Source organism: Podarcis raffonei, chromosome 1 (genome assembly GCF_027172205.1).
Source record: "Podarcis raffonei isolate rPodRaf1 chromosome 1, rPodRaf1.pri, whole genome shotgun sequence".
NCBI classification, from domain to species: Eukaryota; Metazoa; Chordata; class Lepidosauria; order Squamata; family Lacertidae; genus Podarcis; species Podarcis raffonei.
Window position 1 is genome coordinate 23,597,371 of NC_070602.1, and position 60,948 is coordinate 23,658,318.

Below are 60,948 nucleotides of genomic sequence, written 5' to 3' on the forward strand. Positions count from 1 at the left end.
GCAAATTCATTGAAAATGGACAGCGTTTTCTCATTTTCTGTAACTGTGCAGTTAATGCCATCCACATCCCTGACAACCCCAAGAGTACTCTTAGGACTTGCATCCTACAAATTGCTCCCTAATGCAAGTCCCTCTGCTTACTTTTCCCATTTTCTCCACCTCGCCTTGGTCTTTGAAAAACTCTTTCAAGCCAGGTGCTAGAATTGCTCAGGAGACAAACAAAATCATCACAGGGGTCTCAAAAGGATGCAAGACGAGTCGGACCAAAGGGCCCATCTTAGTATAGCATCCTTTTGGACTAATGCAACAACTTCCACATTTGTTTCTGGATTGTGAGCCTAGCAAAAAAACAAGGGCCGAAGTATATGTTACATAAACACGTCACTGAAACAGACATGTAGGGTTTTAGGAGCCCGGGAAGCTGCCTTACACCAAGTTAGACCATTGATTGGTCCATCTGATTCAGTATTGTATGCACTGGCAGGCAGTGGCTCCCCAACATTTCAGAAGAAAGACTCTTCCAGTCCCACCTGAAGACGCTGCGGACTGAATTTTGGACTTCTTGCACACAAGACACATACTGAGTATCACTGAAAGTGGCCCTTCCTCTGAACTTTCAACTGAGGGTAGGATAGGGGTGATAATTAAGGAGATCAGAGCAGGTATGAAGTGAACATTGAAACCTTTCCTCCCTTTTGGAGGCAAATCCACCTTCTGAAAGGGATACTCTCTATTGGCACCAAATTCCCTGCAAAGATGTTTGTAGGTTTTAAAAAGTTTTTATTGTGTTCATTCAGCTACAACATACAATGCTGCCAGGTTCTGCATAGCAGCGTTCAAAATTCGTCGGTTGATGACGTGTGCCGCAAACTAGATTTAATGAACACCCATAGCAGAGTGCTTTGTAAATCGATAGTCATAGCCTTTTATATACTAACCTTTTATGCTCTTCCACATCCATTTAATGCTCCTAACCCTTCATTTAGCTTCTTTTAGCTTCTTTTAGTCTTTTATATATACCTTCTGTTTTAATAATTTTAGCTTTCCAAAACCTTTTTACAGATTCTAAATGACTGTACCCCACTCTACTTATGCTGGTCTATGACTGTAATAAGGATTTGATTGATTATTGTGTTCACTGTACTATGTTTTAGTACGGTGGTACCTCGGGTTACAAACACCTTGGGTTACAAACACTTTGGGTTACAGATTCCGCTAACCCGGAAGTAGTACCTCGGGTTAAGAACTTTACCTCAGGATGAGAACATAAATCACACGGCGGCGGCAGCGGGAGGCCTCATTAGCTAAAGTGGTACCTCAGGTTAAGAACGGTTTCAGGTTAAGAATGGACCTACGGAACGAATTAACCAGACTACAGTGGTACCTTGGGTTAAGAACTTAATTCGTTCCGGAGGTCCGTACTTAACCTGAAACTGTTCTTAACCTGAAGCACCACTTTAGCTAATGGGGCCTCCTGCTGCTGCCGCACCGCCGGAGCACGATTTCTGTTCTTATCCTGAAGCAAAGTTCTTAACCTGAAGCACTATTTCTGGGTTAGCGGAGTCTGTAACCTGAAGCGTATGTAACCTGAAGCGTATGTAACCCGAGGTACCACTGTATTGTGTTTGTAAGTCACTTTGAATAATTTCAACAACTAAACAGACACCATCATGATCTAATGAGGTCCCTGCACATGTGAAGCATCCCTGTATTAAATAAACAGTTCAAAAACAGTTGTAAGGACTAAAGGGATGCAGCTCTCAGTAGCTATAATTCTGCCATCAAGAAATGCAAACTTGGTAAGGACAGTTGGCAGGCTAAATGTGTCTTCACTGAGCAATGAAGGTGAACAAGCTCAAGGTGCCTCAGCTTCTTTCTCCTTGAAGTGAACTTTCAAATGGATGGAGTATAATTTGATTGCCTCAAAGTTTTTTCCATTCAGAGTAATTTGCATTGTACACTTCACCTGTGTGACAAGATCACAAAGTGCTGCTTGTCGTGGCCTGTTGAAGCTTCTGTCTGCACACCAATTTCTGCAAGTTATCCAACAGAGTTAAAATATTGAAGGAAGGCAACTGTAAACATTGCTTGCACTATTTAGAGCCACATGACAGTAAAGACTCTTAATGGAATTAGGTGGAGTGTGAAGCTCTGATCAGAATGTTAATGTTTCCACAATATACATTAAGGACTTTTTTCACAAAAAACTTCAATCCACGGAAGGCTGCATCTTTTCAGTGCAGGTGTACCAGGTGCAGATGGCATCCTTGCCCAGCATTGCTAATTGCTTTTTAAAAATGCCCTCACATCACATAAAATACTAAGGCTACAATGCTAACTGGGAGAGGGCACTGTGGATACAAAGCCGGTTTTCCTGACTTGTCCTTTGCCCTCCTGGGCTGTGTGTGTGTTTGCATTAAAAATGTTTCCTCTCCCGTTGGTAATAACAGAAGGGAAAGATTTAGACACATTCAGAAATGTGTTAAAAATTCATTCAAAGGTTTGTTCAGTGGTGGCATGATGAGTCTCTAGTATCCTTCAGCTTGCTCCCAGCTGCTTCGTAGAAACCTGAAAAGTTCAAGGTTGGAAATCTAGCTATTGGCTGCTTTTAAATTTTTTAATGTTATATTTTAATCTTGTTTTTAAGTTGTATTTCAATCAATTTGTTTTTATATTGGTTGTTAGCCACCCTGAGCCCGGTCTTGGCTGGGGAGGGCGGGGTATAATTATTATTATTATTATTATTATTATTATTATTATTATTATTATTTATTATTATTATTTATTACCACCAATGGCTAAAGGGGTCAGAACCAAAGAAGCTCATTCATTGTTCAGGGTTGATCTCATTTTCATGTCATCTTCTGGAGTTTGTCCAAATATATTTTTGGGGGGGAATATATAATTTTTATTAAAGGTTTTCCTGGTTTACAAAAGTACATGTATTGTCTCTTTTTCAGGTTGTAAAGTCTTTTCTACAGATCAGTTACATTTGGTATGAGACATTAGTGTTGTGGACAGTATAAGGTCGGGGAAGAAAAAAGAGGGGAGAGGAGGGGTGGTGAAACTTCTCTTCTTTTACATAGTGTATGTGTGGGGTTTTGTGTCAGCATCAACTGGATAGGTTCTCTTTCTCTTTGTTTATTACATAAAACGTTTGGCTTTTATGTTGCAGCAGGAAGAATAGTGGTGCTTGTGTCTTCCTTCTTAGAGGCACTGAGTCAAACCCTCCCTCTTGCTTCATTCAATGACTCTTTCTTACAAAACCTCTGGCTCATCCTAAACAGAATTTGCTTGCCTTTGTGAATTCACAAACCAATGTCCAAAGCACATAACTGAAAAGCCTTCCATTCCCATACTGCATTTTGGATTTAATTTCAATCCATTTTTTTGTTCAATTACTGCCATGCAAACATTATCAGTTTTAATAGCTTTGCACAAGAGTAAATGAACGTGGCTCTGATTTCCCCCGCAACCACTTCTTTTCTATTTAATATCTCTGTTCTACTGTTCTCTAATGTCCTCCAGCCATTATTGATCCACCCAATTTCCTGTTCCTGCCTTTCTCTCACCATTAAAGCCATTCTCATTTAGGTCCCCACCTGTTCATAATGAGCGCTTGGGTAGTTTCATTTAGCAGAATTAGGCGTTTCCATCTTTCCTAATCAAAACCCTGTCATTATCATCATCACCAAGATATGTGAACCAAGTTGGGGATGAAGTTACATGAATGCTAAAAAGGAACTTGCCAAAGCATTTCATGTCCAAGGACACTTGTGATAAACCCTTGAGAAGTTGTCACTGGAATCCGTGCCAAATCAAATTCATTTGTTGTTAACCATTTACTGTATGGCACAACCCAAAGGCCTCAAAGAGCTCGCATTACAGTGGTACCTCGGGTTACATACACTTCAGGTTACATACGCTTCAGGTTACAGACTCTGCTAACCCAGAAATAGTGCTTCAGGTTAAGAACTTTGCTTCTGGATGAGAACAGAAATCATGCTCCGGCGGTGCAGCGGCAGCAGGAGGCCCCATTAGCTAAAGTGGTGCTTCAGGTTAAGAACAGTTTCAGGTTAAGTACGGACCTCCGGAACGAATTAAGTACTTAACCTGAGGTACCACTGTACAGTGTATGCACACAGCTTGGTTTACCTGTTGCAGTTTCCCAGATGCTTGATCCAACCCATTTTTGTGAGCAGAGGGTATTTCGATGTTACTTCTGATTGCTGTAATAACTGTATACCTGAAGGAGCGTCTCCACCTCCATTGTTCAGCCTGGACACTGAGGTCCTCCTTTGAGGGCCTTCTGGTGGTTCCCTCCCTGTGAGAAGTGAGGTTACAGGGAACCAGGCAGAGGGCCTTCTCGGTGGTGGCGCCTGCTCTGTGGAACACCCTCCCATCAGATGCCAAGGAGATAAGTAACTAGAAGACACCTGAAGGCAGCCCTGTATAGGGAAGTTTTTAATGTTCAATGCTTTATTATGTTTTTGTATATGCTGGAAGCCACGCAGAGTGGATGGCAACCCAGTCAGATGGGTGGGGTATGAAGAAGAAGAAGAAAGTTTTAACTGTTTTAATGGATAGGTTGTATTCCTCACAGAGGAAAACAAAATCAAGGCTTTATACTAAAAGTGCTCTATACTACTATTTTTTTTTTCACCTAATACTTCTAAGCATTATACTTGCCATTCTTGCAGCTGTGTCATGTTGGTGGCTGGTTGCCATTTTGTGATCAACCAATATCCTGAAATCATTTTCTCTGCGGGTTGTTTTCAACTACCAGTTCGGCAGGTAACAAACATCTTTTATTGTTTGCTTCCAAATACATGTCCTTACATTTTGCAATGCCCATTTTCATTCCATTTATATCATTTCAGTTCATGAGGCCATCCAATTAGTCCCACGTAATTTCTCAGTCCTTTGGAGAATTACAGTACCTCCTAAGTTAGGGTCATGTTCAGGTTGCAACAGCACACTCCCACATTCTTCCTGTGGTTATTAATAAAAATGTTTTCATAAAGCAGGCCTTAATATGGTTCCCAAATGACCTCTGCTAGCATCTCCTCTCCAAACTGAAACTTTTCTGTTTCCCAAACTCATGGTCTTATAAAGTTATAAAGCTACAGCCTAGATAATAAAATCTCAGTGTTAGGTTTCTCCTGTTCCTTCCTAGCCGCACATTATATTTTGGCTTGACGGTAAACAGCAAGTCTATGAAATTATTTTGACATGTGTTTGTGCTTGATCATTTCCATGCTTTTCCATTTTACCACCCCTGTTGTAGATTTTGGGAAAGTCACCTTTTTGCAGAGATCTATTGATGGTAGTGATAGCAGCTATGGATCAAGTTTCATAACAGGAGCACTTGCATTTTGAAACCTGGGTGCCTGGTGACTCTATGGGATTTAACTTAAATTTAATCTAGTGTGTCTTATGGCAGAACACTGCCTCACAATGAAAGACACATAGGCACATATTTTTCCTTGTGAGGCAAAGTTTTGCTATCAGATACATGTGATCCTAAACAGGGCTTTTTTCCGCAGCCAGAACTCAGTTCCGGCACCTCTCAGGTGGGCACCATTGCCATTCTAAGAGAACAAGGGAGGTGATAATGATGAGTTCTGGCACTTCTTTTTCTAGAAAAATAGCACTGATCCTAAAATGTGCAATAAAACTTCTTTTTTTGCACACAAACCCACACATGATACCACTGCATGCAGATCTCCTGATTATGTCTTCTGCACATGCCACACAGTGTAGGATTCCAATGCATGAAGAAAGATAAATGGTCTGGGCAGCTGAGGAAGAAGAGATCCACTTTCCATCTCCAAATGGAGCACACTACTCAGGTGGGCTAGTCACTCTTGGACCCAGTAGCGAATGACTGTTCACTAGTGAAATCAAAGGCAAGTGGCTATTTCAGGAGAGGGGCCCTAACCTGGTGTTCTCCAGATGTTGATGGACTACAACTCCCAACATCCCTGACCACGGGGATCAGCTGGGGCTGATGGGAATTGGAGTCCAACAGCATCTGAAAACCACAGATGAGTCACTGCTGGGCTATTCAGCTATCCACCTAAGCGGTTGCTTCCTGCACCTTCCGACACAAACAGTTGTTCTTGTACCGCACTTTCTGGTGCACAACATCTCTGGATTGTGACTACTACTGCAACTTTAACTGCTTGCTCTTCTGAGCATTTACAGGACTGAGGTGCCAGCCAAAACAAAGGGAGCAACGCATCTGCATGGTTTCTCTCCATTTCTCCTTGCTCCTAACTCAGACCTAAACTTAAATACATGCTGAAGAAGCTTGTTAATTGCAGCCATACTACATGACACCACTGGGATGTTTTTTGGCAGGGTCAGCAGGGCAAGGGTGGATCGGCGGCGCAGTGCAAAATGCAAGAGGTCTGAACTGCCAGCAGCAACACTAAAGACACCTCTTCTCAAAAGGTGGCCTGCTCAGTTAGTTCTGTCTCTGTGACGACTTTTGACCCTTCATTATCTGTTACCCAGTGATCCCCTCCCAGCGTGGATGTCTCTATCCGTACTGGTCTCTGCCAGCCTGTTGTTCATAATGCCCAAAGCGCCTACACCACCAGCAAAACCGTTTTGTCTAGAAGCGATGCTTGCTCTGGGGCAGCCATTGGCACTGTCGGACAACTGTTTTTGCATGATGGCCAGTGACACTTTGTTAGACGCTAAGAGGTCTTTCATCGAGATCATCTCGCCGGACAGCCTGCGCCCATCTGCCTCACTCTCAAGGACACCATCTGACTCGATGGATATGTTGCGTTGGTTCCGGGCAACTCCCGGCACCACAACATTCCTTCGCGACCGGAAGAGTTTTCTTTGGCACCTATGGCACGTGTTGTCCAGTTTCCTTAATATCCAATTCACAGACTGCTTGATGACGATGGAGATCACGTTAAAGAGGGAGTAGATGCAACAAACCCCCATGAGTACAAACAGGAAATTGCCAAATTGGTAAAGGCCTCGGTTCTCATAGTGGGTGTTCTGGCCACTCACCAGGTCGCCAAAGCCAATGGTGCTGAAGGCCACAAAGCAAAAATAAAGCGAGTCCAAATACGTCCACCCTTCCATGGGAGAATACAGAGCAGAGGCACAACAGGAAACAATGACGGACGCAATGCACAAGATAAGCATGACGTAATATACGGACGGCTTCCATCCTGCCAAGCTGTCCACTTCGGCGGTCCCAGGAGTGTGATGGCTGTCTTGGGCAAGGCCCCCCCTCCGCCTCAGTTGCCTCTCGCGGCAGGACTTCATGACATAGGCTATGATGGTGATCAAGCGCTCCAGGAACAAGTTGAAGAACAAAATGGTCCCTGCACAGCCTATAAGGCCATAGAATATCAGGAAAAGCTTGCCTGTGACAGTGGCCGGTGTGGTCATGCCAAAACCTGGAAGACAAAACAACAGGGAAAAGTCACATGGGCAAGACTTCTCAGCGGCACAGAGGAACAGGCAAAAGGGACAGGGAACCCATTTTAACATAAGAATCTTTATTTATGTATTTTGTGATTTTATGTTGTGAACCACCCTGAAACCTGTGGGAACAGGGCAGTATACACATTTAATAAATCATCATCGTCATCTTTAGATGTGATCTCAGTAACAGATAGGAATCATCATAATCATCCATGTAATGTTCTTGAGTGCTTCATAAACTTGATCTAGTATTTGTTACAACAGCCCTGCAAAGGGTATTATCTCCGTTTTGCAGATCGGCGACTGGGTCTGAAAAAGTGTGGTTGTAAATTGGAGTTGGGTAGCACCAACAAGATCTGAGTGGTTGGTTGACTTACTGGGATCCATCTCCTCCTATTCTTAGAGATTTAGAGATTAACTTTAAATAACTTTAAATGACACATTTATCTAAATTGCTCGTACTGTTTCTTCACATTTTATTACTGTATTTTTCTGTGCATTGGACAACCCCAGTTTTTTGACACAAAAATCATGTCAAAAAACGGGGGTTGTCCAATACACTGATAGTGGCATGGAGGGAGGGAGATGTCGCTGCATGCGACGAGCAGTCTGGGGGCACTGGGGGCTGGCTGGCTGGAGTGCAACTTCCCTTGATGCTGTTGAGCACAGGAAACGATCTAGGGAGTGTTTCCTGCCCACAGCTACATGGGGGGAGAGGCTCAACAACTTTGGGCCAGCTCCCCGCATTTTCTTAAAATTGAGTCCCCCAAAATAGGGGGGAGTCTTCTATATGGGGGGTGTCTAATAGCCGAAAAAGTATGGAAAGTTATCTGCTGGTCTTTTCCATCCTTCTAGGAAGGATGGGCTGGAGGTCACATACACTATTTGGAAGGTGGGTGGAACGGCATTACCCCTGCACTCTTCCATTCTACTATAATTTAAAGCAAAACAAAAACTGACCCCATAGTTCCCCCAAGAGGGTTTCTAAAAGCCCTAATGGTGTGTTCTCCCTCACACAGTTAGCAGTTATGCAAAAGGCCCGCCTGGTTGATCCCTGGTTTTTCCAGGTAGGGATGGGACTCATCTGAAATCCTGGAGAACCTCTGTTGGTCCGATTAGACCAGGAGAGAACATCTGGTTCTCTCCAGATGTTTTGTGACTATAACCGCCATCACCCCTGAATGCTGGCTGGTGTTGATGCGAGTTGTAGTCCAACAACATCTGGAAGGCACTGTGTTGGTTACCCCTAAATTAGACAACAGTCAGCTAGCTGAACCAATGCTTTGGCACAGTACAGGGTAACTTCCTGTGTTCTATGCATCTGAATGTGGTGGCATACCTGTGGTACCTAAAGTAAAGTGGATGGCTGTAAGCGGCAGTATCTTTTCTACTGTGAATTGTCTCTTGAGGCAGACTTGCTGGGCTTGTGCCCTTTAAGGAGAAGAAAACACCCCCCCCCCCATTTCTTTGGATATCTGGCAACAGTTATGTATTTACCCATATTTATTGTTGAAGCTGCTTGCTGTGCTTGTTTTGTGAGGATTGACTGAAGCTACTAAGTTTGATGAATCAGGCTTTGGGATATTTATTGTTGATTTAAATATCTGGCAGGGCCAAAATAACAGCATATAAATGTGAAAATCAAGCAATCAGTCAGAGGCAACCGGACTCTTTCAGATCAATCAAAACTATGTGTAGACATTTGTTTCAGTTCACGCCTAGTAACTTTAGATTTGCAGCCTTTGTCTTCAATTCAATCAGAGCATTTGGATTTAGGTCGAGTTTGTGCTATAAATCTGCTTCAATCTAGTACAGTTGCTTAGTAGGCTGTCATTTATATCAAGGGACATAGTTGCTCCTCATGGGATAGCTGCTTCTTTTTACCTCGGCTGCTTCCAAATGCTTGCTGGCCATTTTTTGTTTCCTCCCCAACATAAGGAGAACTTGGGATCCTCAAAGAAAATAAGATTTTTCTTTCTCCCCCTTTTCCTAGAAATGGAACACAGTGTCCCAAGCCCTCAACTTTGAGATTAGAAACTGACATGGAACTTTACAAAACTGAGGCCCTCGTTGGTAGAGAAGAGAGCATAATGATACTAAGAGACAGTTACAGTTTATCTTACATTTTGTCACCCTGAAAGTCTGTAATTTGGGGAGGACAGAGTGCTAGGCTCCCTTTACTTTCCCAGAGTTTGATCTAAGTCATTGCCTCCTACACTTTTGCTAAACTAACAAGGCAGTAGATAATATTCACTGAAAAGCACATCCCTTATTGCAACATGATGTCTTTGTCCTGTACATTGAAGAGTGTTAAGAGTTTCCTTTGAGCTCCTGTCTGTGGTCTCTCTTGGCAAGGTTCCTGTGCTCCATTAATTACAGCAATGTTCATGTGGGTGTGTAATATGCTAAGCAAAGTGTATTTGAGTTCTGTGTTGTTAGCCAAAAATAAACAAATCCCTAGATAGGAATTAGATACTCACGACAGTACCACAACTTGTATTATTACACTCAGATTTATTCTGGTAATTTGTATCTTCATTATTTTTGGTGGGCAATGAAGCATAGAGCCACTGTGGTGTTGTGGTTAGGGTGTTGGACTAGGAGCTGGGAGACCAGGGTTCAAATCCCCAATGGACCACAAAGCTCACTGAGTGAGCTTGGACCAGTCATTGTCTCTCAGCCTAAACTACCTCATAGAATTGTTGTGAGGATGAGAAAAGAAAAGAAAAGAAAAGAAAAGAAAAGGGAGAACCACGAACCACATTGAGCTTCTTGGAGGAAAGACAGGATGTAAATATAATTAAGTAAATAATTTTTATGCCGGTGCAAGGCAGGGGTTGTGTTTTGTTGCAGCACCTTGATTGCCCTCTATCTTCTTAGAAGCATTCCATTTAATTGGGAGAACTAACTTGATAGTAGCTGGAAAGCCCCTTCAAAAATTTCAAAATTACCCACCTTCCCAATTCCGCTTTCCTATGAAGAATGAAGAGGTCAAATGTGCAGACAGCACAGGCACTAAATGTTATGATTTTTGACTACCATGAGTATTGTGAATGGGTCTATCACCAGGCAGCTGACTGGTGATCATGGACTTAATGTAGAAAAGCTGCAATTTTCCTTAAAGGCTGTTATTATCCTCAGCCTTCAAATCTGAATTAGGCCAGAATCAGAAGTTTTAGCTGGATTTGGCTGAAACTGGGACAAAAGTGCTAAATTTCCAGAACCTTAAGCATCATCAGCAAGTCCATTGCCTGCTTTAGGAGTAAAATTGCTTCTAAAAACCCTGGGTTGGTTAAAAAAGCTGAGTGTTATGTTGGTTAAAGGAGCATAGGGACTTTCCCTTCCTCACATAGGGCTACAATTCCCAAAGTGGTTTAACAGTCAATCTCTCTTCCCAGGGATGTCTGATACCATAGTATTTTTGTGGCTTTACTACAGGCTTCCTCAAACTCGGCCCTCCAGATGTTTTGAGACTACAGTTCCCATCTTCCCTGACCACCGGTCCTGCTAGCTATGGCTCATGGGAGTTGTAGGCCAAAAACATCTGGAGGGCTGAGTTTGAGGAAGCCTGTTTTACTGCATATGGGGAAAATGAACAACTTACATTCTCTGGAAACAATCAATTTTTAACAATGTACAAATGCATTGCAGGGGGTTGAACTAGATCAGGGGTCAGCAAACTTACTGCTCCTCAGGCTGGTGTCTCCAGCGCTGATTGCGCGGTGGGCCAGAGGGCAGGGGAGCGTGTGCCCATACGTATTCGCACATGCTATTTCCTGCGCACTTCTGGGTCAGAGGAGCACCGGAAATAGCTTGTGCGCATGTGCACAGGCCTCCTCCGAGCCGGATGTGCACTGGAAATAACACATGTGCATGTGCAAATAACACTTGCGCATGCGCAAATAATACTTGTGCATGCGCACAGGCTGTTTCCGATTCTCCTCCGACCTGGAGGTGGGCAGCCACGCAACGCAGTGCCGGTAAGAGCGGGCGTAGGGGTCGCCGCGGGCTGGATAAACGAATCCCTTGGGCCTTATCTGGCCTGCAGGCCTTAGTTGGGGGACCCCTGAACTAGATGATCCTTGTGGTCCCTTCCAACTCTATGATTTTATGATTCTGTGCTCTGCTTGGAAACCTGCACAGCAACAGATATGGCAAGACAATGTGACTCTCTAGTGCTCTCCCATTACAAGGAAACTGACCCTGTGAACACCCTGGAATGTTCTCCTGCATGCCAAAAAGAGGAGCAGGTCTGTTTCATAAGAACATTCACCCAGCATCAAGCTTTCCCACACCGAACTCTTTTGTGTCTCAGTGGATTTCCTGCATCAGCCAGGGAGGTTGGACTTGATAGCCTTTGGGACACACCAGAATCACAGGGTTGGAACAGTATTATTTCACTTCATTTCCATTTCTCCTCGTGGTGGACCTGATGATATCTGCACGACTGTGTGGCGCAGTTGTTTCTTTGTCTTTGTTCTTACACAAAGGAACACTGCACTCACTTTTTAATAACTGGGCTATTTTAAAAAGACTCCAATTTAAATGATGCATGCACACAAATATGAAAACAACTGGATACCCTTTCGCTTGATTATTAAGCAAAATATGCCTGCTAGAAGTAACATATGAAGCACCCCCCACACTGAATTAAACACCTCCGCTTCTTTATCAGAATATTCTGTCAGCACAGATAAATGGAAATACAGGATGCTAAAAAGTATCAGGTGTTTGACGATGGGCTCAAGTATGATGAAGTGAAGATAGCCTTCCTTTTCTCATTTACAGAACCATTACTGCTAATCTGTGCTCATTTTCAGAGAAAAATGAGCACATTTGCACTAGTTCACATCCACATGGGCGAAACTCTCCTTCCTTCCTTGCTTTGTTATTTGCCAGATAAGGCCACAGTCACACACCACATATTTAAAGCACCATGATGCTACTTTTAGGCAGTCATGGCTTCGTCCAAAGAAGCTGTAGTTTGTTTACCTAGCTGACTGGTGGAGAGCAAAGCCGTATTTAATCAAACATTAGAAAGACAAAATATTTTGCTCATGTTTGGCTTTATAAATTAGTTATTAAAATACTGCATTAATTATGTGGCACGTAGCAAGCCAGGAAAATACTCCAACAACTGAAAATGCAACACACCCACAATTTATCCAAACACTTCCTTTCCAAAATTAATTGTGCAGCTTCATGCCATTTCCCCAAGCACTTTGATTAAAAACATATTACATGTTCAAAAGGAGTGTTATGAATGCCTCTAATGTATGCTTCAGAACACGCACGGAACACATTACAAGTTTAAAGCACCATATAACTTTCCAGCAAGAGCCCAAAGGGGTGTTGTGGGCAGGTGTAGGAAGTATATATTAGGCAACCAAGAATCAGGACCATGGAGAGCTCAGCCTTTGATTTAAGACTGGATTACATATATGACTTGCAGGCATACAGTTGCTCCTGCCTTGTTCTGATGGATTGTTTGCTTATAGACTGTCCCAGAACAAAATCTCTCCAAAAAAAACACAGCAGAAATTAAATACAACACTAAAATGTCAAGATAAAAATGTGAGCATAAAATGCAATATTATTATTATCCACCTCGGTAGCTCAGTTGGTAAAGCATGAGGTCAGGGGAAATTTCCCATCTGTTCTTGTCCAGGAGCGGCTATTTTCTATGGTTTTATGGTTTTAAATATATCGGTTAACTGTTGTTGTTTTTGCTGTTTTCATCGCCTTGAGACAGTTGCATAGAAGGCTATTCCCATATGGATTAACAGAGATCATATGTAGAGTCATCTTTCAGAATAGGTATTTTTTCTCTAATACGTATGCATGTATGCTCTGTAACAATATGCAAATACTACTTGATTGTAAATAGAACCTCAGGGTGGTTTTCAAAAAAACCTTCAAACATTCAAATTAACAACTAAAGAAATTACAAAATTACAAAATAATTAAAATCTACAATAAACTAAAAACAGATGAAAACTTCAAACATAGCGTATTAAGATATGTTTGTTATTATCAAGAGAATAACAATCTCATTTATAAACAATGCATGATGCTGCTCTTATGATACCGATGATTTATAAAATGCCTTAAACGACTAGGCTGTAAAAAATGAAAAGATTTTACATCACTGTAAAAAAATGAAACTCTGAACTCACTTTAACTGAAATGAGGCTGCATTTTAATGTTGTATTTTAATCTTGTTTTTAAGTTGTATTTTAATCAATTGTTTTTATACCTGGTGTTAGCCGCCCTGGAGGCTGGGGAGGGTGGGGTATAAATAAAAATTTATTATTATTATTTATTATAACCCCTCTTAGTTCTGGCCAAATGATCACGTATAAACCAGAAAGGAAAGTTCACATTTGTACAGCAACATAGAAAGCTGTGAATAACCAAGAAGAGTTGACAAAGACTTGTGAAGTTTCAGGGCTTGTTCCTACAGGGTAACAGCCAGTGGCGTAACATGGGGGGTGCAGGGGGGGTCGGCCGCACCAGGCGCAACATCTGGGGGGGCGCAGAAGAGACTCGAGTGCTAAAATCCACGGGTTAGGGGGCGCAAATTACTTGCCTTGCCCCGGGTGCTGACAACCCACGCTATGCCACTGGTAACAGCTGTTAGATAATAACCTCTAAAACCTGACTGAGTCAACAATTCCCAGGCCATGGCTTCTCAGATACTGAAATTATGTCTGGATGCAGCCAGTAGGGACTTTTGGTGTGGCCATCAAAGCATCTATTCACTTTGACTGGCATGGAATATGACTGTGCTGTGATCATACCATAGCCATCACATTGCTCTGTGGCCTCATAACATAGCAACAACCCTGCTGGATAAGGCCAATGGCCATCTAGTCAGTATCCTGGTCGCACAGTGACCAACCAGATGCCCATGGGAAGCCATCAAGCAACAGCTTTTCCCTCACTTGTGATTCCCAGTAACTGACATTCAGAGGCACGATACCGCCAATAGTTGAGGCAGAACATAGCCATTACTACTACTAGCTGTTTATTAAATTTGTAGACCACCCTGTACCCGTAGATCTCAGGGCATTTGTGTCTCTTATACTACCTAAGTAGTACGTTTCCAAGCACAATTCAACACGTTGGTGTTGACCTTTAAAGCCCTAAACGGCCTCAGTCCAGTATACCTGAAGGAGCGTCTCCACCCCATTGTTCTGCCTGGACACTGAGGTCCAGCACCGAGGGCCTTCTGGCAGTTCCCTCACTGCGAGAAGCCAAGTTACAGGGAACCAGGCAGAGGGCCTTTTCGATAGTGGCGCCCACCCTGTGGAATGCCCTCCCACCAGATGTCAATGAGATGTTTAGAAAACATCTGAAGGCAGCCCTGTTTAGGGAAGCTTTTAATGTTTAATAAGTTATTGTATTTTAATATTCTGTTGGAAGTTGCCCAGAGTGGCTGGAGAAACCCTGCCAGATGGGAGAGGTATAAATAATAAATTATTATTATTATTACTAAAAAAAATTCCTTGGCTAAACCGACAGCCCCCCCACCCAAGGCCCAGACATTCTAATATGATCCAAAGCAATAGTCATCCCCAAACTTTGTTCTCCATGGATCTCTTAAAATTTGCTGAGGATCTTGGTGGAAGACTTAAGGATTTTTCTGCCCGTTACAGCTGTGCTAGGTGCTGCATGATTTTTAACTGTATTTTTACAGACGTGCCATGGACCACTTGAATGAAGCTCATGGAACATTGGTGAGCCACAATCAGTTTGGGAACACCTGATCTAAAGAAAATATAACTGGGTTGTTTGAACAAATAGTTTCCCCAGGAGGAAAAATCACCACCTCTTAGAACAGGGGTTGCCAACATTTTGGGACCGGCGGCCACATATCAAATTTTGGGAGAGCTCTGGGGTTGCCAGCCACAAAATAGCTACAATGGAGAACGTGGAATCACACCAAATGAGTGAGACAACCACCTCTGACAAATTTATGCTTACTATAGGAAGTCAGCTATGTTTCGGTTGAGGAGATCACAGAATACTGATCACACACACAGTGTTGCTATCTAACTGGGAGCATTCTTCAGATATGTGTGTGTGTGTGTGTGTGTGTGTGTGTGTGTGTACATCACACTCATTCCTCATTTCACATAAATTGCTTAGAAGTTACCCACACATTTTGTCCCATAACTTTCTTTCTAGGAGGGTCAGAGACTTGCTTCTTTTTTTAAATGAAAACTGAGTTTAGGAAACCTGCCCAGTGGCACCAGTGAAAACCTTTGTGGGTACCAGGACACTTGTGGGTGCCAGGTTTGAAATTGTGACCCTTGCCTTATGGCTTAGAGCAGATATAAAACCAACTGAGACATTATTGGAAACCTACGCAGCAGCATCCCCCCTTATCTTAATCACAATTTATTTGACGTTTGTTGAACACTAGCTCTAATTGGATGCAACAAAATTCAAACACCCAGTCGGAGTAATTGGAAGGCAATTATATTTGCATTACGGTATTTGTGTCAGACAGCAACATCATATGAATATAGAGATATTTAGTTTTGATTTCGACTTTGAGGAATAAATTAGTTCTAGGTTTTCCTGCAGATTCAAGCAGAAAATTTCATCAGTGGAACAGCTACATATTAACTCTGTATTTGGATGTTAACAAACCACTACATTATCTTCCTAATACGACACCCAGCGGCCTAGGTTTGAACCCAAGGCACTGAAATCCAGTTTGGTTCAAATGTTGGCTCTAAACTTTGAAGATAAAGGTTCAATCCTCACTTTCTTATAAAGCTCACTATATGGGTTTTGTGAGAAGAAGCTGCCCAGAAGGAGAGATAAAAATCTAATAAACAAAAATAAGTGATAAATAATAATAATGTGTGCATACTGCCTTATTTATTTATTTCATATAATTTATACACCACTTGATAAAAAACAACAACCCTGGATAATAAATAAATAAATAAAACTATATCTGTAAACCATGTTTTCATTTCATGAAAAAAACTTGACAAATGTTCCTCCTTTTTCTATCACGTCCAAGTCTAAAAATCAAATAGTCTTCCATTAGTGGTGACTTGGATCTCTAAATTGTATGGGTTAACTTTCCCTCTTTCTGGCATCTGCAACAAACCCAGAGCCAGCCAGCTTACTGTTATTGTCCTTGCATTAAATAAGAGCAAAGAAAGATGTGTGCTTGGGGACGCGGGTGGCGCTGTGGTCTAAGCCACTGAGCCTCTTGGTCTTGCCAATCACAAGGTTGGAGGTTTGAATCCCCATGATGGGGTGAGCTCCCGTTGCTCTGTCCCAGCTTCTGCCAACCTAGCAGTTGGAAAGCACACCAGTGCAAGTAGATAAATAGGTACCGCTGCGGTGTGAGGGTAAATGGCGTTTCTGTGTGCTCTGGTTTCCTTCACAGTGTTCTGTTGCACAAGAAGCAGTTTAGTCATGTTGGACACATGACCCAGAAAGCTGTCTGTGAACAAACATCAGTTCTCTCAGCCTGAAAGCGAGATGAGCGCTGCAACCCCATAGTCGCCTTTGACTGGACTTAAGCGTCCAGGAGTCCTTTACCTTTAACCTTTGCACAGAAACCTCTGGCTGAATGTGGCCTACTCTACATTAGTTGCTCCGCCCCCTTTTGCCTCTGGTCCTGCCCACCACCAATACGAAGCTCCTGGAAGGTTGCCCATGAGAGACTGTAGCTCTTGGGCTGAAGAAGTTTCCCCTGCCCTGGACAATTTGAAGCCAGTTGCTCCAAAGTCATTAATGCTTATCTTTTCAGTATCGGCTTCTGTACGGTAAAGCACAGTATTTTTTTTCTGCTTGCCTTCACACCCCGGTTTGTTCATGTTCTGCATGACCTATGATAGCTGAAACAGAACACAATACTCCAGCACAATATTCTTTTGAGCCTGCTACTTCCCTCCCCACCTTTTGTGCTGGACATTACTTACAAATTTATGTGATAAGAAAGGGAAATATTACGGAATGGGCATCTAGCTTTTAGATGCTTTCGAATTTTTGTAGTTTAACCAAAATGCTCTGGTTAATACTCTACGGAGTTTGCAGGATTTTCAAATACAGACCAAAAACAAACTGATTGAAAAGGTCCTAAAATAAAATAGAAAAACATCACCCTGGATTTAATTTGTGATGTGAATTATGACCATCTCCTGCAATTGTTTGAAGTGGTACTTGTCAAGTGATACATTTAATTTATTCCAGCTTCAGCTGGTTCACGCATTAAACACAGGGAACATACACCTATGCATATTTAACAGGATTTAATCTTGGGAAGAGTGCTAGCCTTAGTGATGTTCCGCATTTATAGAAGCCTCCATGCACCTGTAGCAGTTTCCAGTTCCAAAAACTAGAGCAGGTGCTCAGACTCCCCCTTTAATCTATAAAATGCTGTGCTCCTAGGAAGTGGAGATCTGCCATTGTTAACAGGTGGGACCAAAGCTAAAGGTGCAAATACCGTGAAATTCAGGTGATGCAGCTGGAACATGATTTGGGCATACTCCTCCCCTCCTATTGTGTGGCCTGAATATACTTCTCTAATGTTTAGAACAGGACAAAATGCAATTATTCTAAGTCTGGTTGGATGAAAATGGTTGCCAGTTGTCTTCCTGACACCCTCCCTTTCCCGTACGTGTTTGTCTTCACTGGATTACATGTTACTGGTACAACTGCGGAGCATTTCCCTGAGATGCTTCAGAGTATTTTCAGCATATTTTCTAAATCGTTTGCAGTCCCCACCAACTTTATGTAACCCACTAATATGCTGTGCCCACAGCGCCATTCAGGTGATTAAGAAGGAGCTGGGGCCCCTGAGAATAAACTATAATGCTTGGGAGCTAATTTGTCACATCAAATACAATATACCGAAGATGCTTTAAAACAGAAGAACTTGGTGCTAAAATTGCACGCCATGCTGCTAGGAAGCCGGTGTTTTTTAAAGAGGCAGGCATCAGACGCCCCTTTTCCTCTTCCTTGGCTGTTTTGTATGGTTCTCTATGCTTGAGCAGGCTGCTCAGCTTATTCCCGGGAGCTGCAGGAATCCCTGCTGAGTCCCAAAACTTGATCCACAAATGCTGGTAATTCCTCCAGTGCTTCAACTATGAACACACCACTCTGACAAGTGACCTGGCTCCCTGAAGAGATCTGTCCCCTCACTTTGACGGATGCTTGAGCTGTTAAAAATTCTACTGCTGTCATAATTTCTCACCTGTACTCTAGAGAAATTTAGAGGGTGTTCCCCCCCCTTAAGGCTTCTTAAAACTACATGGAATGAAATATCAAAACTGAAAATACTGCTTCTGTGTTATATACATAGAAATCCACCGTGCTTTTTAATAAGTAGCGATTTCTTTCTCCTCCTCTCTTTTTCTGTCTGATCTCAGATGCATTTTACACTGAGAGCCATACAGTGCTGGCTCCCCAAAAAGCATGCCTCTGTGAAACAGAGGTGACAATACATAACCTTCTTGGTTGTTTTGTTGTTTTGCTACTGAATTACTTTCAGTGCAACCTTTAAGCCAGTGATGGATGATGGGGATGCTGTGGACTACCAGATATGCTTTATTTGAACTTCCATCAGTATCCAGCCAGCATGGCCAATGGCTAGGAGTGATGGGAGGGACAATTTTTCCCATCTCTGCTTTAAGCACTGTGTGAATTCCAACATCTAAAAGCATCCTAGATTATTCATGCAGGTTGTTTTTTTTTAACAAGTTGGAGCTGGAGGTGGGCAGGATGGAACTACATTAACTTGAGTTCTCTTATTGCCCCTCACACCAATATTCAAAATGATCACTCAACAGCACTACAACTCATACAGTATACCATATTTTTCACTCTATAAGACACACCAGACCACAAGACGCACCTAGTTTTTGGAGGAGGAAAACAAGAAAAACAATATTCTGAATCTCAGAAGCCAGAACAGCAAGAGGGATCTCTGCGCAGTGAAAGCAGCAATCCCTCTTGCTGTTCTGGCTTCTGGGATAGCTGCGCAGCCTGCATTCACTCCATAAGATGCACACACATTTCCCCTTACTTTTTAGGAGGGAAAGAGTGAGTCTTATAGAGCAAAAAATAAGGTATGTGTCCAGATACCCTTTCCGTTGTCTCTCCTTAGCTTTCTAAGATTTGACGTAAATAATAAGAGCCTTCATAAAAGAACTACATGGCCCAACAGAAAGGTTGAAAGGAAATACTCTAATTGTACGGACACTTTTCAGGCAGCTGCTTTGTTTATAATTCCCCCACACCAATCTCTCTCATCAAACTTCCAAACTGGTTTTTTCCTGTCTAACTATCCAGTCTAACTATCCAACGAAGTCTCTTGTCTACACAGTGAGACAATCCCACTTAGAACAAAAGCTACTAATCATATGTAAGTGCTGCAATTTCCTCAGCCAATATCTTTATCCTTCCCTTCTTCCGGTCTTCACCTTGTCCAACACTGTTCCTTTCTTCAAAATAAGAATTATTTTTATGCCAATAATGAACATTAAGAGCGTTATCCAGTGGCATCAGGGCACTCACACAACTGCCGTTTGTTCTTAGGATAGCAGGAGAACTGAATCCAATGATTGTTTTGTGTTTACAAAAGAAGTTGTGCAACCCCTAGCACTACTTACACACCACTGCCTGTGCTGTCACCTGCCAACTGCCTCCTTTTGCTAATGTTATAACCTCAGTCCTTACCTCCAAAAATTCTAACACACCCCCTATTTTTGGGGACTCCAATTTCAGAAAATGGGGGGAGATGGCCAAAGTTTTTGAGCTTTTTGGGGGGAGGGACTAACAAAAATCACTCACACGACTGACAAGCGCAGCCAATCGCACGCAACACTAAAACCGCCAAGCGTCTGCCCACTCACAACTAGTCACAGAAATATAGACACAACATGTAGGCTAATAACTGTTAAATCATATGTAATAGAATAATGATATCATTCAAAAGGTAGAAATAAATCTATTGGAGTTCATCTATACAGTGTAACAAGCTAGTGGCGCAGAACGTCAAGCCATGCTTTCAAGATAGGCGTCAAAGGTCATTTGAGAAAACCTTACTTCTTAGACTTTTGAGACATCTTTTGTTGAAACCTTTGAATAACCATTGTGAGACTGACCTTTTGAATGATATCATTATTCTACTATATATGATTTAACAGTCATTAGCCTATGTGTTGTGTCCATATTTCTGTGATTGGTTCTCATTGCAACACAGGGGTTTGTTTTTCGATCGCAACTAGCAGCAGGAAATCGCACGCCCAATTGTCGCAATGGCAGCCAATCCACAACAGCCCTTGCCGCAGCCACCAATCACCAACCCAATTGCCGCAGGAACAGCCAATTGCAAGCAGCCCTTGCTGCAGCCACCAATCACCCACCCCATCACTGCTCAAAAGTTCCTGCTCACGGCTGCAACCAATCGCCCGCCCCCCGCTCTGCACTACCTGTGTATAAGATGACCCCTGATTTCGAATATTATTTTGGAGTAAAAAAACAAAACTCGTCTAATACACGGAAAAGTATGGTACTTTTCTCTAAACACCGTTCTTAAATATTGATACTGAACTCATCTACAAACTAGCAACCTTTTCAAAACCAGAATAAAGCCAGGGATGGGACAAATCATGTGTGCTCTTAATTTGAGCACCTTGGAGAAAAATAGACTAGAACCCGTGGACCTATAGATGTTGCTGGGTCACAACTCTTTGCGGTTGATAGGAGACAATGATCCCATTTACCCAAGACTTGAACAGATATGAACTGAACAAGCAGCATAAAGACATGAAGAGCTGCCTTAAAAACGCTAAGACAGGTGCTTTTCCACTGGGGTTTAGAGCTATGAAAAAGGCAGGAGAGGCAGAGCTTCACATGGGTGCAGTATGCAAACTTGGTCTGACTTGCAGCTGGACACCCATACAATTTATATTTTCAGTGTTTGCATTGTAAAGCCTATTGGTATGCAGTTGAGAAAAAGAAAACATATGCAATAGTAGTTTTATACTGCATGTACAGTATGTACTACATAATTTTGCATGACAAAATTCTATAGATATCTCTCTCTCTATCTCTCTATCTATCTATCATCTATCTATCTATATATCTCCATTGTTGATTTCAACGTATAATCCAGTCTGATTCTGGTGGCAAGTTCTGACTGCAGAAAGTTCACTGCATCCAATAGATCAAAGGCAGCTTCTTGCCAGAATGATCTCATAGTAAGATTCTTTGTCTCTCAGTTTTCTCACACGACAGACATTTATGTAAGACAGTCCACCCACTTTCCTCCCTGGATACCTTTCCCATGCTTAATGTTTACTTATGCATGCGGCATCTCACTTATGCTGCCTCGATACGGCTAGAAATATGGTTCTTGCTTGCGCTGCTTCTTCTCCCAGTGAGACTCTCTACTCCTGGTGCTTTTTCACCCAGAAAAAAAATGAAGCTGCCACACAAACATTATGAAGCTGAGGGATAGTTTATTCCAGCAGTTTAGTCCCTGAGGGGAAAGCACTCATATTTCATATTCTTGACAATTTCGCTGTCTTGTTCCCTGCTTCCAGTAATCTGAATCCAGAGCAGGAGGGGGAAAGAGAAGTCATATGATGAACAAATCCATCATCTAAGCTAGAAAGAAATGTATTGTGAACGGCAAAAGTTATATTGGTCTGAATGCATCCCACCCCCATTGGCATTAATGTATACACTCTATGCATACTTTCCCCTAATACATGCATTTTACACAGTTTTTTGGCTGGAGATCTGCGCTGCGAAATTTGGAGAAGTTAATTTCATAGGATGCAGTATTAGAGTTTGGGGTTGCATATTGTTTTGGGAAATGCAAATTAGGTAGGTCCACATTGAAATGGGAACCTAACTAGACCTATCTCCCAACCTTAATTAATCTGAGAATAATGGAGCCACCAAACAGTTGCAAATCAGTAGCAGAGGCAGGTGCGCCGAGTTGGGCCCCACATCGGGGGGGGGGCTGTCACGTGTGCATGACATCACACACACAACACACACACCCATCGGGCCCCGCCTTCTGGGATGTGCAGGCACCTGCCAGGACACTCTGGCAATCACAGTGGGCAAAAATTGCCCTCCAAATTTCCTGTTTGGTGTACCAGCACCCGCTGAGGGGCAGCGATGGATTGCAGTCTCCTCAATATTGGGGGGGGGGCTGTGCCCCCTGCCTCAAAATATTGAGGAGGCTGAATCCCCATGTGCCCCATATATCTGGCACCACTGAATGGGAGCCTGAGATGCAGGGGAGAAGAAGATGATGAAGAAGAGTTTGGATTTGATATCCCGCTTTATCACTACCCGAAGGAGTCTCAAAGGGGCTAACAATCTCCTTTCCCCTCCTCTCCCCACAACAAACACTCTGTGAGGTGAGTGGGGCTGAGAGACTTCAAAGAAGCGTAACTAGCCCAAGGTCAGCCAGCAGCTGCATGTGGAGGAGCGGGGAATCAAACCCGGTTCACCAGATTACAAGTCCACCGCTCTTAACCACTACACCACACTGGCTCTCACAAGCAACAGGAGAAGCAACAGGTGGCAGAATGGTCAGTGCTTAACTCTCTCCTCGCCTTTCACTTTCCCCAACATTCTTGGCATCACAGGGAAAAGCAGCCGAGTGTTGCAGGAAAGGGTTAGCCCCCCGGTTGTTGTCATTTTATTTCCTGCAAACTGCATGCCCCACCCCAGCACTCTGTATATTCAGATTTTGTATATGGGGTTTTCTGATCTATGTCTGTTGCCAAACACCTGCTTTCAGCATGTGCCTAAGTGCGCACCGAGCATACAGGAAACACAGCTTCTCTTCTGCTGGCAAGAAAATGCTGCTGTATTCATGTGGGTGGTGCAGAGGGGGCTATTTAAAACCCTGCACCTTGGATGCGGCTGTAGAGAACACTATGTTCTGAGCACACGAAGGTTGAATCTGCCACTTCGACTGCAGCACACGGTCAAAAGGACTCCATCCTGACTAATAGCAACCCACGACCAGAAAAGTTGTGCCAGGAGCAGGAACAAGACAACCACTTAATGAGCAGGTTATCTAGAACTCTGCTTTCCTGTCAAGGCCACAGAAAAAAACAGTTTTCAGCATGATTTATTACATTTATGAATCACTTCCCAAATTCCCATAAGACACCCCAGAGTGATTTGGCAATAAAAACATTAACATTCAAAACTTATATAAAAGCAATTCTTATGTTCTGTTCAGATGGACCGGGATGCAAATCTCTACTTAAAAGGCTTGCTGGAAAAGGAAGATCTTTAATAGGTGCTGAAAAGATAAACAGCGCAGGAGAGGGAGTTCAGAAGAGGAGATGCCACCATATCTAAAGGCCTGATTCTGACATCATGCAGAATGAACCTCCTGATGAGATAATAATCTGCATCCTGCCAAAGGCAGGGACTGGCTGGTTAGATATCTTTTAGGTATCCTGGTCTCAAGCTGCATAGGGTTTTGTACACATGTACCAACACCTGGTAGCTAATTGGCAGCCAGTGTAGTTCTTTCAGCAGCAGTGTAACATTGAATCATAGAATTGCCGAGTTGGAAGGAACCACGAGGGTCATCTAGTCCACCCCTCTGCAATGCAGGGATATTTCGCCCAACATGGGACTCAAACCCACAACCTTGAGATTAAGAGTCTCGTGCCCTACCGACTGAGCTATCCCTCATTTCATGATGTGACGTGTCTGCACTATGCCATGAACAACTTGTTTTGCAATCAAGCTTTTGCCAATACAGTGGTACCTCGGGTTATAGACACTTCAGGTTACAGACACTTCAGGTTACAGACTCCGTTAAACCAGAAATAGTACCTCAGGTTAAGAACTTTACCTCAGGATGATAACAGAAATCGTGCAGTGGCAGCGGGAGGTCCCATTAGCTAAAGTGGTACCTCAGGTTAAGAACAGTTTCAGGCTGAGAACAGACCTCCAGAACGAATTAAGTTCTTAATCTAAGGTACCACTGTATAAATTACAGACAAATGAGCCACACAAACACACTACTGTTTTACTGGTCTTACGTTGTATTTCTGTTTTAGACTGCACATCATTTAGAGATATTTACAAGCAATACTAAGTGTTGCTGATTGCTTTAAATAAAGTAAATAAAATACTGCTATATGAATGAGCCTAGCGACGTAAGAAGAAGAAGACTGGAAACTTTTGCTTCCATCTTTAGCTAACCGCAGTTTGCAGTTACAAGGTCAGACAAACTGTGGACAGTTTTAATTATCTATTTTATTTGTTAAATGTATATTCTGCCTTTCATCCAAAGATGAAGAAGCCAACTTCAGCCTGAGGTTTATGAGGCCTGCTTGCTTCAATAAACAACAATTAAGAGCAATCACAGGTTAGGTCTAGTTGTAACTGTAGCTAACTGAAAATGTGCTCAAGGATGGGGTGAAATATCTTCCTCCATCCCAAGAGGATTTGGAAGCCATCAAAGGCTGGGAACACATTATACCCTTAAAGCACATGCAAAACACATTTTTCTCTCCCAGGCCCCCAGCCACTATAATTGTGGGCATTGTAGTTTGTTAAAGGTTTGTTAAAGGTTGCTGGGAACTGTAACTCTGTGAGGGATATATTATGTACACATAATATACTCCTCACATCATTCTGTACTCATGCTGTGTTCAGTGTGACCTGCACATTTATTTTTATTTTTTACAGTATGGAGTGCTCCCTCTCCACAAACTAAAGCCTTTACTGGCACCTGAGCACCTTAACCCTCACTGGGCTTTTTATAAAGGACTTTCCCCCTGCCCCCACTCCCCTTCTGTTTTCTTTCTGGCAATTTTTTGTATGCTTGTGGGCTGTACAGTGATACCTCGGGTTACATACGGTTGAGGTTACAGACGCTTCAGGTTACAGACTCCGCTAACCCAGAAATAGTACCTCGGGTTAAGAACTTTGCTTTAGGATGAGAACAGAAATCGTGCTCTGACGGCGCGGTGGCAGCGGAAGGCCCCATTAGCTAAAGTGGTGCTTCAGGTTAAGAACAGTTTCAGGTTAAGAACGGACCTCAAAATTGACATATAAGCTACAGGACAAGGATAACTGTGACTTTAAGGATGAATGGGAACCTTTCACAAAGTATCTGAAGATGCAACAAAGCGAACTGGACTCCTTGGCAGGTTTTGAATAAACATTCACGATTTTTTTACTGATAATAATCAGCTAAACAGTCTGAGGATCTATACAACTTTGTAAAATGCAGAAAACAGCATTATTGGAGAAACCAAAAACTGGAACTGAGGGAAGTCGGGGGGTGGGGTGGGGGTTGGGTTCTGTGGGGGGGGAGGGAGGAAAAATGGGGGGGAAACAAGGATATGGTTTTGGATAATATGTCTTGTTATAACTTTGAATAAAAAATAAAAAAAAGAACGGACCTCCAGAATGAATAAAGTTCTTAACCCGAGGTACCACTGTATGTTCCTCAAGCTGATACCTGCTGATACCTCCTGACTGTGTGTGGCTAGTATGCCATTCCTGACTACCTCAGTAGCGACACACAGAGAAGGGAGTTCGCTATGAGTAGATAGCATTGGTTCACAACAGAACATTTTGACTATGGAAAAATGACAGTGTGTGTTAATGAGGCAATTGCAGTCGAGCAGATTACACAAAACCAGCAAAAAAAATGAACTGAATGGGGTAACCTGACACCACTGAAAATATTATTTTGTTCAGAAAGGTACATGCTGCCTTTCTTGGGGGGGGAGGGGGAATCAAGGCAAAGCATGGGTCACATTAATGGATGTGCTGTTTTCCTTACCCTTTCCCCCTCAGCAGATGAATCCACTGCTTAATCTATCCTGTGTCACCATCAGTTGGAAGTGTCTTTGAAAAATAAAATAAAAATTACCCCAAACCAAATGTCCCCTGTGAGACAAAACAAAATAAATTTAATTGTCTCCAGACAGACTTGCAGGAGGCAATATGCAATTTGTCACTATGAGCAGCTTTCCTTGAGCAAACATCTGTTCATTTGTTTTCAGGTGATGGGAAGGGGGGGGAATGCTGTTCAGGCAACTTGCTCCCCCTTTTGTGCATTTTTACAAGAACCAATGAAAGAAGAAGTGCAAGAGTCACACTTTCTGTTTTCACACTTCCACAGGGCCAAGAGGATCGTATCTCTTCCCACCGTGAAGCTGCATGTGCTTCAGATGTGGGGAGGACTCGTGCATATTCACAAAGCCCCCCTCATGCCACCACGGACATACTTCAGAAACAGGCAATGTATCTTTCGATTTGCTACTTCCTGTAATCCCCAAAGAGGTGCTACAGAACTATGGCTTCACATTTGCCAAAGCTGTGGCACTGTGAGATGAACACAGGAACAGAGGAAGCTGCCTGATACTGAATTAGACTTGTAGTCCACTTAGCTCAGTATTGTCCACTACACACTTGATTGGCAGCAGTTCTCAACAGTTCAGGCAGGAGTCTCTCCCAGCCCTACCCAGAGAAGCTGGGAATTGAACATGGGATCTTCTGAATGCAAAGGAAATGCTAACAACAACAACAACAATTTATTATTTATACGTCGCCCATCTGACTGTGTTGCCTCAGCCGCTCTGGGTGTCTCCCGACAAAAAATACTAAAACCATAATTCAGCATCACACACTAAAAACTTCCCTGAACGGGGCTGCTGTCAAGGCTCTGTCAAGGCTTCTGGGAATGACGATCCCTCCCCTGTGGCAGTCAAAGGCAGATAACCGAAAAGAGTTCTTATTTATTCAGTCTTCACAGAGAGAGACAAAGGAACACTGTCTCTATAATAATGGTGTTGCTCCAAGTAAAGTCCCATACCTTCAGTCCTTCCTAATCTATGTCACCCCTGCACTGGTTGGTCAGTGATTTCTGCCTCTGAGATTTCTGTTCTGCTACTCACACATCCCGTCCAGTTTTGGGAGAGGGGGGAATCAGGAATGCTTTCAAGAGACACTGAGTCTGTTAACTGTCTCTCTCTCTCTCTCTTCCCGCCCCCCATGCTTCTCCTTCCTGCTGCTCCCCCAATATATGCCAGCTTTTTACTTCATCAGCCTCTGAACTATGCCCTTCAGAAAACCGCTGTTCTAAATCTATACAGTGGTACCTCGGGTTACATACGCTTCAGGTTACATACACTTCAGGTTACAGACTCCGCTAACCCAGAAATAGTACCTCGGGTTAAGAACTGTGCAGGAGGCCCCATTAGCTAAAGTGGTGCTTCAGGTTAAGAACAGTTTCAGGTTAAGAACGGACCTCCAGAACAAATTAAGTACTTAACCCGAGATACTAAAGGGTTAAGAGGTAACAAGTCGCTCTAATCACTGAGCAGCTGGAAGTCATTAAGCATCCAGGAATGTGAGTTAGTTTGTATAAATAGTCAGTTCACCCGTGTGTTTTCCCCCCCTTGACCTGACTCGCAGACTCAGTTTGTGGCCATGGGCGTGTTTGCTGATATGAGTTAAGTTAAGAGTAAAGTTTTCTTTATGCCGGAGATAAAAGCATGTGTGCTTTATCGCCAGGGTTTTTCTTTTGTAAATAAAGTTTTTTCCTGAGTTCCAAAGTGCTTGCTCCAGGATTCTTCATTGAAAGGTACTGACTCTCCTGCCTTCTTCAACCGCTGCACGAAATTCTCTGCTGAGATAAGATTTATGGCGTTGGAAGCACACTGGACGTTTACTTAACATTAAACTAATTAAAGTTTAATGGGCACTGTCTGCCTCCCCGGGAGGGTGCAGAGGGGGGAGTGGCTCCCACCTTTCCTCCTCAGTCCAGCCCCTGACAACTGCCTTTAGATGTCTTGTAAAAATCACATAACTGTTTATGTGTTTGACATTTGCTGGGAGGACGTTCCACAGGGTGGGCACCACTACTGAGAAGGCCTGGTTCCCTGTAACCTCACCTCTCGCAAGGAGGGAACTGCCAGACGGTCCTCGGAGCAGGACCTCAGTGTTCAGGCTGAACAATGGGGGTGGACATGTTCCAGGTATAAGATGCTCCTTCTACCATTGAACTTATGGCCCTTTCCCATAATGGCCCTGTGCTTATTAGCTTCTACTGCACTGTGATGCTCTAGAGAAGAAAGCAAACTTTCAAGAGACTTCTGGTAGAAAGTTATTCATCTCTTTTAGCATACTATTTACCTGCACTCCATGAAAGCCAGGAAGGGAACACCCACCTGAGGGGCAGGAGGAGCTATATACCGATAGATGCATGACAATGTAAAGACTCAAACTCATGCTAACCATTCTGTATATCCAAAATCCAGTTTATTGCCCAAGGACAGCAATAAAAAGGAGGCACATGGAATTGTAATACAACAGCATACATTCACTGTCCTTTGAAGTTTATTCACTTATTTTTTATTTTTAAAAGATTGATATTTATAAACAGTGGTTTACAAAAATAAAATAAAATAGTAAAACCAATTCAATAAAATTGGAACCTGGACAAAGCCAGCCACCCCCCCCAAACAAGAACTCTACAACAAAGCAACAGATAAAGTAGTCCCATTTGCAATGGCTAACTGAAAAACATCCACAGTTATACTTGCCTTCAAAAGGCTGTCTAGAAGAAGGTGGTGGTGTGAACTTTTTACTCAGATGATTGTTCCACAGCAATGGGGCTACAGCAGAAAAGACCCTGCCAGGATGGAATAAAATCCACCCTCCCCATATGATGGGGTCCAGAGGTGCCCAGTGTGTTACATGATAGGGAAAAGGGAACTGTTCTGATGTGCGAGCAGAAATCTGCTGTGCATTGGTGTGGACGTCACTGGATGTCACCCATAGCCTTTTGTTTTCAACTTCTCTTTCCGCTTTCAATTGATGAACACCCTTGGGGGGGGGGATGCGCATCAGGAAATATCAAAAAGACCACTGCATAATGTTTGTAATGCAAGCCAGGATCTGTTAGCCAGAATGAAATGTGATAGGAGGTGCTGATTTTTTCACTAACTGTTAAGAGACCGGGTCCTGCTGAGCTGCTGTTTCTGTTTTCATCCCTGTGGTTCTCTCAGCTTCGAGTGCCAGCATTCTGTTGCCTGTTGCCTGTGGCAACGCCTACTTGAGTATGCCTGCAGTGATGGCAGCAGTGATGTTCTGCCCGTGTAGGAAGCACAGTAAGACCACCAAAAGAGCTCCACTTTCTAAGCCTTCTCTGCCATCAAGAGATGAAATCCATTCCAAGCAAAGACGTTCAGAGGAGTATGCAAACATCTAATTATCTCCGGAACATTGTTCATTATGCGTACCAGTGACGCACTGAAAAGGCGTCAGGGACTTTTAATTCAGCAAGTGGATTTTGCTGATCCCTTTTGTAGTGTGTGGTGTTTTACTATGGGAGGGAGTTGGCGGAAGGAAGGAAGGAAGGACCTACTTGTAGAGATCTCTGGCTGAATTGCAGTAGATCTGAAAGTTACAACAACAACAAAGGCTCTCTGCCCCATGTCCAAGTTAGGTTGTTAAATCAAATAAACATTGGAGGAGCACCAGGTATGGGCTTTCGTGTGGAGAGGCCTGTTTTAAACGGGTGCTGGAAAGTACAGTGAAGGTGCCTGCCTGATATCAATAGGTAAGGAATTCCAAAGTGTAGGTTATGCTACATATCTATTAGACTAATAGATATGTCACAAAAGGATAAGAATACATGTAGATGAAGACCAGAACTTTAAGCATCAGCAATGCTAAAGCAGAAGAAAAAATATACCTCCTGCAAAAAGGGAGGTAATCTTGAAAGGTGGGATATAAGTAACTGTAATAAATAAATTAGATTACCTCTCTTTTTCCAGGAGGTAAGCTACAGTTAGAACTGGATATGGAACAACTGATTGGTTCAAAATTTGGAAAGGAGTACAACAAGGCTGCATATTGTCTCCCTGCTTATTTAACTCATGCAGAATTCATCATGCGAAAGGCTGGACTGGATGAATCCCAAGCCAGAATTAAGATTGCCGGAAGAAATATCAACAACCTCAGATGACACAACCTTGATGGCAGAAAGTGAGGAGGAATTAAAGAACCTTTTAATGAGCGTGGAAGAGGAGAGCGCAAAATATGATCTGAACCTCAACATCAAAAAACTAAGATCATGGCCACTGGTCCCATCACCTCCTGGCAAATAGAAGGGGAAGAAATAGAGGCAGTGAGAAATTTTACTTTCTTAGGTTCCATGATCACTGCAGATGGTGACAGCAGTCATGAAATTAAAAGACGCCTGCTTCTTGGGAGAAAAGCAATGACAAACCTAGACAGCATCTTAAAAAGCAGAGTCATCACCTTGCTGACAAAGGTCCGTATAGCTAAAGCTATGGTTTTCCCAGTAGTGATGTATGGAAGTGAGAGCTCGACCATAAAGAAGGCTGATCGCCAAAGAATTGATGCTTTTGAATTATGGTGGTGGAGGAGACTCTTGAGAGTCCCATGGACTGCAAGAAGATCAAACCTATCCATTCTTAAGGAAATCAACCCTGAGTGCTCACGGAAGGACAGATCCTGAAGCTGAGGCTCCAATACTTTGGCCACCTCATGAGAAGAGAAGACTCCCTGGAAAAGACCCTGATGTTGGGAAAGATTGAGGGCACAAGGAGAAGGGGACGACAGAGGACGAGATGGTTGGACGGTGTTCTCGAAGTTACTAACATGAGTCTGACCAAACTGTGGGAGGCAGTGAAAGACAGGAGTGCCTGGCGTGCTCTGGTCCATGGGGTCATGAAGAGTCGGACACCACTAAACGACTAAAAAACAAAAATAAATAAATAAATTTGCTCTGCAAATAGAACTTTGCCTTGTATTTCTGGAACTGAAGCTCTTGTCTAGAGACCGTCCCTCCCACTTGTTCTGTACCCCATCTGACTGAGGGCACTATCTGGGACACTGCATATTTACTCACCATGTTAACATTTAAAAATCTGCGGTCAAATGCTCTCCTGCATGTGCTGCCTTTCTGCCGGTGCACAACAGAAATTGTGGTGGAATCAGCTGAATTCTCATTCCATTTCATGCACAGGCAGAACGCGCCAATAGCACGGTTGCAAAATGCTGCAAAGAAAAGTTAATTTGCTTTAAAAACCTACATCATTACAACAACTCTCAGAGGAATCATCTTAATTTATTTGGCAGCATATGGAATCTTAATTAAAAGAAACCCGAAGAAGAATTATACAGACTCCATAAGTACAATTTATTCTATGAGAAAAGCATAATAGTTCTGTAAATCCTATAACTAGAAATGGGACATGTGGCTGTTATCGCACTTTATCCATATGGCACCAAATTACCTTTGTGAAAAACTTCAAAAATATAGCAAGCAAACCGTTTCAAGAAAAGCTGAGAATGTACATGCCTTGTTTAGCTATCACTGTTGCATTTCTATTGAGCCTCTTATGACCAGAAATAAGCTTCATAAGACATAGAAATATTCTGAATTGTGTATTGTGTGCATCAAGATTGTGGCCCTCTCACCAGCCCTGACCATTGGCCATAGTGGATGGGCTGAAAGGAGTTGGGAGTACAACATCTGGAAGGCAAAAAGTTCGCTATCCCCGATATAAACCAGTCTCCAGACTAGCAGCAAATGTCTATATTGTCTATTCAAATATTATTAAATCAAAACTTTCCAACACTCCTTGACAGAGCCACTCTAGATTTCTATTCAAACTTCTTAACACCCAGTGTATTTTCTCTCTCTTTGATTCAGTCATTCCACCAACTTAGCCTATTGCCAGTTAAATGAAAGATGCTCCTAATTTTGTTATGCATAGAAAAACTCTCTCCCTTCCTGCTGACCACACCACTGTATCTGCATATGAGCACCTTGACCTATCTAAATCAATCCTTGGACCCGCAACACACTTGGATCAGTGGCAACTGCCCAGGGCTACCTCCAGAGGGTAGCATTTGCCAGGATCCTAAAACTGCCCTAACATTTCCACTTTCCACAGGGAGTCCAAAATCAGATGCAGCCCATGAGAATTCTCAGTTTGCATTTCCCACACCTTGCTAGATTAGGGGGGCACACTGAGGGTGCTGTGTCTGAGGGTCACCAACATCCTGCGGCCAATAGTGCAACCCCTCCCCTTAATGATTTTTGGTGGTAAAATTGCTGGTGTTTCCTGAGTAGCTCTATTTTCAATAAATCTGTGCTGATGCTGGAAAAGCTTCTGGAGCCTTTTCTTATAAGGTCATTCCAGGAAGCATTTATTCACCCATTTCTGGTTCATATTCAGGCAGAAGGTGCAATCTAGTGTGCCTCAGGTGAGCTCTGGGGATTAGGTAAAGGTAAAGGACCCCTGGATGGTTAAGTCCAGGCAAAGGCGACTATGGGGTTGTGACGCTCATCTTGCTTTCAGGCTGAGGGAGCCAGCTTTGGTCCAGAGGCAGCTTTCCGGGTCATGTGGCCAGCACGACTAAACAGCTTCTGGCGCAATGGAACACCGTGACGTAAGCCGGAGCATACAGAAATGCTGTTTACCTTCCTGCCACAGTGGTATCTATTTATCTACTTGAATTGGTATGCTTTCGAACCGCTAGGCTGGCAGAAGCTGGGACAGAGCAACGGGAGCTCACTCCATCGTACGGATTTGAATCATTGACCTTCTGATCAGCAAGCCCAAGAGGCTGGTGGTTCAGACCACAGCACTACCTGCGTCCCTTACCTTACCTTTTTACTTCACCATTTTTTTATCTGGGGACTACAACTTCCCTGAGACTTCTGGGAACTGCCCTGAGACCTCCAGGTATAGGGCGGCATATAAATTCAATTAATAATAAAATAAAATAATAATAATACAGTGGATCCAGCAGCCAGATCCTCAACACTTGTGTACTTCAAACACATTTCATTGAACAAATCAGAAGGAAGGATGGTATAAAAGGATTCCACCCACTCGCTCCACCAAAAAAACAAAAAAACAACTCCCTAGTTGTTGCAACCAAAAGAATAATTAGACAAACAAACTGAAATTTTACAGCAAAGGAAGAATTGAGGAAACACTATCAAACAGGCCAATGTTTAAATCTGTGCATATTCAGAGGAACAAGGGGAGAGAAGCAAAACTGTATTTTCCTGCAAGCTAAATATGGTAAAAGGGAATGGAGGTTAGTGGGAAATGGCTGACAGATGAGAAGTGCCAAGCTGTCCCTAGGCACCCGCCTGCCTTCAGCCGAGTGCTGTAATATAAACCTAGATGACAGACCTCAGGGCCCAAGTGGTGTGGCCTGTCTAGCAGTTCCTGGTTACAAATGACAGACTTGGTGACTGACGCTCAAAGGGTTGAGAAATCTTCATGTTATCTTATCACTGTCAATTTAACAGCACCAGAACAACTTTGTTCATGATGGATTGATTGATTTAAATTTCTACACCGCTTTAAATTGAAATGAATCCCAAAGCGGCTTACAAACAATAAATGTCAATATAGCATGATATAACATACTAGAACATCACAAACACAGCATAAATCATATAGAATAATCAATGAATCATCAATGAAACAATTGCAATCTATAAAACAATGTTAACAAAGCAACAAATAAATAAAATTTTAAAAAAAGCTGGTACAGCAAAAGTCGCATTATGGGATTAATAAATCAATAGAGCACTTGTACTCTATAAAACAATATTATCAACATTAACAAAATAGCAACTTCCTTGGGCTGGAGGTGGGGCAGCACAGGTAAAACCAATTGTCCTCTGATGTCAACAAACAGAGTCTCTCCCCCCTCACACTTCTTCCTCTGGAAACAGCTCCCTTCTGAAGGCTTCTAGGCTGGAGGGTGGGGCGAGGCAGGTGGAAAAACCCAGTACCTGCTGGCCAACAACAGGGTCTTCTACCCCACCTAACCCCAGTTCTTCCTCTGGAAACAGCTCCCTTATGATGCATTAAAGGTAAAGGTAAAGGGACCCCTGACCATTAGGTCCAGTTGCGGACGACTCTGGGGTTGCAGCACTCATCTCACTTTATTGGCCGGGGGAGCCGGCATACAGCTGGTCATGTGGCCAGCATGACTAAGCCGCTTCTGGCGAACCAGAGTAGTGCACGGAAATGCCGTTTACCTTCCTGCCGGAGCGGTACCTATTTATCTACTTGAACTCTGATGTGCTTTCGAACTGCTAGGTGGGGAGGAGCTGGGACCGAACAATGGGAGCTCACCTCGTCGCGGGGATTTGAACCGCCCACCTTCTGATTGGCAAGCCGTAGGCTCTGTGGTTTAACCCACAGCGCCACCCGCATGCACCCAAAGAAAACAGGGCTGTACGATAATTGCTCTGTCTCCAAATGCTGATCTAGAGCAGTGGTGGAGAGTGTGGCCTCCAGATGCTGTTGGACTCCAACTCCCATCAGCCCCAGCCAGCATGGCCAGTGGGCAAGGATGATGGGAGCTGTAGTGCAGGTTTCCCACCGCTGATCTAGAGTGGCATTATGCCGTTGGCTGGCTTTCTATAAGAATATATGGATAATACGTCCTCCCCTTTTTTGTACATGTTCTCTCAAAGTACTAGGAGAGGTTTACAAGTGTGGTGTAGTCATTCAGAGAGGTGGACTCGTAATCTGGTGAACCGGGTTCGATTCCCTGCTCCTCCACATGCAGCTGCTGGGTGACCTTGGGCTAGTCATACTTCTCTGAAGTCTCTCAGCCTCACTCACCTCACAGAGTGTTTGTTGTGGGGGAGGAAGGGAAAGGAGATTGTTAGCCTCTTTGAGACTCCCTAGGGTAGTGATAAAGCGGGATATCAAATCCAAACTACTACTACTACTACTACTACTACTACTACTACTGCCCTTCTTCTTCTTCTTCTTCTTCTTCTTCTTCTTCTTCTTCTTCTTCTTCTTCTTCTTCCAATACAACTGTATCACTGTCACTCAGGGTGCCAAGGAGGTGAAAAGTGTAAGAAACATACACTGTTTCAATTAATGTCTGGCTTTTGAAACTACCTCAAATTTTCCCTGTGTGCTTCCTGCAATTGGCTTGGGGGAGCTCCCTGCAATTGCCCCCCCAACACACAGGAGGAGAAGAGGTGAAATTGTTTGGTCTGGCAAGCTGAAATTCTAGCTGTGATGGAGCAATCCCCCTATGCAGTGTTGAATTCCTCCCTGGATTTCATTTCCACTTTGTCTCCAATGGGAACCTCAAATTGGTTTTCCTTCTCTTTGCCCAACAGCATTGCAAATGCACTTACTTCAAGTCCCCCGGTGCAGGAATAAATAAGCCAAATAGTTCTAATGAAATGCTGAATGCGACATTTCTCTTTTAGAAATTCCGTTCTATCAAAATGAAGAGAGAAATCAAGGGTGTATCGAACCAAGAGGGGCAGAAATTTAGAGCCGTAAGCAAAATTCTGTCCCAAAAGAAAACACAGGCATATCTCTAGACCTGCCTTGTTAATTGGTTTATAAAACCAATTAAGCAGGGCTATAACCAACAGGCATCAATGTAGTGCAAGAAATATGCTCTACACCAAGAAACTTTCAAGTCATATCACACGTAGCGTCACACTGTTGGATGGGAACTGAAACGTCATCCAGACCACACCCTGCCAATGAATATTGCCACTACATAAGAATATAAGAGCTCTGCTGGATCAGGCCAATGGCCCATCTAGTCCAGTACCCTATTCTCACAGAGGCTGATCAGATACCCATGGGAATACCACAAGCAGGATCCGAGTGCAACAGCACACACCCCTCCTGCAACAGCTATTCAGAAGTTTACTACTTCCACCAGTGGAAATAGAACATAGCCAGCATGGTTAGTAGTCACTGAAATCCTTAAAGGTAAAGGGTAAAAGGACTCCTGACCATTAGGGGTTAAACCACAGAGCCTAGGACTTGCCGATCAGAAGGTCGGCGGTTCGAATCCCCGCGACGGGGTGAGCTCCCATTGCTTGGTCCCAGCTCCTGCCAACCTAGCAGTTCGAAAGCACGTCAAAGTGCAAGTAGATAAATAAGTACCACTCTGGCGGGAAGGTAAAAGGCGTTTCCGTGCGCTGCTCTGGTTCGCCAGAAGCGGCTTAGTCATGCTGGCCACATGACCCGGAAGCTGTACACCGGCTCCCTTGGCCAATAAAGCGAGATGAGCACCGTAACCCCAGAGTCAGCCATGACTGGACCTAATGGTCAGGGGTCCCTTTACCTTTACTTTTATCACAGTAGTAAGCTGGAGGGAGGAGAGGGAGAGAAGGTCAGGGTGGCTGAATCTGCTTCTATTATTATTAGAAGCATTATTATTATTATTATTATTATTATTATTATTATTATTATTATTATAGATCTCTGTTTTATTCCCAGTACATTTCATTCCCTTTTAGTAGCTGGGTCCTCTCTTTGCTTTCCAGGGTTTTTCTCTTCAGTGAAGGCTGTCTTTGATGTTGAACAAGTCATCATCACTATTATGTCTGCATTTTTTATTTATTTTTACCCCAAAAAGCATCCATGGCATCCAAAAGGATTCAACTCTCCCTGATCTTCTATCTCTTCTCTCACTTCCTTTGAATTTCATCCCTTCCTTCCCTTGCCACCTGCTGCTGCCTGTCTTTCCCCCTAACCTTCTTTTGTAAACAGCAGCAGCAGCAAATTTTTATTATTTTTTTTCTAACATTCTTGCACTTTTTGTCCTCTGTCGCCTGTCTTGCCTTTGTTGTTCTCCCTTCTCACTAGGGCTGCGTGCAGACCCCTAGGTCTTCTCTGTGGCTCCCACACCAGGCCAATTCAGCCTGTTCTGCCCCGGAAGCTACCACCCAAACCTAGATCTGTCCCCAAAATAATTCGGAGGTAGGACTAAGGATTTTTAATGGGTTTTAAAACCCCATTTTAAAATAAGGTTGAGGATTGGCAGTACGCTAATCTTCCTACTGAACTTCTAAGTAGGAGGAACCAATCCTGCGCAGCGCCAGTCACTGCTCCCAAGTAAGTGGCTTTTCTAAATGCAAGGGAAGCAAATCATTTGTTAAAGAGCAGCAACTGGCACTGTGCAGAATCATATCCAACCCTGTGTGGTGCTGCTTTTCAAGGAAAGCTGATTGCAAAGCAGCTGCACCCAACAGAATTGATGTATTTGCTCGGTGGATGCACGGATCCTGCAGGGTGTGAATGTTTGAATGAATGAATGTTTATTATTACAGCTAAACAGCCAGCATAGTAAAACCAGACTTTCAGCATACTTTTTACATAAACATTAAAACGGTCAAAGTGGAATTTAAAAATCAACAAGGCCTTTTTCAGGGAGAACTCACAGAAGCTCAGTTCTGGCACCTCTCCAGTGGGCACCATTCAAAGCAAATGAGGGAGGTGTTCATAGTGAGTTCCGGCACCTCTTTTTTTTATAAAAATAGCACCGACAATCAATATACTAATTACATAAATTTAAAATACGTGTTCAAGGAAATATAAACTACATTAGAGGTTATTTTTTAAAAATAGAAGAATTTGACTGTGATCTGTGTCAATTTATGACTGTTTGTGGAGCTGTATAATCTTTTGCTTCCTTTGACTTACGGCTATTGCACAAAATCCAGCTACATGTCTGGTGACATAGGGATCCTGCAGGGCAGGCTGCCAGGCAGGAAGGACAGCCATGGCGTTGTGCTTATCTTCTCCTGGGAAAATGCAGCAGCCAGACAAGTATGTCTTGGCCTTATTTTGCTATGTCCAGAGGTCTCATACACTGCCCTGTTTCCCCATGAAAACACCTACTCAGAGCTAATCAAACACCAGTTGGAAGTGGCTGGCTGACTAAGGACTGGCATGGTCCTGGAACCACCTCAGGGCTGATTTTTCAGCACTAATTTGCACATAGTATGACAGTTATCACCCAGCTCTTTGAAGCTCCTGGTGATTTCTGTGGAGCTTTTGTGAGGAGTATGGCAGCATTACCAGCCCAGCCTTGGGCTCATGTGAAATGCTGCAGAGATTAAAAACACAGCAGTTCCATCGACCAAGGAGAACTTCATAACAGCAGTATCTTTCAAACAGTTTTAAAGTAAAATTAGAAGTGTGAAATCTCATCAATGGAGGGGTGGATGGAGTGAGTAGGTTCTCGTCTCTTACAATTCTTTTGCCTTTGCAATAACAATTATCCCATTTTATGGGGGCCAGGGGAGCCCCCTCTCCTGTGCACCAAAGATGAGGCATTCTCCTCCTCCTCTGTGTCTTCAGCACTACTAATAATTAGCTGTTAATTTTGAGCTAGAAATAGAAGAAGTCTCTGGGTGCAGAAATAAAGCGCTGGTTGACCTTTTCAGAGCAGCAATTTCTAACCAGAAAGTTGCAAGGATTCATTCATGGAAAATAACAAGATGATGTTAGCCTGTTCCTGAGAGGAGGCATCCGAGAAAATGTAGTACAAGTGAAACACAATTATTATTCTTTGTTATTTATTAAATTTATATCCTGCCTCTCCTCTCAAAGTGTGGAATGAGCAAACAACTAGCAGGAAGATGGACAAATACCATAAAAACGAATCAGGCCAAATGCAGGATGAACCCTGACGGTTGTAAAATTGCCCCATAAACAAACTGGAACAAATGGAAGATAGGACATGGTGATTCTAAACTATGTACAGTGGTAAAAGGTAAAGGCACCCCTGCCCGTACGGGCCAGTCGTGTCCTACTCTAGGGTTGTGCACCCATCTCACTTAAGAGGCCGGGGCCAGCGCCGTCCGAAGACACTTCCGGGTCACGTGGCCAGCGTGACGAAGCTGCTCTGGCGAGCCAGCATCAGCGCAGCACACGGAAACGCCGTTTACCTTCCCGCTATAAAGCGGTACCTATTTATCTACTTGCACTTAGGGGTGCTTTCGAACTGCTAGGTGGGCAGGAGCTGGGACCAAAAGACGGGAGCTCACCCCGCCGCGGGGATTCGAACTGCCGATCATGCGATCGGCAAGTCCTAGGCACTGAGGTTTTACCCACAGCGCCACCCGCGTCCCTATGTACAGTGGTACTGCGGGTTATAAACTTAATTCGTTCTGGAGGTCCGTTCTTAACCCGAAATAATTCTTAACCTGAGGTATCACTTCAACTAATGGGGCCTCCCGCTGCCGCCGGTGTGTGATTTCTGTTCTCATCCTGGGGCAAAGTTTTCAACCTGAGGTACTACTTCCAGGTTATCAGTTTGTAACCCGAAGTGTTTGTAACCCGAGGTACCACTGTATGCTTTTTGCAAGCGAATCAGGATGAATGCGGAGTAAACAAGTAATCTGGAATAGCATTAATCAGGGCAACCATTTAGTCTTTCAAAGATTTGGGCTGTCATTCTTCACCATTTTTTCGTTATTAATTGGCTAGAGATAGACACTTCTAACCTGAATTGCCATTTTTCAAAGAAAACCTGTCACTAAGGAGAACTCTTTGAAATAAGAGAGGCATCTCACGGCAATCCTAGTATTCAGATAGGCAAGTAAGGTAAGGTAAAGGTAAAGGGACCCCTGACCATTAGGTCCAGTCATGACCGACTCTGAGGTAGCGGCGCTCATCTCGCTTTATTGGCCGAGGGAGCTGGCGTACAGCTTCCGGGTCAGGTGGCCAGCATGACTAAGCCGCTTCTGGTGAAATCAGAGCAGCACACGGAAACACCGTTTACCTTCCCGCCGGAGCGGTACCTATTTATCTACTTGCACTTTGACGTACTTTCGAATTGCTAGGTTGGCAGGAGCAGGGATCGAGCAACAGGAGCTCACCCCGTCGCGGGGATTCGAACCGCCAACCTTCTGATCAGCAAGTCCTAGGCTCTGTGGTTTAACCCACAGCGCCACCCGCGTCCCAGGCAAGTAAGGTATGTATGTCTATATGCCAAGGATACAGTACCTGTGGCCCTCCAGATGTTGTTGTACTACAACTCCCATCATCCTTGAACATTGGCCATGGTAGCTTGGGCCCATGGGAGTTGGAATCCAACTTCCTCTGGAGGGTCACTCATTCCCCATCCTTGATATGCACTCTTAAAGCCATCAGGTCAAGTAGGTCAAGTTAATTTAGCGCTACTGCAAGCACTCTACTATTAATAATAATAATAATAATAAATTTTATTTATATCCCGCCCTCCCCAGCCGAAGCCGGGCTCAGGGAGGCTAACAACAATCAAATAATCAAACAATCAAATAAACCAACATTCTAAAAATATTTCATTATAAAAATTAATTAAAATCAAGTTAATGGCAACCATTAAGCAAAACTCTGTGCAGGTTGCCAGAGGAGGGAGTCAGGCTGCGCCCTGACCAAAGGCCTGGTGGAACAACTCTGTCTTGCAGGCCCTGCGGAAAGATGTCAAGTCCCGCAGGGCCCTAGTCTCTTCTGACAGAGCGTTCCACCAGATTGGAGCCGCAGCCGAGAAGGCCCTGGCTCTAGTTGAGGCCAGCCTAACCTCTCTGAGGCCTGGGACCTTCAGGATGTTTTTATTTGCAGACCGTAGGTTTCTTTGTTTATTAGAGATTTTATTTTAGGTATGCACCTAAAAATGTGACATTTGAATGTGGCAAAGAGACATTTGCATACACACACATCGTGATTGGCTGCAGCTACCTCCTGAGTGTGCACACTGGATGGCAAAGCCAGGTTTAACTTTGCATAATGTGTTGAATGGCGCTCATCTTTATTGATGCATCTTGTAATCTTACTGGGACTCTGCTGGAAGAGGCATCCAGGAACAAAGCCCCCTTATGGACCCCTAGGTGGAAAGGCAGTAGGGGAAAATACACAAGTTTCACTGGGTCCAGATCTCAGACCTACTAGCATTGGCAAAGTAGACAGAGTCGCATGGTGTCCGGCAAGGGTTCTGCATTAATTACGTACTCCCATGCAGTGAAGTCACAGCAGCAAAAGCATTGATCCTGTTGAGATCTGTGCCGCACAGTTTTGTTCTATGTCTATTTCAGGCTCTTTTGTGCTACATTTGAAGAAGAAACACTTGCTATTGAGATAGGCTCTGCATGCATGGCCAAATTCTTAGAACAAATTGTTCTACATTCTAGGATGCTGATGAATGAACAGAAGTCTGTGTCTAGTCACCATGTGTTGCTTGCCTGTTTTGGGCCCCAAAGTGTACAAAACATGACCGTCATTTGCCCCAAAACCCAAGATGTGTAAGTGAGCCAAAGCCATGCATCTTCAATGAGATTTGTGCCAATAAAACACTTGGGCTCTGGGCTGAGATGATGAAGTGCAAGGAGGATGCTACAGAAAATGTGTTCTCCCTGACAATGAAATCACCTCAGGGTCAGAACAGCCAAAGACACGCAGCTGAGTCACTGTCTCCCTGGAGGAGGGTCCTTGAATGTTACCAGAGTTGCTCTGGGTTGTTTTGTGTGATTGTTACTAAAGCTCTTGTTCCAGTTGTTGCCTTCAAGTTGATAAGCCAAGCGGCAAAATGGCTGCATATGGAGAGAAGGGAAAAAATTCAAAACAAAAGGAACCTGGTGCCGGATGGTTTGCATTTTGATATCTGCATGGTGCCAGTTCATAGGACGGCTGGCATCTGTATATGCATATGTGTGCACACGTATGCATGTGAGAGAAAGGGAGTGTGCTAGAGAAAGGTCTTGTATACTACAAAGATGGAAACGATCTGTCTCTAGCCCCCACCCCAGCAGAATCCCTGCCAACTCACATCAGATATGGAAGACCAAGTTTTGCTCCACATAACAAAACCTCCTTGTGTAACACATTTCCCCCCATGAGGGCAAAAATCCACCATTCACTTTGATGGGATAAATTGAAGAGGTGCACCCAGTGATTCCATAGAGAATAGGAATGGCATCTCATTCCAGCTCTGAGTGAGCCGAACATGAAGATAAAGCCTTCTCATATCTGCGAAGCCCCAAACCTGCATCTGCACAGCCTGGGCTTCATTTCTTGGACACAGAAATTGCAAATGGGAGCCTTCCTCCTTAGGAACAATGAGAATAATAGATGTGAATCCCCACCCCCATTCCTGCCTACTATCATTTTTTTAAAATCCTGCCATGCTTCTGAGATTTCACATCATACTAAGTTTGGCCCTCAGAATGTGGAGGCGAGGAGCCTAAAAGCAAAAGTCTCTTTCTCTCTTACTGTAAATTTGTTTGTCTGTGTGTGAGAGAAAAAGCAATTGCTTTTCTGAATGTGAGGAATATGGGAGAGTTGTGTTACATATCAAACTCCAGTCAGCATCTGTATTGGATTTGAAATTGTTTTTTTATATGCAGGTTTTTTTATTGTATTGTGAAATCTGCTTTTCATAAATGAAATAATAATAATAATACTCGAAGTAATTCTGGCTGTTGTGATTGCTATAGTTGCTGGAATTACACGTTGTGTCTATGTGGATATTTTGATTGTTGCTTTTTATTGATTTTAATGGATTTTTATATACTGTGAACTGCTTTGATATAAAGCAGGATCTAAAAATTAAAATTAAAAAATACTTTATTTTGTCACAACCGCAGCCCTGTTCGGTGTTTATTGCATCCATAGGATGTGATGGCAATTTCCTACTGAGTATGATTGTTCTGGGCCATGCAAAAAACCAAACATACATAAAATGCATAAAACAAAACTTGAGTTAAGTAAAGCATACTGCAAAGGCATTGATTTTTCCACTGAACCAAGTAAAGTTCTCCTTTTTTCCTTTATTCGTCATTTAGATGGACGTCAGAATGAAGAAAATCTAGTTTTAAGCGTCTCCGGACAATTATTTCAAATCTGTGGTTACAGTAGAACCAGAAGCTTCTGTGGAGACGGATGCTTAGGGGAAATGCAAGAGAGCAGAGAGGAAGCTTATAGGTTATTTTAGCTCACTAACACTGGATTCTGCTCTGATGTAGCCCTATTAGGCAAGTCCTCCAGCAGCAGCATCTGGCAAAAACAGATATTTGTCTTACAGTGAGTGTCTGTTTGAAGATGCCGATAGGAGGACATTTTGCTCACCTCTCCTTCCTACTGACAATACTGGGGCTGCGGGTGGGGCTATGGTTTCTGCCGCTATCTCAAATACTGCTGGGCCTCCTTTATGCTCTAGCTCCTTAATTGGGACTTTCTACCTTTTCTTAAAAGAGCAAGTTCTTTTTGTAACTCTTACCTTCCTTCACCTATTTCCATTTTTTCCTTCATGTTCTCTGCAGAGTGGCAGCATTTTGATGTGGGTCCAGTTTAGCAGTTTGCTCAGGGGCTGAGAAGTTAGCTGTCTACTCTACCAGTCAGTCTGGCGAGAGAGATCACTCCTTCCCCTCAAGAGGAGGCAAAGGTTTGAGAGGAACCCGCCCTAATCCTTTCCATAGGAAGCATCATCCAGTGAAGTTGATTTCACAACAATAATTAGATTTGTTTTTTTAAAAAATCCATTTTGTAAAAGCTGAGTAAAAATTCTTTATGGATGGGTAAAATCCAAACCAGAGTCATTTAAAGGGACAGGTCTGATGACATCCCTTCTTCATCCTTCCCAAGAACAAATGATAACTCAAAATATACCCCCTTACCCAAAAGCCACTCTATTATGGAAGCACTTAGCATGGATACTAGTCATGCTCCTTGAAGGATTTTGAAGCTCAGTATTTAAGTGTACAAGATCACACTCTGGCAATAGGCTAAAGGACAGCAGAACAGGTGGTATCCAAGGCCTGTGTTCCATTAGTGGAAGGTTTTATTATTGTGCAACGGAACTCCCCGCCCCATCCTCTTCCCCCCCCCATGAGCACCAAGCACACTCCCAAAATCCATACTGGAAGGTTGGCGGAACCTCTGGAACTGATTTAGGGGGTCCCTGGGGGGTGAGGGCAGAAGTTCCATTCTGCTAACAGAAATCTTTGCACTAATATGATATATGGCTGGGCAGGGGACATATCTCAATGTAACACACCAGTAACACACACAGTTTATATGCAGAACAGCGGTGCAGTTAGGTAATTTTTGACTCTGGTCCTACAGGGTAGGAGCTCTTTAGGTGGTAATGTGGAAAGCCAGTCTTCCTGGGTTTGAGGGGTCTCCTGCACATTCTTCTGAGTGGGGCCCTGGACCTCTGCCCCAATGGCACCACTGATGCAGAAGGTCCCTGGCATGTCTAGATCCTTGGGAAGAAGGCTTCTGAATGAAGATCTGGAGAGCTACCACAGGTTAAGAGCTAGCACAGAGCTAATATCATTGACCTATGATCTGACTCAGTGTAAGGCAGCTTCATGTGAAATTAACATGAGGAGAGGATAGTAGCAGGCTCATAGAATACATATTTTGCATACAAAATCTGCATCTCTAGCAAAAATGATCTCTGGTAGTAAGGTGATGAGAAAGACCTTTCCCAGAGACCCCAGAAAGCTGGTGGTGGTCAGAGCAGAATAATACTTGGACGGACAGACGACTGGACACAAGAGAAGGCGATTTCATATATCCATTTGATAGAGTAGTGAATGCACTTCTGACACCACGTTATTTGTTTAGTTTGGCTCCCTGCTAAGGCATTATTGGCAAATAGGGTAGCCAGAGGACTGTGCTCCTGCACTTTTAATAGTTGTGTAGAAGAGGGAGCAAACTACATGTGGGATGTAATCCACTGGGAGCAGTCAAATACAACATTCCTTGTTTTCCTAGAATGGACATGCCAGGGGAAGTTGGTCCAGCCAGTTGAAACTGGGCTGGAGCATCCTTCCCTTGCATGTGACTAGAGGTGGGTGTGACCTTACCTGTCCAGGTAACAAAAGGAGGAGTCATGCAGCGCTCTCTCTTTCACTTCCTTCTTCGTTGGACCAGCTTTCTAGCTAGGAATGCTCTGCTAGGTCTCAGCTAGCAGAAGCACTGGGATTATTTCCCCATATGGGGTAGATCCACATGTACATATCTGTAAGGAAGTCTGCCTTCAGGAATCCAACTGTGAACTGATGTGAGTAAACTTCTTTTCTTGACTTTAAATAAGATTGTCATGTCTTTATTCTTTTAAGAGGGATTAAAGGGAATTTACCAGGAAAGTACAATTTGATTTGAAACAGACTGAATTGTATAATAGTGAGAAGGCTTACACGAGCCTGCAACAAGCTATCTGCTGTGCATGTAAGAAAGGGGAATGTAACTCTGCTACATGAAGGAACTTGCTAGCGCACGTTAGGAAGGATATTAATAAACAATATATCCTCTCCTGCCACCCTGAACATTCCCACACTACAACGGTTGAAATCCCTTCTTCTACACAACTATTAAACATGCAGGAGCCCTGCTCTCTTTTGCTCCTGGCCACCTTATACCCAAAACATGCCAATAAAATCGGCATAAGAAGCACATTGTCAAGGAATAATTCAAACCACTGTCAGTGTTTCATGAAAACTTTAATCCTCATAAAATTCCATCCCAATCATTTTTAATATTCCACATAATCCCATGATTACGCTGGTCCAAATGACAGATTAAGAGTGTTCCCCTTGAAGAATTCATGGGGGTTTAATTAAAGTCATTATTTGCTATAGGATTAATACCTGCATATTTTCTAATGAATGTGTTTAGGAAATCAGGAAGATTACAGCTGTAGCTACTGTGATGCTCTTCAGCTCTTGGGAGGGAAAAAACCCAATCTCATTTGAAGAGTTATTCTGGAAAAGGGATAAAGACAGAACAAAATAAAACACATGCACCAACCCTAGGTAACAAGACTTCTCTTTACTAATAAAATAAAGCATACTGGCAATGTTACGTTAGCACATTCTAAAAAAGAAAAAGAAAAAAAGGAGAGGTTATAGACTGTTACAAGATCAGAGAGTCCTTATATAAGATAGTACCACCATAGAAGGTGTGAAGAACGTAACAATGGCACTCTTCGTTCCAAGAACAGAAGACTACAAAAAGAAGAAGAGTTCTAAAATAACATAATTTTATCAGAAATACAGCTCTAGGGGGGGGAGGGAGGAATGAAGAGTGCAAGCACTCCTTAGAAAATCTTTCCATTTTGCTGATTCCAAGTAAATTTCTTATTGGAACATGGTGTCTATCAGTAATTATACTGGATAGTTCAAGTGTCCTGGTTTACAGCTTAAAGCCTTCAACAGAGACTAGTTGTCATTCATTTTCAGAGGAGCTTCCAAGATAGACTGCTAGTTCAACTAACCCACAGCAGTCTCTATTCTGTAGATGGCATAGGTTTTTTTTAAACTTTAGGGTCACCAAAAGTCCCTCTTCTGCACAGCATGCTGCTAGCTAAAGACCTGTGCATGATACCTCTGCGGTGCTGCCGCTGCCACTTGCCCTTGGTTCCTACACTATCAGTTGTGCCAGAAGTCCAGCATCTTGCCCATTGAGGTTGAATCCTGACAAGACAGAAGTACTGTTTTGGGGAGACAGGAGGCGGGCAGGTTTGGAGGACTCCCTGTCCTGAATGGGGCAACTGTGCCCCTGAAGGACCAGGTGCGCAGCCTGGGAGTCATTTTGGACTCACAGCTGTCCATGGAGGCGCAGGTCAATTCTGTGTCCAGGGCAGCTCTTTACCAGCTCCATCTGGTACGCAGGCTGAGACCCTTCCTGCCCGTGGACTGTCTCGCCAGAGTGGTACATGCTCTGGTTATCTCTCACTTGGACTACTGCCATGCGCTCTATGTGGGGCTACCTTTGAAGGTGATCCGGAAACTACAACTAATCCAGAATGCGGCAGCTAGACTGGTGACTGGGAGTGGTTGCCGAGACCACATAACACTGGTCTTGAAAGACCTACACTGGCTCCCAGTACGTTTCCAAGCACAATTCAAAGTGTTGGTGCTGACCTTTAAAGCCCTAAATGGCCTCGATCCAGTATACCTGAAGGAGCATCTCCACCCCCATCATTCTGCCTGGACATGGAGGTCCAGTGCCAAGGGCCTTCTGGCGATTCCCTCACTGTTAGATGCCAAGTTACAGGGAACCAGGGAGAGGGCCTTCTCAGTAGTGGCACCTGCCCTGTGGAATATCCTCCCACCAGATGTCATAGAGAAAAACAACTGCCAGACTATTAGAAGACATCTGAAGGCAGCCCTGTTTAGGGAAGCTTTTAATGTTTAATAGACTATTGTATTTTAATATTCTGTTGGAAGCTACCCAGAGTGGCTGGGGAAACCCAGTATTTCCCAGTAATCCCCATGACAGCAGCAGCATTAACATGGAAGAGGGTGGGGGAGCCTGTGTGCCTCCAGCTGTTGCTGGTCCACAACTCCCAACAACCTCTACTACTGGCCATGCTGCTGGAAGCTATCCAGCATCTGGTGACCCACAGATGTCATGATACAGGAAGACTGCAGGTGTGGGAACACTACCATTTATGTATTTTTCAAGAGTGTTTACAAACTGTCAACGCATAAAAATCATACAATGATGCTATACAGTGGTACTTCAGTTCTCAAATGTCTCCGCTGACAAACGTTTCGGAACCTGAACACCAAAAACCCAGAAGTAAATGCTTCTGTTTCTGAACGTGCCTCGGAAGTAAAACGAATTCCGCTGTGTGTTTTTCAATTTTCTCAATCAAATTTGCAGACAACCCTTTGCGCCTTGATTTTTGAACGTTTCAGAACTCAAATGGTCTTCCAGAACAGATTACGTCTGAGAACCGAGGTACCACTGTGCGATAAAAACATTAAAACATCATAAAATTACAGATAAATAGAAAACTCTTGGAAGTAACAAATAGGCTAAGGGGTAGAATAAGATTATGTGGTAGTAAATATTAAGGATTAGAATAATAATAAAGGAGAAGAGGTTAGTTAATGAAAGGAGTTAATATTTTTAGTAATATGAAGTTGGAGAACTGTTATACAGGTGATATAAAGAAATTCAGATAGAGGGGATTTGAGGAAGTCAGTTATCAATGTTAAGAGATTTAGGTATTTGAAGTAATAATTTTCTTTTGTGTTTAGTTTATTGTCTTTGTTGCATGTTCTGTTCTGTTTTTTCTTTTTTGTGCGCGTGAAAAATGTGGAAAATCAATAAAAAAAATCGGGGGTGGGGGTGGGGAAACATTGTAAAATTACAAGATGCAGAATGAATGGCCAGCACAAAATCAAATCATAATGTGAAGCTTCAGATATTATTGTTGTGATGTGGGAGCAAAGGTCATGTTTGCCTGCCCTGCGAAAATTGCCACAGTGTATTTCTGCTGCATCCACAGACTTTGTCAGGATCCTGGTGACACAAGGAGGCTCTATCTAGATCATTGTTTCCCAAGCTTCGGTCTCCAGCTGTTTTCAGACCACAATTCCCATCATCCTTGACCACTGGTCTTGCTAGCTAAGGATGATGGGAGTTGTAGTCCAAAAACAGCTGGAGACCCAAATTTGTGAAACACTGTTCTAGGTGTTGCAACACCACCAAAGCTTTTCCCATGTTTCATATCTCAAGTTTCCTGTATCACTCCCCTAAAGTCCTCCGCTTCCAAAATCCTGTACAATTAGACGGTGACAGTTTCCAAGTTAAAATATATACTGCAACACAACAGTACTATAATCAACTTGCCATTTCCCCCTCTCCTTGTACCTTTGTGTGTGCACGTGTGTCCCAAATCACTCAGCATGTCTAATGTTCTCAGCAAATTTGGCTATTACCTTCAATTACAAAAGCAATTTTCTCAACATTAAATTGGGGGTACTTGGCACCATGTATGTCCAAACAAAACACTGTTGTCTTATTAGTATATATTCCATTATGTGATATTAGCCTCCAATGTAGATTGCAGAATGCTACTCAGCATGCATTCAGCTCAGAATATGATGGTTGTTGTAGGTTTAGACAAAATAATGGAAGTCACAGTGCTTAGTTTTCCAGGTCAACAGGCACCGAGCAAACTATTTGGAAAGAGTCATCTATGCAGTGTATTGTTCAGTCCTAGGGTGCCAGATCTGTTACCAGAACATGTCACATTTTGGCAATGGACTAGGAACCATTGTGATTAGGATGGATCTAGATAGATAAAAAGCAACAGCAGCATGAAAATGCAAATAGCAATGACTAGGAAATAGCTAACTTTTATTGTGTTCTTTAATACAGAGCCTGTCCAACCCTAAAAGCTCAGAGGATAAATAATGAATTAAAAAGCAACCATGCGCATATACAAGAATAAAATACACTGTCTTATCTTTAAGCTTAAACAAGTTCATCAAAACTTTATTTTTAAATAAGTCTTTCCAACCAGAGTCACGCTTCATCAAGGAGCCATCTTGAATATCTCTTTAGCTTTTTTGGTTCCCCTGTTGGCCATTAACTAACAAGATGCCAGCATAACTGGGTGTGGGAGGGAGAGGAGGCCCACTAGTGGGACAGAGAAACATTTTTGTTTCTTTTCTTTAAAATAAGCACCATTTTAATTTTATTATTAATCAAGCAAGCGGCCTTCACATGTTCTGCAATGTTGCAAATTTCACAGTCCAAGCCTGGGAAACGTAACTTGGTAAGAAGAGCCTGAGAAAGATATCGTATTTTTCGCACCATAGGACACACTTTTCCCCTCCTAAAAAGCAAGGGGAAATGTGTGTGCATCCTATGGAGCGAATGCAGGGGGGAGGCAGGCGGGAAAAGCCCCCAAGAGCTGCAAACAAGCTCCGTGCGCTCTTGCGGGCTTTTCCACAGGAGGGAGAAGGGACTGACTAGCCGCATAAGTCCCTTCTCCCACCTCCCAGAAAAGCCAGGAGAAGCCGCGATGTCTTTAAAGGAGTTGCGCAGTTCTGCGGGCTTTTGGGAGAGGTGAGGGAATCCCCCCACCTCCCAGTAAAGCCAGGAAGGCCCTGCGCAGCGTCTCCTGGCAAGGAGAGGCTGCACGGGGCTAAAGGGGAAGCCAAAACAGCGAGTGGGATCCATCCCGCTTGCTGCTTTGGCTTGCTCCATAGCTGCGTGCAACCCCTCCGGCAAGGAGAGGCTGCACGGGGCTAAAGGGGAAGCCAAAACAGCGAGTGGGATCCATCCCGCTTGCTGCCTTGGCTTGCTCCATAGCTGCGCGCAACCCCTCCGGCAAGGAGAGGCTGCACGGGGCTATGGATTCTTTAGCCCTGCGCAGCGTCTCCTGGCAAGGAGAGGCTGCACGGGGCTAAAGGGGAAGCCAAAACAGCGAGCGGGATCCATCCTGTCCGCTGCCTTGGCTTGTGCCATAGCCGCGCGCAACCCCTCCGGCAGGGAGAGGTTGTGCGCAGCCTGTACGCTGCTCTTTGGGGCTGGGAGGGGAAAATTTTTTCTTCTTCATTTCCCCCCCTAAAAACTGGGTGCGCCCTATGGTCCGGTGCGCCCTATCGTGCGAAAAATACGGTACATAAGACAAAAGATTGCTGTGCGCTGAATCAAGGGAACAATTCTAAATGCCTTACTTATTTGTGAAAAAAACTTTTCCCGGGGGAGGGGAGGGGGAGGAGCGCTGTTTGAGATGAGCTGGGAATTAATAAAGCAAAGCACAAGCAGAGCAACAAAATGGACAAATTTACAGAAGGCTGGTTTCTGCGCACACGCCTCTCTGCTCCACCTAGGAGAACAAGAGACATGATCAGAGCTCAAGGATGCACTCCAGGAAGGCAAAAACAGGGCGCAAAGCAGAGCCAGTGTCTGTGGTGTCGGAAGGTGGTGAGCAGCCTGAGGAGAATTATCAGAGCCAGCTATAGAGGCTTGAAGGTCCTCCACTCCTGGTCTACACAGTTCATACTCATATTAGATCCCCCCTCCCCGAGAACACATGAATTTGCCCAACGTAACACAATGAGCAGTGGTGTATGGTCATTGGACTAAGGCAGGGGTAGGCAAACTAAGGCCCAGGGACTGGATGCGGCCCAAACGCCTTCTCAATCCAGCCCACGGATGGTCTGGGAATCAGCGTGTTTTTACATGAGTAGAATGTGTGCTTTTATTTAAAATGTATCTCTGGGTTATTTGTGGGTTATTTATAGGAATTTGTTCATCCCCCCCCAAAAAAATAGTCCAGCCCCCAAGGTCTGAGGGGCGGTGGACCAGCCCACGGCTGAAAAAGGTTGCTGACCCCTGGACTAAGGGGACTAGGTTTGACCTCTAAATGTTCCCCTGGCGCTCCTTCACACAGCCCGGGAAGCTTCCGCCCAGCTTAGGAAGCGAGGTGCGAGGCTCCAATGGGTCCAAGATCCATCCTGCCATCTTCCCAAAGCTCCCCCCCCCGGCTTTTGGAAGGGGGCAGGAGGGCTCCAGCATCCCGTCAGAGCCCTGGCACCTCCTTCGCAAAGCCCGGGAAGCTTCTGCCCAGCTTAGGGAGGGAGGCGCGAAGCTCGGGTGTGTGACGTCAGGACATCACACACATAACATAGACCCCCCCATGCCCCTCACAAGCTAGCACCTCTGGCCCTAACTGTTCCCATGAAAAATTTCTCCGCACGCCACTGACACTGGCCTGCAGGCCTGATCTGGCTTGCCAAGCTTTCTCTAGTGGCTGTCAACATGTTTCAACTTTTCTGGGCTTGCTGATCAGAAGGTTGGCGGTTCGAATCCCCATGACAGGGTGAGCTCCCAGTGCTCGGTCCCTGCTCCTGCCCACCTAGCAGTTCGAAAGCACGTCAAAGTGCAAGTAGATAAATAGGTACCGCTCCGGTGGGAAGGTAAACGGCATTTCCGTGAGCTGCTCTGGTTCGCCAGAAGCAGCTTAGTAATGCTTGTCTGCGGACAAACACTGGCTCCCTCGGCCAGTAAAGCAAGATGAGCGCCACAACCCCAGAGTCGTCCGTGACTGGACTTAACGGTCAGGGGTCCCTTTACCTTTACCTATGTCCTGTATGCAGGGCTTATTCTAGCATACAGCAGGACTGAGGGGTGGGGAGTGTGCTGGCTGCTTGCGCATGGGACGGTGGGGAGCTTAGAATAAACCCCGTGTCTGTGGTGTATGTGCAAACCTGCATGTGTAGAATGTGGATGACCACACCCAACACTGGAAGCTTAGCTTAAAAAAAAGGCTTTCAATCCCTGCTACAAACAGCCCCCATATCACTACCCTGCCACCTTTCCCAATGTGATTTATTTACACCCTCTGAGCCTGGCTGAGGGGGAAATGCATCAAAAATAGACTGTAGGGTGTTTTTATGGCTCAGAAGAAAAATATAAAACACAACCCACCTACCGATTTGCCCAGGCTAATACCCCCAAAGCAGTATTTGAGGGCACCAGGTTGTTGAAGGATGATTTAGCACAATGTTCATAGATGATGGGATTCGAGAAGAGCAGCTTTGTCCAAATATTTTTTGCCATTCACCCACATAGAGAAATGCGGAATGGCAGAAAGAACAAATGCCTAACTCCATTAGTCTGTTGATAAAAGGTCCTTGGGCCTTTGTGTCACACAGCTCTTTCAAGTTGAGGATTCAACTTTGCTTGTGAACCCAGGTGGGTACCATTTCAGCCCTCTATATACCGTATGTGTGGCTTTCATGAGCAAAGAATGCCATTTGAAGAAGACAACACTTCTGCACAATTTATTTCAGATGCAAATTTATAGTTTTCAGAAGCCCTGGCCCCGGTCTGCTTTACACAGAGTTAAACTACTTTTGCAAGTTGACAGGAAGACTTAAGAATTATATTGCCTACAGGGTCTTACCAACTGAGAATAGAAGGGGCAGAGAATATCAGCATAAACTGCATATTCCCCATCACAATTTGTTATCTTTCTAAACAGTGCAAAGCAAATGGAAGTGGTTCCCCTTTGTTCCTCTTCTAGTTAGATAAGCCATGGAAACACATTTTGACATCAAGAGGAAAAACTTGTGGAAATTTGCCATCAGATATATTTTCGGAAACCTTTATTCCAGTATTTTCAAATCAGAAGCGCACAGTTAATTAATAGAAACAGAAGCAGATGTGTGGGAGGCAACAGGTTCAAAAAGTTAGTTTGGGCATCTGACAGGAAAAGAGAACTTTATTCTAGGGAGCATAGTTGGACCATAATCCAGACAAAAGACCCATGCAAAACAGGTACATGTGTAAATTTCTGCTGCTAAAATAAATAGAATGTAAAGTGTTTTAATTTAGAATGATGCATAATGGACCCCCATCACGCAATGTTGGATGCAATTCGGCACCACTGAATTAATACTATACACACACACACACACACACACACACACACACAAAGATAGGCTTGGTTTTGTAGCTGTTTTGCCCTATTCATTTAACATTTGTCTTAAAATAGCAGAAAAAAATTTCACGGGGATTGTGACCATCAATGGTTTTCATAGCTAGATGAATCTGCCGCAGATGTCTTGTTTTATATTGTTCTTAACCTCAGCTTCTGTTATTTTTTGAGCTGTTTCGTAACTGTTTTCTCTACATCACCTTGGGACATATGCAGAAGGTGATTTAATAAATAACAACAGTAACAGCAGTAACTGTTATGATGGCTGTGTGCTGTCTTCAGTATCAAAGGTGATTTGCTTCTGAGCTCCAGTGGCTGTGAATTGTGAGTGTTGTGCTGCTTGTGGTCTTCCCGTGGGCATCTGGTTGGCCACTGTGAGAACAGAATGCTGGACTAGATGGGCCTTTGATCTGATCCAGCACTACTATTTGTGATGGCCTGTGATTCGGACTCGGATGCTGAACCTGAGGGATCCCAGCCTGCACAGGATCCCCCGCCCTCCAGAACCAGCTGAGCCAGGGCTGGGGCTTGAGCCTGAAGGGTCCTCACCAGTGCTGGATCCTCAGGTGCAGGCACCAGCTGAGTCTGCTCTGTCTCCTGAGGTGATGGAGGACCCATTGCCTGCAGGTGCTCCACCCTCAGCCCCGTCAGAGGAAGCTGAGGTTGCCTCTGGGTCCGGTAACCCTCCAGTCTCTCCTGAGCTACAGAGGCTCAGGGCAGAGAGGCAGAGGGAACTAAGTTCCCACAGGAGGAGTGCTCGCCTCCAGGCCAGGAGAGGCGAGTCACCAGAGGATCGGGGCCGCCCTATGCCTCGGGGCAGATAAAAGCCAGCCAGCCCCAGTCCCAAGTTGCGGGAGCAACATTGTTGGTTGCTAGTTCCTGCCTGAACCCTGGCTGCTTTTCTGCCAGAGCTCCTGACCCGCCCTGGCTCCCTGCCCTGCACCCAGCTTCAGCTACTATGGACTGCCTCCACGTTGCACCTTTGACCATGTACCGGACTTGGACCTCGCCTCTCAGGTAACCCACGGGACCAGCACCCTATTCTTATGTTCTTGTCTCATTGGGAAAGGTGGAAAGTAAATGTCAGAGGCAGCATGTCTCTGAATACTGGTTGCTGGCAAATGCAAGCAGGAGTGTGTTGTTGTGTTCATGCCCTGCTTGTGAGGTTTCCATGGGCAACTGGTTGGTCACTGTGGGGAGCAGGATGTCTCCTTATGTTCTTACCAACTTAGATAAACTACAGAGGATAGTTTTCATTATCACAATTTCTTGCATTTGTCTTTAAAAGAGTTACGTTTCATAATAATTAATTACTCTTACCCATAATAAGGTGATGATGAGAGTCCAGTTTGGGGCTTGGCTAATTGGAAATGTAGCAGTAGCAGCTCAGTGGTTTTCAGGTGGATATTCTGACAAATCTATGACTTTGTTTCATCTATTATCAACTAAACAAACTGTGAAGCAGCCAGAGGCCATGGCCTCCTCCTGTATCAAGGTGTATTAGTGACGAAGGAGTTTTATTATTAATAGAAATGTGTCTTAAGAAAGCCTGTTCCTGAAAAACTACTTATTACTGGGAACATCGAGTCCATGTCTCTTTTGAAGATCTTCAGCACTAGTGATTTTCAGTTCATAGCTGCGTATCACTACAAATAAGCCAGTGAGTAAGCCATTCCCAAGAAAGATCAATTCAAAGGCAGAAAAAACAAGCAAGCTTTATATTCATGAGTGTGTGGTAGACTGAAGGCAAACCATACCTAAGAAATCCTACTTATGCCTATTTAGGACTGGAATGAGGGATACTTAGTTGTACTACAGCAGATTTCCCCAAACTGGTGTCCCCTCCAGAACTTTTGGATGCCAACTTCCATCACCCCCAACCAGCATGGCCAATCGCAAGGGGTGACAGGCAGTGGCGTAGGAAGGGGTGTGTGGTAGGTGGGTGCCGACCCAGGTGTCATCAATGAGGGGGGTGACAAAATGGTAAAAATGTGTGAGGTTTTTTTCAAAATATAAAGGCTGCCTGCAGACAGCTTTCTGGATCATGGGCCAACATGACTAAACCATTTCTGGCGCAACGGGACACCGTGACAAATGCCAGAACACACTGAAATACCATTTACTTTCACACCGCAGCGGTACCTATTTATATACTTGCACCGGTGTGCTTTCGAACTGCTAGGTTGGCAGAAGCTGAGACAGAGTAATGGGAGCTCACCCTGTCGCAGGGATTCAAACCACCAACCTTCCGATCATCAAGCCCAAGAGGCTCAGTGGTTTAGACCACAACACCACTTGCATCCCCTTAGTAAGCCATGCTTTATAAAATCTCATCTGCATCTCACGTTGTGGAATAAAAGATTAAACCAGTCCCCTGGTTCAGATGTGTATGTAATGTAGACCTCAGCCCACATAAAAGAGATTTCTACCCAGCACCCAGCTTCAAAAAAAGTATTCCAAACAATCAAAAACAACCCACAGAGGCTCAGCATTAAGTTTGAATCCCTGCAAAGCAGTGTTCTAGAGATGCCATCATTCACTGATGACTAGTCTACACAGGAAATGAGATGCCTGGTGGCCAATTTCATTGAAATGTCTCAAATTACAAATACATTAGTCCCTGCATGGCATTAAAAAAAACAAAAACCTTATGTAAGTGTGCTTGCTGTCTTCTCCGTTTTGCAGCAAATTCAAATTCTGCAATTGTCTTCTAGAGCTGAAATAGTCTATTTAAACAACAACAACTGTGGAGTGGGCCAGTTCATGACTTTGCTACCAGCCCTGGGGACCATCACTTGACTGTGTACGTTGCTTGTGATAGCATTCCAGACCCTAAGATAACTGGGAGCAACAGCCACTGCAAGCAGCAGCAGAAGGTGTAAGTCATTGCTGAAGGGGTGAAGAGTAAGAAGCTGGCTTAGCCTTCACTGCAAAAACTCAGAAGGTTTGTGATGGAATGTGTGTTGGTTGTCAACTGGAAAACCAGTAAAGCTTCAGGTTTTCTTATTTTAACCTCAGATGTGGCACCTGCAGACCTCTCGAGAAACTCTCCTGTCTACACTGACACATCATCTCTTGATGTTCATTTCCATGAATGACATGAAAGGCTCATCCACACTAGGCTTCTGCCCATGCTTTCCACGCTCAGACCTGTGTTTCCTAGTCCCAGCGTAAGCACTCCTCCACCCCCTGTTTTCCCCAGGAAAATGCACTCTCTAATGCTGAATCGGAGCAAACGATAATTCGGGTTTCTGAGGATTGCCAAGAGCGTTAAAGAGCTGGTTTCCACGAGGAAAGTAGCCGGGTGTGAAGAGAACCCTGATACAAACCGGAAAAGCATGGTGGGATATGAGTGTTGATGAGTCCTTACAAGCACTGGTCAACATCTCTTGCATGGGTGAAGCTGAATAGCAGCACCATTTAGGAACATAAGAAGGGCTGCAGCTCAGTGGTAGAGCAAACACTTTGCATGGAAAAGGTTCCAAAGTTCAATCCCCAGCATCTCTAGGTGGAGAAGAAGAGTTTGGATGTGATATCCCGCTTTATCACTACCCAAAGGAGTCTCAAAGCGGCTAACATTCTCCTTTCCCTTCCTCCCCCACAACAAACACTCTGTGAGGTGAGTAGGGCTGAGAGACTTCAAAGAAGTGTGACTAGCCCAAGGTCACCCAGCAGCTGCATGTGGAGGAGCAGGGAATTGAACCCGGTTCACCAGATTACAAGTGCACCGCTCTTAACCACTACACCACACTGGCTCTCAAGAGCTAGAAATGCCCTCTGCCTGATCCCCAGAAGAGCCTCTGCAAGTCAGTGTCCCCAGTTATAAGCTAGATGGCCCAATGGCAGAGGCGTACTCAGGGTCCCTTGTGCCCTTGGCAAAGAGCTGTACTGGCATCCCTCCCACCCGCTGAAAGAAAGAAGCAGGCAAGGTTGCCTGGATAGGAGGAACATGCTTCCTGCCTAGAAGTCATTCCAGTGAGTCCTTTTGTCCCCTCCAGCAGCAGCAGCTTTTCCTGCTGGAGACCCTGGCAGATTCCCTGAGCTGAGGGCGAAGGAGCTCCAGGTGTCTTGGGAGGACTCCCAACACCTGATAGGTGATTGCTGCACCCTGCCTCAAGCCTACACCCCCAGCGGGGGCTGGTTTCGCCAACCCCTAGGTACACCTCTGCCCAATGGTCTAACATGGTATAAAGCAGTTTCTTAGATTCCTGCAGGATCAAAGGTCCAACCTAAGATGCTTCTTAGGAACTTACAAGCAGAACTTGAAGGCAAGCAGCCTCTCCCTGTTGTAGCAATTGGTGTTCAGTGGCATGCTGTCAGAAACAGTTTATCCATCTTATATAAAACAGGGATAGGGAAACCCAACAGCAGCACCCCATGTTGTCATTTATGACTCCCATCAGAGCAGCTAGCATGGGACCAATGGCCAGGGATGATGGGAGCAGTAGTTCAGCGACACCAGAGCACCCACACATTCCCCATCCCTACTATATGAATTTCATGAGTCCATTCTCCCAGTGCAGATCCTTATGCAGCCAAAATGGCACAATCCATTCACAAGAGGGAGGTACCAGCTGGCTCAGGGAAACCCAGAAGTTTGCAGAAGTAAGCTATAAATAAATCGTTTTTAGGAAGGAAAACAAAGGGGAGATCTTTCAGTGAGGGCTGAACATGCTCAATGGATATTGAATGCTAGTAGATTGCAGAGGGGAGAATGGAATATCCTGAAAAAGGGCAAGGCTGGCTGGCTAGAATTCTGAACAGGACCTCTCCTGATAGCAGGTCCCACTTTTCATTGCCAACAGCCATTTACAGGGCTTTCCCACAGGAGTTTGTATAATTCACTTTCCATACTGAATCCAGCCATTAAGTAGGTTTTTACATTCACACCTCCCCTCAAATGCAGGAAAAGCAACAGCGCTGTCGGTGTCGTGAGTGAAAAGTAGCCCCAATACACCAGCAGCCTAAGTGGGATGTCTCAAAGACATCACCTACGCACACCAGACTGTAAATAACCCAAGCTATGAAAGACGCGGGTGGTGCTGTGGGTAAAACCTCAGCTCCTAGGACTTGCCGATCGCATGGTCGGCAGTTCGAATCCCCGCGGCGGGGTGCGCTCCCGTTGCTCGGTCCCAGTGCCTGCCAACCTAGCAGTTCGAAAGCACCCCCGGGTGCAAGTAGATAAATAGGGACCGCTTACTAGCGGGAAGGTAAACGGCGTTTCTGTGTGCGGCTCTGCCTCGCCAGGGTAGCTTCGTCACGCTGGCCACGTGACCCGGAAGTGTCTGCAGACAGCGCTGGCTCCCGGCCTATAGAGTGAGATGAGCGCACAACCCTAGAGTCTGTCAAGACTGGCCCGTACGGGCAGGGGTACCTTTACCTTTTTTTATGAAAGAAAAGGTGTGCTGTGCATAAAACAACCTGTGGAGCTCACTGTCAAAAGCAGAAAACTGCACAGCTGGGATACTTTAAAAGTCAATCTCATCCGCTAAATGCTATTATTACAGAGACTTGTCAGTTCGGTTAACGTCAAAGCTTGTTATATCATAACACAGCTCGTCAAGGAAAAATATTTTCAAATGCTTGGGGTGGGAAATATATTTTGGAGGATTTATATCCTGGGCCTCTCCACATACAGTCTCAATAATATAAAATAATGCAAAAATAAAATGTACTTATAAACATCTGAACAAATCCATTTCTCATATAACACCCCCCCCCCCGACTCTTTCACAGGTTTCACACCTCTGGGCAGCTGAACTAAAGTTCATGCACAAAGGCAAAACCAGAACCAACAGTGAAAACAGATCAAACCAGTCATTGCTAACATACAGTTAATAAAGGAATAAAGGAGCTTGGTGGTACTTCAGGGAAATACTATAAAAAAGCAAAACATACAGCAGGTGGACAGAGCCTAGAGAGAAGGAAGGAGGGAAGGAAGGAAGGAAGGAAGGAAGGAAGAAAGAGTTACTGGAAAATTGACTTGCATTGCCAATGCAGAGGCATTAACATTGGACTTCCCAAAGTGAGACTTACTTTGCCCTAGCGAGATGCAAGTGAGATGCTTTTCTAAGAACAAAACCCTCCATGTAGATATGACAATAACACAGGCATGTTCTTCAGAGCATACCCAGTCCATCACAGCTTCCAACACTGAACAGTGAAACGCCCATGTGATTTTTACTCGCCCCCCACCCCCACCCTTCGTACATGACAGTGTTTTCCGATTTGGAAAAGTGCTCGCAAGTAACCCAAGGCGTGAGAGAGATGCCCCTTCTTGGCGATGGAGGAAGAGAAAAGGGAGAGGCGGGCAGAGAAGAGGCGCGACCGTGCGCTCCCCTCCGCGGCTTTCTCCCGCTTACCTATGGTGGAGACCACGGTGCTCACGAAATAAAAAGCCCCCGGGAAATCCCACCGGGGCAGCGTGTTGTTGATGCGGATGCCGGCCACGTAGGCGCCCTCGTACTCGCGCAGGAGCTCCTGCAGCTCGGCCGGCGTGAGGTTGAACCTGTGCGAGAAGTTCTCCAGCCTCTCCAGCCACTTCTCCTGCGCTCGCAGCTCCGTGGGCCGCTCGAGGGCCGAGAAGACGGCCGCGCCGCACAGCAGGTACGAGACGATCAGGACGGCCAGGAGCGCGAAGCGGGCGTTGTCCTCGTTGAAGGCGTACAGGCCGGGCGCGGGGCAGCAGCACACCCCGCGGCACCCCATCTCCGCCCGACGGCGCGCCCTACCGGTGCGCCCCCCGGAGGCCCATCTCACGCGATCCGCCGCGGGCAACACGTCGGGCGGGCGGGCTGGCTGACTGCCGGTTCCCAGAGCCTGGCGGCGGCGGCGGCAACCACGCGATCCTCGACGGCGAGCGGAGCCCCAGGACTCCCCGAGGCGACTGTGGCAGAGCAGGGCGCCGAAGCGAAAGGCCACGAGGGCATCGCAGGGGTCCCGTCCGTGGAGCCGGCGAGCCTGCCTTGGATGGAGTTCAATGGTCACCCGAGGCAGAGACGGGTGGGTGGGTGGGAGGCTTGCTCCCGAGTAGTACCGCCCGCTCGCAGTCGAGGGCTCTCGCAGTCCCAACCTCCGCTCCTCAGACCTTGGAGAAGTAGTTCTCGTCGCGGTCCGCCCGCCAGTTTCTTTTTCCGCCGGGATCTACGGAGCACGTGGCCCGGCTCGCGATTGAAAAAACACGAACTCCGCCCCGAAGTTCAGCTTTCTTGTGAGTCGTCGTGCGCGCGGCGCCGGAGCCTGCTTTCTGCAGAGAGCCTCGCCTAACGCGACGTGATTCAAAAGGAACAAGGGAATGTTTCTCTGATCATGTGCGGAGCGCATTTCTCTCTCTCCGGCGAGCCAACACAGCACGCGCTGACCTGTCCCAAGCGTAGATCAGGGACGGTTTCAGCCCCGGCATCTTTTATTCGGTTTCACCCTGAATGC

At 44.5% G+C, this 60,948-nt stretch overlaps 1 protein-coding gene across 1 annotated transcript; it reads right to left on the minus strand.

The window, feature by feature from the left end:
• Positions 1-5,447: 5,447 nt before the first annotated feature.
• KCNK13 (potassium two pore domain channel subfamily K member 13) lies at positions 5,448-60,308 on the minus strand. Its single transcript, XM_053377125.1, has 2 exons — positions 59,883-60,308; positions 5,448-7,427 (listed from the first exon to the last, which is right to left on the minus strand). Exons 1-2 carry the CDS (start codon positions 60,226-60,228, stop codon positions 6,505-6,507), a joined length of 1,269 nt encoding a protein of 422 aa, XP_053233100.1. The 5' UTR covers positions 60,229-60,308; the 3' UTR covers positions 5,448-6,504.
• Positions 60,309-60,948: the final 640 nt, after the last annotated feature.

What these genes read in the sequence shown, in the direction of transcription:
- KCNK13 (XM_053377125.1), bottom strand. Translation starts at nt 60,228, where the DNA reads ATGGGGTGCCGCGGGGTGTGCTGCTGCCCCGCGCCCGGCCTGTACGCC. An exon ending in CACCGTGGTCTCCACCATAG is followed by an intron (nt 7,428 to 59,882) that starts GTAAGCGGGAGA and finishes TTTGTCTTCCAG; the next exon opens with GTTTTGGCATGACCACACCG.